The sequence below is a fragment of the Theobroma cacao genome, chromosome 2 (assembly GCF_053813885.1).
Source record: "Theobroma cacao isolate CCN51 chromosome 2, ASM5381388v1, whole genome shotgun sequence".
Taxonomy (NCBI): Eukaryota; Viridiplantae; Streptophyta; class Magnoliopsida; order Malvales; family Malvaceae; genus Theobroma; species Theobroma cacao.
The window spans coordinates 7,112,775-7,173,722 of record NC_142640.1 but is presented as its reverse complement, the minus strand read 5'-3'; the positions used below and the strand labels follow the sequence as shown (position 1 = coordinate 7,173,722).

The window sequence follows — 60,948 nt, the reverse complement described above, 5'->3', positions numbered from 1 at the left end:
AAATATATTAAATTTTTATTTTCATATATAATGATAATTTTAAAAATATCACATTGATAATAAAAATATAATGTTATCTTCTTAATACTTTTAGTTATTAATATTTTCTTATATATCAAATGTCATAACGATATCTTTTCAATAATTACATTATCAGTAATCAAGTTATAACAATTGGGTTAAGATGATGTATCCGGCTGAGTTGGCCCAAAATGTAACTCAAAGAAAATTGGGTTCACGAGAAAGCCAGAAAGTCCCGTGAAAGCAAAACACCGACTGGAAACTACTGTTTCCCACATCTCCATCATCCTAATAAACATTTTCAACGATCCAAAACGAGAATTCTCTCTTAATTTGTCCTTATTACTCATTTACCTCACCAATTCGTCCTTCCTTCTTCATCATCTCTTAACCTCTCAAAACTCTTTCCATTCATACAAACAAACGGAAAACTAAAAAACCATAGTTAGAACTAAGCCAAGAAAACCAAAAGAAGAAAAATCATGGGCATAATGGAAAACTCGCCAGCGGCCATAACTCTTTTGCTACTTAGAAATATGGTAACTTCTATATTTATTTATGCTGACAAATCCCTCTTGAACTTAGCAGAAAAATACAAGCTACTTGAACTAATTCGTGCTGTTGTCATCACTTGTTTTCTCTTCTTTCTGCACTTACTTCCTTCTCTGATCCCTTCTACTTTACACCATCAAGCCGATGATTACTCCTTTAAGCACCCCTAAAACCATAGCTACGTGGCTGCAGCCTGTGGGGTTGGCGACTCGAGAATTGCTCGTGCGCTTTCACAGCTACTATCTAGCGTTAATGATATTTCTGTTAGCTCAAGAAAATATGAAATTGTTCGATCTTTAGTGGAAAGACTTATAGAAGAGAAGCGTAAGGAAGACGTCGAAGTTTGAAGGAAAATTCGATTAAATTTCTTGAAAGACCGTTTTCTAAGGATGAAGTTTGGGATACCATTCAAAGTTGTGATGGGGACAAAGCTCTAGGACCTGACGAATATAATTTGAATTTTTTCAAGAAGAATTGGTGTCTGGTGAAAAAAGATGTCATGAGGTTCATGGGGGATTTTTACAGACACAGCAAGTTGGGTCGCGGGGTCAATAATTCGTTTATCACTTTGGTCCGCAAAGTCAGTAACCTAATAAGGCTTGATGAGTATAGGCCTATAAGTTTGGTTGGGAGTTTGTATAAGATCATGGTGAATACTTTTGCTAATCGGCTTAAGCAGGTCATGGATGAAATTATAGGGAGGAATCAGTTCGCATTCATTAAAGGAAGGTAATTGATGGATTGTACACTTATTGCTAATGAGGTTGTGGACGAGCTGCGGAAGAGAGGGAGTGGAGGTATCTTGTTCAAGATTGATTTTGAAAAAGCATATGATTGTATTAGTTGGAATTTCCTTGAGCTTTGCATGGTTAAAATGGGGTTTAGGGAGAGATGGAGATCATAGATTAAGGAATGTGTCAGTACAGCGAGGATAACGGTGCTTGTTAATGGTACGCCTACTAGACAGTTTACGATGAAAGAGGGCTTAGGCAAGGATGCCCTTTGTCCCTTTTCTTGTTTAATATCACTGTGGAGGTGTTGAGCAGTTTGATTAAAAGAACTAAACAAATAGGAGTATGGGAGGGGATCAGAATAGGAACATAATAGTTTAAGATCTCTCACCTGTAATTTACAGATGACACAATGTTATTCTGCAAGCCTAAAGTGGATGATGTACTGGTGGTGAAGAGAATTCTCAAGTGTTTTCAAAGTATTTCTAAACTGAATATTAATTTTAAAGAAAGCTTCCTTATCGGGATTGGAGTTGAAAGTGTGTTAGTCCAAAATTGGGCAGCTTTGATTAAATGTCAAATTGAAAAAATTTCGGCCATTTATTTGGGACTCCCATTGGGGGTGAACCATAATTCCATGGCTTTTTGGAATCCAGTCATTGAGAAAGTGGAAAAGAAGTTGTCAGGTTGGAAATCCAGAATGCTGTCCCTTGAGGGCAGAATCTCTTTGCTCAAATCTGTGTTAGTCAGCTTGCCAACATTCTATATGTCATTGTTTAAAATTCTTGTGAGGGTAAAGAATAAATTGGAGAGACTTCAGCGGAGCTTCCTTTGGGGAGATTGTGATGAGAAAAGAAAGGTGCACTATGTCAATTGGGAGAAGGTGTGTAATTATCGGGAGTGTGGGGGGATAGGAATAACAGATTTGGAAACTAAGAATAAAGCTCTCTTAAATAAATGGATTTGGCGGTATAGAAGTGAGAGAGAGAGCATGTGGAGAGAAATTATTGTTAGAAAAACCAGGAGTGATCCTATCTATCTCATGCCAAATACGAATGCAAATCGTAATTTTTCTACATTATGGAAGAACATCACTAGCCCCCTTTCCCCGACTAACAAGTATCTTTTGCAGGTCATTCCGAATCTTGGTTTTGTGGTTGGATATGGTGAAAACATACGCTTTTGGACTGATGAATGGATTGGTAATGGTACATTGGCTCAAATCTATCGAAGGATTTTTGTGCTTGCTAATAATAAAAATGGGAAGATTATGGAATATGGCAGATAAGAGGAGAATGTGTGGAAATGGGATATATCTCTGAGAAGAAATTTATTTGATTGGGAAATTGGTCAATGGGATCAGCTTGGAAACATTCTTAAAGACTTCCAAATTAGTAGAGAGCTAAAAGATGAGATGGTGTGGAAATGTGAAGTAAGTGGTCTATATAGCTCTAAATCTTTTTGCAAGAGACTAATGGTGCTAACCGAAAAGAGAGATAAGGTTTGAAAGAATATTTGGGTTGGTCTGGCACCTTATAGAACTGAGGCGTTTGTGTGGCAATTATTTCATGAAAAAATCGAAGTGAAAGAAGAACTAGTAAGTCGGGGAGTGATTCAAGATAATCAAAGTTCTTGTGTGCTGTGCAACAAAGAGAAGGAATCGGTTAACCGCTTGTTTATTTTCTGCTCTAAAATGTGGAAGGTATGGGCTGGGTGGTGTGACGTGTTTGGGTATCAATGGAGTGCCCCTGGTAATGTTAAATTATTCTTTGAATCCTGGAATAATTGTTACATGGGACATGCGGATGAGAGGATTTGGAGGATGAGTTATTTTGTAGTTGTTTGGACTATTTGGAAGTGTCGTAATGATGTTGTCTTCAATGGAAAAACTTAGGATAGAGTACAGTGTTGGGAGACTTCTAAGATAAGAGTGGCATCATTGGCCAATGCTAAGTGGCCTAATGAGTATCCTTTGGTTTTGACCATTTTTATCCCTAAAGTTGGATGTGGCGGTAAAAAAAAAAAACTAAAGAAAGAAAAGGTGTTTCATGGGAAAAACCAAAGCCAGGGCATCTGAAGTTTAACGTAGATGGAGTGGCCCAAGGTTGCCTTGGACTTGCTGGAATTAGGGGCATTTTGAGAAATGAAAAGGGAGAGGTGCTACTTACTTTTTCCAAACCAATTAGTATTGCAAACTCTACTATAGCTGAAGTCCATGCGGTGAATGAGGCTTTCTTGATTTTCTCAGCTTCAAGATGGAGAGGTAACCACTCCTTGCTGATTGAAAGTGATGTGTGGAACATTGTTAGATGGATCAAAGATCCTGCGAAAGCGCCTTAGAGGCTGAGATATTGGATGATTCAGATTGAAAGGTTAAAGGATATAAGTGCTGAGTGGGATATCAGACATTCTGTAAGAGAGGCAAATCAAGAAGCCGATTCATTGGCTAAAGCTACCATTCATCTTCAGAGTGAGATATTAAGAGTGTTCTAGTCTCTGTTTTTTTTTCCTTGAGGGAGGTGGACAAATTCAGATTTGTTAATTCGGTTCTTAGTCTGATTGGGGGCCATGGGTGTTATTGAGTCCTGATTCTCTTGCCCGCGTTTTTAGTTACTTTTTATTTTGTTGTTTGTTTTCCTCTTTTAGTTTGCTGGATTGGGAGTGTATGGCTCTTGGGAGGAAGGATTGTTTTTGTCTTTCTTGTTTATATGGGTGACTGTAACTTTCAGGGATTTTCTTTTGTTTTCATTGGAGAGGGAGTACAATGGCCTTCCTGCCAAGTTTGGCTTTATGGAATTATGACGTGTATAGGGGTTGTTTCTTTTGGTTTTTTTAGAAGGCTTTGGAAAGATATATCAGATAAATTGGACTGATATATGAACCAAAGCTTTCTATTATTCTCTCTTCTATATGGTGAAAGGGATTTAGTCCCTCTTTGATGAATAAAGTTTACTCTTGCTATTAAAAAAAAAGGAAAACGTCGAAGCTTTGCGTGAAGTCAACCATACCATTTTGTCAGCTGTTTTTGCGAGGACTATTGACAGTTTGAAGCTGCAATGGTTGAAGTGGGGTAGGACACGGTTAGTCTCGATGTCCCGGCACCTAGACCGGTTTGATATAGGTTGAATAGGGTTTTACAAGCGATTCGATCGGTTGAAGATGGCGTGTGGAGTAGGGTGGGGATGGGGAAAGGGGATGTGAACCGATCGGCGAATTTGGCTCAGAAGCTGGCTGCTAGGCTACTTTGGTTGGTGCAGAAGTTAGCAGCTTGTGGGTTTGAGGAAGAGGTTGTTGAAAGGTGGGCGTCAACTTCAAAAATGGCTTGGCTTTCTCTTTCAAAATTAGTACTCTGTTATTTAAAATCAGTATTCTTCCCAGCTTCGGATGAATTGGAATTTTTAGTTTTTCCTTAGATACTATTCAATTTACTCACTTCCGTTTTGATTCAGATTTAAATAAGAATCTCAATTTAAAATATATTATCACTTAGCAATAAGGGTGATTAGCATATAATTCATGAAATTCAGCTTTTATATCGAGTGATTGCCTGAATCTACATGAATTGGACAAGAATTTTGTTGTTGAACTTTCACCTGTTGATATCGATATGGTTAACAAATGGTGATACCCCAAAGAGAGGTTAAAGACTTGTAAAAAGCCTAGGCCTTTAGCCTTAATTACCTCCACCTATGTTGTTGCCTAATAGGTTCATGGTTAAAGACTATTCCTCAAGGAAGGACTTATTCTTTCTAGCGCTTGGCTTGTTTTACGCCAATTCGCACCTTGTTAATGTTGTTTGACCAATATTAGGGTGGTCTTCATTCCCTTTGGTCCATTTTTTCTCATCTATCGTAATTCACGACTTGTCCTCTATTGTCTTTTCTCCTACAATTTTCAGCTCATGAATCATGACTATGACTTCTGCCTAATTTTAATTTGATTGCTTTTTAAATATTATTCTCATTCTTAGGATTTGGAATTAAATTTATTGTAGCACTGCACGTCTTTAAACCTTGACATAGACTTTGATTAGTTTATAATAACAAAATTTCAATTGTTTAGGTATGAAATGTCATACATGAGATCTATCTCAAGGTGGAGCTAACGTGCCGCCACGCATACTTGACCATTTAAGCACATTAAAAATATTAAACAACCAATTATCACTGTGGGAAAAAAAATTTTAATGCTGAATTAATTGATACTAATTCTAAACCATTCTTAAGGAAATGTCACATTCGAGGTCTTCAACAAGCAATAGACATGCCTTGGTTAGAAGTCATTACTCCAAGTGCAAAGTGATTGGAGGAAAGGATGATTTGAAATGATCCTTTCCTCCGATACTATTGTGAAAATTACAAAATTATCTTTAAATAGTTATTCAAGATTTTCCTCAATCAATAAAATAAAAAAAATTAAGTACATTTACAAGAATACAAGAATTTACGTGGTTTAGTCTTTTAATGATCTACATCCATGAGTATAGTAACAGAGAAAGATCCACTAAAAGAAAAATCAAAAGATTACAAGAACAGTCTCAAACTCACAACCCTTATCTCATGTACACCTAAATCAATCTCTCTAAATCTACGTGATGACTATTCTTTAATCGCATAGGATTCTTTTATAAGGTCAAGTACAATAATTTTATCCTCATTCAATTAAGATATATTATACTAGTCTAACTAGAGTTAAAGACTATCTCAGAAAGGTATACAAGTTTAATTAGAATTAAACAATCATAATCAAACTACAATTCAAGACTATCATAACAAATCTCCACCTTAGGCTTGAATTCACCAAGCTTCACCTTACGAACCAATCACTGTTGACACTGTCAATGCCTTAAAAGGCCCCAAGCACTATGAACACCAACTAAGTCCAAGCAATCTTGAACTTTATCCCAAAAAGTGACTTAGTTACTATATTTGTTGAATTTTCAGCTGTGGCTATTTTCTTAACTACAATCTCACATCTAGAAATAATCTTTTGAACGAAGTTTCACTTGACTCGAATGTGATTAGTTTTCTCATGAAACATTTGATTTTTAGTCAAGTGTATGGCACTTTAACCATCACAAAACACAAGCTTATATGCTTGTCCAAAACCAAGATCCCTAACCAAGCCTTGGAGTCATAAAACCTCATTCACTGCCTCGTCACAACCATATATTCAGCTTTAGTTGTAGACAAAGCAACGGTTGATTGAAAAATTACTTTCCAACTAATTGCAAACTCTAAGAGAGTGAACACATACTCCGTTTGAGATCTTTAACTGCATCAATCACCAGTAAAATCAAAATTGGAAAAACTAATCACATTACAACTATTGTTTGCACCTCTTTCATACATTAAGCCAACATCAATAGTATTTTTAGGTGTTTTCACGAGCTCCCATGTTTGATCCTAGTGTAGAGACTCTATCTCCGTATAAGACTCGACAAATGTAATTGCCTCACCATAAAAGTAAGGCTCATCAATCTCTACTTTCACAAATAAAATATAATAATCAAAATCACCATTGACACAAGTAACAAAATCATCATACATCTTAGATACTCTTGAATTCCTTGTAATAATGCTTCGTTCTTGTATATGAGATACCAATTCTTGTACCTCTTATGGCTCATTTTTTATTTCACTATCATCTTGCATTATCTCAGGAGCATTGATTTCAAACTCCACCTACTTGCCAACTTCTTAGTCTAATGTGTTTGTGATTTTAGACTTATCCCATAAAGTAATGCAGATTTGTCAAAGGTAACATCCTGACTCACCATAAACTTGGAGGACTTACAATCAGTACACCACAATCAATAACCCTTCACCCCATATGCGTAAACTAGGTGTTGGGGATTTAATCATGCTAAGACAACTCATACGCAGTAGAATATTATTAAAATTTTAATCCCCAAAGCCATAGATCACTTTAATTGAAACTAATCTAGAAAAACCACAAAAGAAATTTGAACATACCTGAAAGTCTGCTTTCTTTGGTGGAGTTCTCCTTGGCTTTTCGTTTTAACTTTTGTACACAGACTAGCACTTATCAAACCACAACATCATAGTTGTCCGCCTCTAATGGTGATCCATACAGTGATTTGTCGAAATCTCTTCACTAAGAGTGTGTGAATCCTTAAGTCGAAGTTTGTGCTAGCAAACTTTCAACTTTGAGCTCCCTTGTGTTTCTCTCTTTTGGCTATGATCCTATTTGAATACCCGAGAAAATAAAATAAAACTCTTCTATATATTCAAGAGGCAGCTAAGGGATTCTTTAATAGAGTTAATTGACCTACTTTATAACCAATAAGGATTATAAAATGTCTTGAGCTAATTGGGCCTTTATTTAATATTCCATCAAATCATATTTGATTTAGCCCAATACTTAATTGGATTAAGTCTCTATAAAATTAATTAGATCACATCCAATTGAACTAAAATTAATTTCGACAATTCACCTTATGTGTGTGACCCATTAGGTTCTCAACATATTGGCAATAAATATAAATTAATTCAATTAAGAATTTATATTTATATTTATAGATCATGAGCGACATCTAGCAATACATCACGACCACCCAAATGTCAAGAGAGTCAATATGATTTGACTAACCTTTCAGTGTACAGTATCTTAGTGTAATTCGATCCTTTCATCATATATCCCAAGTATATAGATGTTGGTCCCTATAATATGTGCTAAAAGGGGGTGAATAGCACAATTTGGCTCTAAACAATATTGGAAACTAATTTTCAGAACTTAAAAAAACAAAAGTAGAGTATAAAATGCACAGCAATTTAGAGTGGTTCGATCCAAAACCTACATCTACTACCTTTATTATCCAACTAAGGATTTTCTCACAAATCCACTATAGACCGGTGAAATTCACAAGCTTTCACCAAGCTTTACAATAGCTTTTACCAAGCTCAGCCACAACTTTTTACACTAGTTTTTTATGGGCTCAACTAAAACTCAATATGGTTTTCCAAGGCTCAACTACAACCTGCAACAATCAAGCTATCCCAAGTTTGAACAACCCCTTAGAATGACTCCCTCACTCTAAGAATACAAGAGAAGTAGTACAAGAAGGTACCTATGATCATTGGTTGATTTGATTGGTACAGGATTGAGTGCTAAATACAAATGCAAAGAGTAGACTTTTAAGTGCAGACAAGTGCTATGAAGCTTTTCTGGTTTTTTTACTTTCTATAGCTCAAATCTCATTGAAGGCTTTTAAAACCTTGTTTCTAATTGTTGAAAGACCATTTTATACTTGCAGATGCAACTTTGATGGCAGTTTGGCAATTTATATCCGTTGAAAATAGTTAAGAATGAGTTATAGCCGTTAATCTGCCCTATAGTGCTCTAGTTCAAATTGCAGACAAAGAGCCCTTAGTCGACTAACTTGGTCGACTAAGTTGATTCTGTTTCTGGTTTACAGATCTTGGTAGAAAGCACTTAGTCGACTGTCTTGGTCGATTAAGTTAATTTTGTTTCTTAAACTTTTCATCCTGTCATTTCTCCAATTTGAAACTTTGATCAACCAACATTCTTCCTTGTTTCACCAATAAGCTTCCTCCTTGTTATTCAGTTACATCTTGTTGTTTTTATCCCTCTTTTTCTTTCAAAAATACTCTTTGAAGAGTTAATAAATTAATTTCATATATTAATTTCCTGCACACTCAAGTAAAGGTATTAGACACAAATAAATAGGAATGTTTTATTATCATCAAAAACTAATTGAGCCAATAATAGAAAGCCTGGCTCGATGTCTACTTTTTAACTTATCCATATTAGTCTTGTAGCTTCTATATTGACCTATCAAGATTGCCTTAGCCAAAGACTTTCAATCAATATAAGCTAGGAGCAAATGAGATATGTCCCCTTCAAATCACTTGGGGTGATGAATCCTCTCTAGACTACTCATTCATCTTTGCATGCTTTATGCCATACCCAAAAGCACCTTGTTTAAGCATCTGGTCATCTCCAGACTCGTAGAGGTGAAATCAAAGCATGACAATTCACATCCAAAATGACCTGGTATCACAAGTCTAAGGATTACTTACACTACTGACACATGAGAGTATTTTCATAGACACTTGAGTGAAATACCAAATGAAACTCTTATAGCGGGTCATGTTCAGTGAACTTGTTCCTTAACAATCACCCAAATACTATCATTAAGTATCTCACATACTTCAACCTATGAGATCAATTGCTTACTTCTAAAGTAAGGAGGTTTAGCATGTACTAGTCTTTGAACATTGTCAATGCCCTTATTCTTGACAATACAATGACCACGAACATATTTAGAAACAAGGCTTTGATGCATAAGAATCTCATAATTATAACCTTTATAATTTCTTTGCAAGGCCATTATGTTCCAAGAACTTTATCTACATAAGTATCTCATAACTCTTTATAAATAAAGTCATGGATAAAAAAATACCTCATACATTATATAAAATATCCATAATGTATTTAACATGAAATATGACTAATTAATATAGTGTTTTACAAGCACAAAATCGATTGGCTTGCAGGGCTTACACTAACAATCTCCCACTAGCACTAAAGCTAATCGTCCATGTATCTAATACCAAAGCCCTCCAAGTGGTGATCATGTTTCTACTGGGACAGAACTTTAGTGAGAGGGTCAGCTAAGTTGTCCTCTGTGGGTACTCTTTCTATATTAATATCACCTCTTTTAATGATATCTCTGATCAAGTGATAACGCTGCAATACATGTTTGGATCGTTGATGAGACCTCAATTCCTTTGCTTGCGTAATGGCTCTATTATTGTCACAGTACAAAGTTACAGGGTCAACAATGCTAGGAACCACACCAAGTTCAATTACAAACTTCTTGATCCAAACTCCCTCCTTTGCTGCCTCTGACGCGAAGATGTATTCAGCCTCAGTTGTAGAATCTGCAGTTGTTGCTTGCTTGGAACTTTTCCAACTAATAGCACTACCATTTAAGGTAAATATAAATCCACTTTGCGATTTGCTATCATCCTTATCAAATTGGAATGTAATATCTCCATATCCTTTAACTTGGAGTTCAGCCCTTCCATAGACCAATAAAACATCCTTAGTTCTTCATAAGTACTTAAAGATATTTTTCACAGCAATCCAATGATTCTCACCTGGATTTGATTGGTATTTGCTCATGACACTCAGAGCATACGCCACATCTGGTCTAGTACATAACATGGCATACATGATGGATCCTATAGCCGATGCATACAGTATTTTATCCATCCTCATTCTCTCATCTTGTGTCTTTGGACACATATCCTTTGAGAGATAAATGCCATGTGACATAGGCAAGTGTCCCTTTTCGGACTCGGTCATGTTAAACCTCTTTATCACCTTGTCTATAAGTGGATTGGGACAATCCTAACAGCTTCTTTGATCTATCTCTATAGATCTTTATTCCCAGAACATAGGTCGCTTCTCCCAAATCCTTCAAGGAGAATTGTTTGGATAGCCAGATTTTGACAGTTTGTAACATCGGTATATCATTTCCTATTAATAGTATATCATCAACATAAAGTACTAAAAATATAACTGCTTATCCATTTACCTTTTTATAAACACATGGATCATCAAGATTCTTGACAAAATCATATTCTTTAATAGTTTCATCAAATCTGATGTTCCAACTCCTAAATGCTTGTTTCAACCCGTAAATGGACTTGTGGAGTTTGCATACTTTATGCTAATTATCCTTGGATGTAAAACCTTCAGGTTGTGTCATATACACTTCTTCTTACAAATTCTCATTAAGAAATGCTGTCTTTACATCCATCTGCCATATCTCATAATCATAATATGCAGCAATAGCAAGCAAAATCCTAATGGATTTAATCATGGCCACAGGTGAAAAGGTTTCCTCATAATCTATTCCTTTAACTTGGTTGTAACCTTTAGCAACCAACCTAGCCTTGTACGTTTATACATTACCATCCATGTTAGTTTTTCTCTTAAAGACCCATTTGCATTCGATGGGTTTTACCCTTTTAGGTGCATCAACCAAAGTCCATACTTAGTTGACATGCATGGCATCCATCTCAGATTTCATGGCCTCCAACCACTTATCAGAATCAATATCAAATATTGCTTTCTCATAATTAGTAGGCTCCTTGTCAATTGGCAGAGCATCTCTTTCCATCATAAATCTATATCTCTTTGGAAGTTGTCTCTGTCTTATAGATCTACGGAGCACTTGTGTTTCTTGAGTACTAATTTGAGCATCCAATGCTTCAACAGTCGACTCAAGTTCCAAAAGGGATGTCAGTTTGTGGTTCTTGAACCTCTTCAAGAATTATTTTACTCCCACTAATCTCTTCAAGTAAAAACTCTTTTTCCAATAAAGTGGCATGTTTGGAGACAAACACCTTTTACTCAGTGGGATTGTAAAAATAGTATCCTACAGTTTATTTAAGATACCCTATAAACTTGTATTTGTTTGATCTAGCTCCAAGCTTATCAAATGATGCACACTTCACATAAGCTGTACATCCCCAAATCCTTATATAAGACAAGTTTGGCCTTTTGCCATACCACATCTCATATGGTGTTTTATCAACCGATTTGGTTGGAGCCTTGTTAAGAAGGTAAACAGCAGTCTCTAGGGCATATCCTCAAAAGGATATCAGAAGGCCTGCCCTACTCATCATGAACGAACCATGTCCAACAAGGTTTAGTTTCTCCTCTCAAACACTCCATTGTGTTGTGGAGTTCTAAGTGGAGTCCATTGTGATAGAATCCCATATTCCGTTAGATAATCCAAAAACTCCTAACTAAGATATTCTTCTTCTCGATCCGATCTAAGGGTGAGAATACTCTTCCTAGTTTGTTTCTCAACCTCAGCCTTAAACTCTTTAAACTTTTCAAAAGTTTCAAACTTGTACTTTATTAGGTACACATAACCAAATCTAGAATGGTCATCTATAAACGTAATGAAATACGAATAACCTCCTCTGGCTGGTGTCTTTAAGGGTCCACATACATCCAAATGTATTAGCCCAATGAGCACACCTACTTTTTCAGCCTTTCCAGTAAAAGGAGTCTTAGTCATCTTACCAAGGAGACAACATTCACAAACTCCATATGATTCATAATCAAAAGGATCCAAATAACCTTGTTTATATAACTTAGCTATCCTTGTCTCATTGATATGACCAAGTCTATAATGCCAGATGTATGTTTGATTGGGATTATCTTTTCTAGCTTTCTTGACATCTATTGAGCATTGGACTATGAAGATCCATAACATAAAGTCCTCCATGACATGTTGCAGATCCATAAAATACATCATTTAGAATGACAGTGCAACAATTGCCCTTCATACTAAATTTGAAATCATCATTCTTAACTAGGTATGAAATCGAAATGATGTTTCTAGTTAATGTTGGTGCATAATAGCACTCTTTTAGCTCCAGCACTAATTTCGATGGTAAAATAGGATCACAAGTCCCAACGACAACTATAGTAATTTTTACACCATTGCTTACTTCTAGGACTACCTCATTTTTACCAAGCTTTCTACTATTCTTTAAAGCCTTTATGTCAGTACATAAATGCGATCCACATCCTGAATCTATTATCCAAGATTCAGGATTGGTAGTAGAAAGATTAAGCTCAATCATATTTAAAGTTATCTTTTTACTTGTCAAGATTGCACCCTTCCATTTATTAAGAACTTTTCTCAAGGTGATATACCAATCCAAACATTTTAGGCTGATGGCATCAAGTATGCCAAGCAAAGTAGCAATTATTATACCCATTTTAACAACCTATAAATATAGAAAAAATATTTGTATTAGCCTTTCATGTTATAAATCAATTTAAGACGAGGTATTAAATCTTACACTGATTCTCTCACTAATTTTTTTGTAATAATAGCCCTCACTATTATACAAAAATCTCTACTAGGTATTTCTAGTGGGTTGGGACCCCTTTCGAATTGTTGCAATCTTGAGTGACTCAACAAATCACAATAAGCCTAATTAGGTAGATAACGTAGCTTATCAATTACATCTACATGCAACTCCCAGATCAATTAGGTGACAACTCATTGTCTAAATGCATCATATGCATTTCGGCTAACCCTGCCTCTAAGACCATGTGGTCAAGTGTGACACATCCGAACCACATAGTTTTAGTTAAGTAAGACCCACCAATAATTCAAACGTGCCCGTGTAAAAGTTTGACCTTGAGTGACTTAACAAGTCTCCAATTAAAAGGGTAGCCTGGTTATCTTGTTATATGGTGGAAGGCAACTTAATCATGCGAAGCATGTGACTTAATATTTTAATGAGGGATTTTTTTTGTTGCTTTTATCTTGTTATTTAGGTCTCATCAAATTTGGCATGCTTAGCATTTATAACCTTGCATAAAATAAATCTATAACATGCATACTACTAGGATGATTATGGACTTTTATCTAATCTAATTTCCTTGAGCCATCGAAGGAAATTAATTGGTCAAATCCTAAGGGATTACATACAAATATCACCATATCTTGTAGTCTTGTAATCTTCATGTCTCTTGGCGCCTTCGTCCTTAATTCTTGGAATTACAAAAAAAATTTCCTAATCTAATCCTATAAATTATAATTATATATATGTAAAGAAACCTCAAGTTACATTTGAGAGGAGTAAGATGAGAAGAGAATTTTACAACTCCTGAATAAAATAGAGGAAAGGCAGGGCACACACTTCCTATTTATAAAATAAATACCAAATACATTCAACCATAACCATCCATAACACATTATAGTGGTTTAAGTCCATAATCATCCTCATACACTCATAATCATATAATGAACATATAAAACTTATGTTTAATTCAAATTGAAGATCTCATATGTCATTTGGCAATAATATTACTCAACCTTTGAAGATATTAATCTAAATAATTTGATGTTCAAGTCCCATTAAATGTCTTGCGCCAATTTAGAAGTCCTAGTCCTACTAGGAATTAAATTAAGCATAGACTTTGTAATCCTAAACCTTTTAGGATTATGAATTTAAATCTGACCCTTATTCTCAATAGGAGTTCTAATCATATTAGAAATTTAATATTCAAAGGAATCCTAATCCAATTAGGCATTCTAATCTTATTAGAAAATTTAATCCTTGTTGTCCTTAATTTTTACAATTCTAGTCTAACTAGAATTAGATCTTTATGGCCAAGAGTCCTATTTCTTTGCCAATTTGATTTTAGAATCATATTTGGGGCAATCCTAAACTCTTTAGGATATATTCTATTACAATTAAGAGTCTAAATTCAGGTCACAACCAAATTAGTACAACTCTTAATTATATAGAGAAGAAATAGCACATGCTAGTGTAATTTTATTAGGTTTGCATCACCTAAGCTGTCCCAAATCCTTTGAAGCTCCATACTCCATTGTTTGCTGCGATTTTGACACCAATTCAGAGACATCCCATGCCTCAAACATCATGCCAAAAAGCTCTCAAAACCTCAGCAAATTCAGAATACAAATAGCCATGATTTTGCAAGTCCTTGTCACACAAGAATACAATTCTAGCAAACTGTTTGTGCAGAACATCGTCAGATCACCACCCAAACGAGGTAATTAAATGCTGTAAATTTTCAGAGGTTGAGATCATCCTCTTGACCTTCTACCCTCTAAAAATCATGTACAAAACTCATTCTCTAAGTCCCTAAAAAAAAATTCAAAAATAGATCACGTTATGCTGCCAAATTTTTTTAGATTTGGATTCTCTTAAAACAAATCTATAAAATCTTTAAGGACTTATTAAATCTAGATTTTAAATCCATAAATCAAGACTTTAAAGGCCTTTTGAAACATAAATTAGTTTAGAAAAAAAATTCATTCAGAATTATTCTAAATAATTTTTCAAACTTTGCATCAAATCGACATATAAACAAAACAGTTTTTGTAATCTTCGACAACTAAACATAAAACTAGATTAAATCAATTAAAGGAGGCTCCGATACCATTGTTGGGGATTTAATCATGCTAAGACAACTCATACACAGTGAAATATTATTAAAATTTTAATCCTTAAAGCTATGGATCACTTTAATTGAAACTAATGTAGAAAAACCACAAAAGAAATTTGGACATACCTGAAAATCTGCTTTCTTTGGTGGAGTCCTCTTTGGCTTTTCATTTTAACTTTTGTACACCAACTAGGACTTATCAAACCACAACAGCACAGTTGTCCTACCTCTAATGGTGATCCACACAGTGATTTGTTGAAATCTCTTTACTAAGAGTGTGTGAATCCCTAAGCTGAAGTTTGTGCTAGCAAACTCTCAACTTTGAGCTCCCTTGTGTTTCTCTCTTTTGGCTATGATTCTATCTGAACACTCAAGAAAATAAAATAGAACTCTTCTATATATTCAAGAGGCAGCTAAGGGATTCTTTTATAGAGTTAATTGACCTACTTTATAACCAATAAGGATTATAAAATGTCTTGGGCCAATTGGGCCTTTATTTAATATTCCATCAAATCATATTTGATTTAGCCCAATACTTAATTAGATTAAGCCTCTATAAAATCAATTAGATCACATCCAATTGAACTCAAATTAATTTTGACAATTCACCTTATGTGTGTGACCTATTAGGTTCCCAACATGTTGGCAATAAATATAAATTAATTCAATCAAGAATTTATATTTATTTTTATAGATCATGAGCGGCATCTAGCAATATATCATGACCACCCAAATGTCATGAGAGTTAATATGTTTTGACTAACCTTTTGAGTGTATAGTATCTCAATGTAATTCGATCATTTCATCATATATCCCATATAGATAGAAAGCCTAGCTTGGTGTCTACTTTTTAACTTATCCATATTAGTCCTGCAGCTTCTAGATTGACCTATCAAGACTGCCTTGGCCAAGAACTTTCAATCAATATAAGCCAGGAGCAAATGAGATATGTCCCCTTCAAATCACTTGGGGTGATGAATCCTCTCTAGACTACTCATTCATCTTCGCATGCTTCATGCCTTACCCAAAAGCACCTTGTTTAAGCATTTGGTCATCTCCAGACTCGTAAAGGTGAAATCAAAGCATGACAATTCACATACAAGATGACCTGGTATCACAAGTCTAAGGATTACTTACACTACTGACACATGAGAGTATTTTCATAGACACTTGAGTGAAATACCAAATGGAACTCTCGTAGCGGGTCATGTTCAGTGAACTTGTTCCTTAACAAGCACCCACATACTATCCCTAAGTATCTAACATACTTCAACTTATGAGATCAATTGCTTACTTCTAAAGTAAGGAGGCTTAACATGTACTAGCCTTTGATCATTGTCAATGCCCTTATTCTTGACAATACAATGACCAATAACATATTTAGGAACAAGGCTTTGATGCATAAGAATCTCATAATTATAACCTTTATAATTTCTTTGCAAGGCCATTATGTTCCAATGACTTTATCTACATAAGTCTCTCATAACTCTTTATAAATAAACTCTTGGATAAAGAAATACCTCATACATTATATAAAATATCCATAATATATTTAACATGAAATATGACTAATTAATATAGTGTTTTACAAGCACAAAATCGATTGGCTTGCAGGGCTTACACTAACACTGAAATATGCACTTCGTCGCCCTCTGCTTAAGTTTACCATCACTCACATGAGTATAAACAAGACAACCAAGTACTCTCAATATAAAGTAATCAGTGGGCTTACTAGACCAAACTTCCTCGAGAGTCTTAAATTCAATTGTAGTTGATGAAGACCGATTTACCAAGTAGTAAGCCATGTTGATAGCTTCTGTCTAAAATACTTTGGGTAGACTAGCATTAGAGAGCATGCATTTTGCTCTTTCCGAAAATGTTCTCTTCATCCATTCTACAACATCATTTTGATGTGGTCTTTTGACGATAGTGCGATGTCTAACGATTTCGTAACTTTTGCAGAACAGACCAAACTCACCTTTGCAAAATTCCAAACCATTGTTTGTTCGAAAGCTCTTGATCCTTTTCTTAGTCTACTTCTCTATCAATCTTTTCCAATGTAAAAATGTGGTCAACACTTCACTCATAACCTTCAAAAAATACGTTAACACCTTTCTTGAAAAATTATCAATAAAAGTCCACATGCATAATAATCCACCTTTTGCTGCCATCGAAGAAAGATCTCACAAATATGAGTAAATGTGTCTACTTTACTCTTGGTTCGATGTGTAGCAATGCTAAATTTCACTTGATGTTACTTCTCATAGATTCAATGCTCACAGAAATCTAACGTCTCAATCTTTTGACCTCACAGTAAACCACGCTTATTCAATTTTGTCATTCCTTTTTTGTTCATATGACCCAACCTTATATGCCATAAATATGTAACATCATCATCAAGATCATGGGATGAGACTACAAAAGCAGTTCCAATAATCGTGCTTCCCACTAAACGATAAAGGCCACCGGATAACTTACCTTTCATGATAGTTAAGGCTCCTTTAAATACTTTCAAGACACCATCTTGCCCACTATATTTGTAGCCACTCTTATCTAAAAAACTCAAGGATATTAAATTCTTTTTCATGTCAAGAACATGTTTCACCTCAAGTGTCCTTACTATACTATCAAACATTTTGATTCGAATTGTGCCAATCCCAACAATTGAGAGAGAAAAATCATCTCCTAATTGTACAATGCTCATATCAATAGATTGATAAGTTGTAAACCAATCACTCCTAGAACATATGTAGAAGCAACAAGCCGATTCCAAGATCTATATCCTTTAAGTTACCATTAGTAACTGCAAGAACACTATCAACTTCCTCAAAAGTATCAAAATGATCTTCAACTACGTTTGCAGTATTTTCAGACTTATTGATCTTTTCATCATTATTGAATTTGGTACAGTTTTGACGAAAGTGCCTTTTTTTACCACAATTCTAACAAGTTTTTCCTTTTGTTCTAAATTTACTTTTTCTGTCTAGACCTTTCTCTATATCGTCTCCTCTATTCACAACTAGGCTTTTTGCTTGATTTTCATTTCAGATACCACCAACTTTTTTCTTCTTCAATTCCTTCGAATTTAAAGATGCCCTTACATCCTTGAAAGTGAGAGTTTCTTATCCATATAACATAGTATTCACGAAATTTTCATACAATTGAGGTAAAATGACATAGAAGAATTAAAACTAAGTCTTCATCTTCAATTTTAACATCGATATTCTTTAAACAAAAAATAACCCTATTAAATTCATCAATGTGGGCATTGACGGACATACCTTCACATATCTTAAGAGTATACAATCGTTGCTTCATATAAAGCCAATTCGTCAAGAATTTGATCATATAAATACTCTCGAGTTTAAGCCACACTGCAGTAGCAGATTCTTCATTCGTGACTTCTCTTAAGACCTCATCAGGCAAAGCTTGGAGAATAGTATTATGTGCTTTTTTCATAAAGACATTTTTCTCATTATCAGATAAATTCGAGGGAAGATGACCTTTTTCATTCAGTGCCTTCAATAGTCCTCGTTGCACTAAGAATGCGTGCATCTTAACACGCCACTAGCTGAAATTGTTTTTTCCATTAAACTTTTCAATCTCATACTTAGTCGAAAAGTTACTATCGCGAGATTTAGATTGAATCAAGACCTTAAAGCTCTTATACTCGTTTGTTATGGAAATTGCGGAGTTATCTCTAAAGAGTTACCCAAGATCTTACCCAATCAATAGAATAAAGAAAGAAAGAAATCAAGCACACCCACAAGAACACAAGAATTTACGTGGTTCGGTCTTTTGATGACTTATGTGTATGGGCACAGCAACAGAGAAAGATCCACTAAGAGAAAAATAAGAAGATTACAAGAACAGTCTCAAACTCGCAACTCTTATCTCACATGCACTCAATTCACTCTCTCTAAATCTAAGTGATGACTATTCTTTAACCTCATAGGATCCTTTTACAAGGCCAAGTATAATAATCTTATCTTAATACAATTAAGATATGTTATACTAGTCTAACTAAATTTAAAGACTATCTCAAAAAGGTATACTATTTTAATAAGAATTAAACAATCCTAATCAACTACAATTCAAGACTATCCTAACAAATACAAAGAGGTTGTGTATGAGGTCCCTAACAGACTGCTTGCATATCTTGGGTTAGTATTTGCCTTTATAACCGAACAATTTCTAATTTTTGAAGAGGAATTGCTGAATAAGTAGTCTTAAGCAAGCAAATTTAAAATCCATGACTTTGACTCCAAATATCTACAACCTACTAATTATACATATTTGTTAAGTGATGACAGTAAAGATCATGCTTTGACAAAGTTACCATTTTAATATTTCAACAGAATATGAGGACTCAAAAGAAAGGTTGTGATTTGATAGATGGATATTTGGGAGGTTCTAGTTGAAACTCTTAATTGCCACAGTTATTTATTCAAGACAAATATGTTTCAGTATAAAAAAGTCTCTTGGATTTATCTGAACATATACTCCTATTCTTGTTCCTTGTTTTTGCTTAATTATTCAAATATGCAGCATTCTTGTTCAAACAAGCCAAGGAAATGGGCCTGGAAGTGGAAGAAACTGAAGAAGGCAACAAAGAGAACCTCAGGCAAACGAAGCTGAAGATGCTAACATCATGGTTGCCATTGCTATGCAGAGCTAGGAATGGCACCGATGCACCAGAGCTCCGCATAAGTGAAAGAGCTGAACTAGAGAAGTTATTGGAAGAGACCATTGAAATGCTAGAAAAAGAGGAGCAAGAGCAAGTACTCTCCCTGTGGCTTCACCACTTCACACATTCACCATCCTCCGACTGGCCCAACCTCCATGAATCATATGCTTGCTGGCACTTCTCGCAAGCTCTTGCTCTTCCATTGATAATATTAACCAGAATATATCTTGTGTATTGAATTCATTAATAGGAACCTATTAAACGTTATGATTCTTCCTTCTATAAATCTTTTTCTTGTATCATATGATCGGATTAACATAAAAGAGAACTGGAAAATATTAGCTAGTCCCATGCAGTCGTGGGATCTAGCTACTGTGAGAGGTTTCTTTTTACAAGGTTACAAATATTAAATACCAAATAAAAGTATACAAAATAAGTTACTTATAATCATTTTAATGTTTAATGATTACAGAGCCAAATAGTCAAAAACAATTATGAAAGATAACGGAAATTACTACAGCACAAACTGCTTTGAGTAGATATCGAATTCTCTGATGAAGATATCTGTGGCTCCTGCAAATCAAGAACTCATTTCGTTTACTTGGCAAGGATATTATTATTCAACTGTCATAGTGTTTATCAAATTAGGTAAAGAAGAATATCTGTGTGGTTGTTCCAAACAATACTTTATTAATGAGAGTTGCAATCGGACCATTTAGGCGTAAACCAGCTTTAACATCACGAATCGCATTGCGCATTGCATTAAGCAAGCGGCCATGCGTTAATCGAGGCTCATGTTGCACAGCTTGAATGAAGCTGAATGTCATGGCACCGGTCCTGGTATTTGTTCCAGTGAAAGCCTACAAGAAAACAATTTAAACAACAATCTAAGCTAATTGATATTAGTTACCTTTTACGTATTAAAGGGATAAAACAATATTCTTTTCATTTTTCTACTTCTTTCTTGTTATAATGTTTAATTCCTAATTGCAGCTGAGGGCCTGAGGCTTAACTTCATTTTTAACTATTCACACTTTCAAAAGGAAGGTTCCAAATTCGAATTCCCTTCTCCCAACTTAACCATAAATTGATGAAACCTGATCAGATCCTTTCCAGGTAGATAATTAATCAGGTAAACCTGATAAAAGAGTAACTCACAGTGGTATCTGTAGAGATTTGATTATCATCACAAGCACTAAAACAGAAGGCTAGTCCACCACTTATACCCTTGTAAAATAAAGGGTTTCTCTGATCTTCCCATATATAGAACCCTTCTCTACATAATTAAAAACGAAATGTAAAAGAAAATATGGACCGGATATTCTGGAAGAAGTAAGTTTGTAGGAGACAACGATGGACTGCATATTAGTGAAGCATGACAAATAAAGATTAAATTGATTAATAGCTCAAGCAAAGAATTTTGCAAATAACTAACTTGTTCATCCTGCAACATAAGGCAGATCAAGAACAGTTCCGCTGTAGCAGGCATCAACGATTGCATACAGTTTGGCTCCTCGAGGCAGTGGCCTTTCAATGGTGTCATTTATTTCACCTCCGGTGCCTTTCAAAAACAAAGAAAAATTTATTTCATCTCCGGTAGATGATCGTTTCTGTAACGTTCGATTAGGATTGACCATACGGCAATGTGGGCAAACAACTGCCTCAGCATTGCTTGTCGCTGCAAACTTTTGCCTGCAACGCTGACATACGATTTTAATTTCCATCTCGCCTCTGCAGCTGTAGCAGGCATCAACGGTTGCATGCAGTGTGGCTCCTCGAGGCGGTGGCCTTACAATGGTATCATTTATTTCATCTCTAGTGCCTTTCAAACAAAAGGGAAAATTTATTTCATCGCCGGTAGATGTTCGTCTCTGTAACGTTCGATTTGGATTGACCTTAAGGCAATGTGGACAAACAAGTGTCTCAGCAGTGGTTACCGCTGCAAACTTTAGCCTGCAACGCTGACATACGATTTTAATTTCCATCTCGCCTCAGCAGCATTTACGAGCCTGGAGGCTAAGCAAAAGTGTGCTGCCTGATCGGGAGGAAACTTATTATTTGAAGTCTAAATGGAACATAACAAAACAGAGAGAAAAGGTCCAGACAAGGCCAAGGGCCACTTCTACGTCATTCCTTGCTTCTAACTTTATCTTATTATTATGCGCGGATATATATAAAAATATTATATTTACAACTTTAGAATTCAAAATTTAGATATGTAATCTAATCATAATCTCTTATGATTCTTCATTCTATTGGCTGAGTTCAAACTATTTTATGTGCTGATGCCCAAGCCATTAAGATGGTTTGACCCCGACCCTTTGCTATTTTTGTTTGTCTTATTTTAATACATTAATTCTCACGGTTCACATGTTTGAGTCCAATTTATCTTTATGACAAGGCATAAGATCATGCGAAAATAAAAGAGAAAATTATGTCCGCTTGGAGTAAATTTATTAGAAGCTTGATGGTAAATGAAATTACCAAATTAAATTCCTTAGGTATCAAATATTGTTGAGATAGCAGCCGGGGATTTCATGTTCAAGCACTGATCACTTTCGCTGCTTAATTATTTAGTCTGTTAGTTTTCTACAATATTTTTTCCTTTAGAATTATGGGTTGGCCTCCAAACTAATTAAAAAGCTAGTCATTCTGCTTTATATACCCATGATATCTTAAATGATATCAAGACTTTTAGCTAATCATTCTACTCATCATACATTCATGACATTTTTTAATGGATTGACTTAACTTTGATATTTAGAGACTTTCTCTCTTTTTTTTTTCTTTTTTGTTTTTGAAAGATAAGGATAACTTTAGGTGATTTATTCCAATCCTCGTGAATTAAGCCCAAGTTGCTTAACTTTTAATGTTCGATTAACAAATGACGTCCAAGCATTTGGACGAATAAAGACGGATCAAGGTGGATTGAATGAATAACATTCATGAAACAGTAAAAAGAAAATTCGTTAATTCAATCAAGAGATTATACAAATTAATTAGAGCAGGCTCCTGAAGCATATATACAAACTTAAGGAATTCAAAATCTAAACCAAGGTGAGGCCATAGCTTTTGTGATCATCCAATGGAAACTTTAGTGATTGATTTATTTATTTAACCTTTCGGCCACTGATTCATTTCTTTATTCTACTGAAGAATAAAGAGCAAGAATCAGATGCGTTTTCCTTTCAAACTCTGCGGCTACGAGATTAACGCTTCTGCTTTACTCCTGCTTTGTCTGATTCTTGCTTCGTCTTAGGGATGAAGCATACAGTGACAGGTACCTTACTGAAAAATACACACATGGGGGTAGTTGCAAAATATCCCAAATTTCATATGATATATAATCTTATCTTTACAGAGATGAGATTAAGGCTTCTGCTTTACTCCTGCTTTCCCTGATTCTACTTATTACATATGTTTATCTAATTTTAATTTATAATTTAGTGATCACGTACCCATTAGTTAAATCCTAAACCCTTACCTATAAGATAATATTTTAATGATTTATATAATTGTATTTTTTTTCCTTTTGTTCTCTCTCTTTATTTTGTCTTACTAATATCTATAACAAGCAGACCCCTAGGTCGTATGGAGGATCATGGTATGATTTTCTCTTTATAATGACACATCAACATTCATAAGTTTGAACTTCCCTGAGCTAAGTACAATGCATTTTAAGTCTTGTTAATGGACATCCATCCATTCATGAGATTCCCCATTAGGAATTTGAAATAGTCACTGCTTCAAATTCTATTCGCATTGCTTTTTTTTGTAGTAAAGTGGTGCTTCTTTTTGTTGGTGTTTATGGGGGTTTTTGAGACGGTATTCAAGAATAGGCAAAATTGGCTTCAAGACGAGCTTTTCAAATAGACGTCTATCTTTAAGACTTATTTCGCTCCCACCACTCAATATGCAAAGGGGAATAACGCAAATAGTCTCAATGATACAATGAAAACAACGTCTAACTTTCATATTGCACTTACGAAGAAGATCGCTAGATACACCCGAGGGTTTGTAAAGTTGCTTGGCCTTATAACCAACTTTCTGCAGCAAGTAGATGATAAGGAATTCGGAATATCTTGAAGATGGTGGAAACTCTAGTGTTTATGTTTATAATAAAACATAACACTTTCTTGCTCTTGCTCTCTACACTTTTGGTATCTTTGGTATATTTTGGTGTTGGTGTTTTGTGTGTGTCTAAAATGGTTGGCACCAAGCCCTTTATATAGGCTTCCAAGTGTCTCTTCTTTAAGGACACAACCTCTTTATAAAGACACCTCTTTGTCTAAAAAATATCTTTATGATTTTTGCCAATACAACTTTTAGATATAGTTATTATTTCAATAGTTATCTTATGAATAGATAACTATTCATTTCACAAGTTATAACCTTTAAGTTATATCTTGAAACAATAACTATTCTCTTTAACTGTTGAACAATGGTGTCTTTTCAATCATCTCTCTTAACTTATGGATATGAACTTCCAAGAGACATAACCATTCACATGAAAACATGTCTATATCTAATAGATACATTATGTCACTTTTCATAACATAACTTTTGAGCTAATGATAGCTCTTCCATCATGTGAAATATCCTTTAATTTTGAAAATACACCAACAATCCCCCACCATTTTCAAAATTCCAAATACCAACAACTTTGGGAAACTTGTGCATAAATGAAGGTATGCCACAGATTTGAACCTTCACTTAGTGAGTGTGGTTGGTTCTAGTCTGAATTGAGTGGTTGACCAAGCATTGAACCATCGATTCTTCATTGACTAATCGGGCCACTAAACACACACAAGCTTCCTTGCTCACATTGTATCTAGTTTTGCCAACACGTTTATGGCCATGAGTTTTGTATCCATTCATGAGTGCTGTCAGAGTCAAGCGTTTAACTCCTAAAAGCGGTCGCACTTCCACTCATATAGGTAGCCCCCATCAGAAGTACCCTGTAATTATAGTACTTCAACATATATATGTTATGGGTCTATTAAGAACTTTTCGTTCAGCCTTACCTTACACATTACGAGAACCAAGCACTATACACCTTGGGATGGAAATTATAATTTAGTGCTTGCAATCACCATGTGGTAGAATGGTCATTACCTAAGACTTGCAGGTCAGCCGCAAGCGTCGAGGTTCCCACCATTGGCGATTTAATTAATAGGCTTGAGACCCATACCCCTTGAGGTCTTTATAACCATGTCTTTTTTCAAACCTTTAGTAAACGGATCCGCTAAATTTTCACCAGACCTCACATAACTTATAGTGACTATACTGTCACTAATCCTTTGCCTTACAATGCTGTGTCGAAGTCCAATATATCGACTCTTTCCATTGTAAGCTTGATTATATGCCTTTGATACAATTGCTTCATTATCGCAATGTATCAAGATTGGTGCCATTGACTTAGGCCATAACGGAATTTCATAAAGTAAGTCTATCAACCATTACGCTTCTTGGGTGGCAAATGCTAAGGCTATAAATTCAACCGCCATGGTGGAGTCCGCTTGACAAGACTATTTTTTAGAACCCCAAGAAACAGCACCCCCACCAAGTGTAAAAATCCATCCAATCGTGGATGTGTAATCCGGTCTATTTGAGTTCCAACTTTCATCTGTATACCCTTCTAGAACCGAAGGAAAACCTGAATAGTAGATGCCATAATTCTTTGTACTCTTTAAGTACCTTAGAACTCTATGAACAACATACCAATGTTGTTTACTCGGATTACTTGTAAACCGACTTAGCATCCCAACCGCAAATGCAATATCCGATCTTGTACAGACCATTGCATACATAAGGCATCCAATCACCCTTGCATATTCATTTTGTGCTATTTGCTTGTCTTCATTGGCTACTAGCCTTAGATTAGAATCATAAGGCGTATTCATAGGCATATAATCTGACTTTCCATACTTCATTACAATATTTTCAATGTAATGAGATTGAGACAATATTAGGACATTATTGTCTTTCATTATTCTTATACCAAGAATAACATCCGCCATGCCCATATCTTTCATATCAAAATTCTTTGACAAGAACCTTATACACCTCTTCATCTAATTCACCATTTAGGAATGTTGTCTTAACATTCATTTGGTGAATTACTATCTTATATATAGATTTAAGTGCTATAAACACTCTAATTGTAGCTATTCTTGCTACCGGTGCATATGTATCAAAATAATCAACACCTTCCTTTTGTTTAAAACCTTTTGCCACTAGCCTTGCTTTAAAATTTTTCACGGTTCCATCAACTTTCATTTTCTTTTTGAAAATCCACTTACAGTCTATTGGCTTGGAACCTGGTGGAAGGTCTACCAATTTCCATGTTTTGTTTCCCATTATTGAGTCCATCTCATCTTGTATTGCTTCTCTCCAAAAAGAAGCATCTTGAGACTTCATTGCCTCCTCATAAGTTTGAGGATCACCTTCACCTTCTACATTAAAGCAATAAGGTAGGTATTCACATGTTTCCTCCATTGTACCTTCTACTAAGTATATGAGGAAATCGGATCCAAATGTCTTTGCTTTTCTAATTCTTTTACTTCTCCGAAGCTTGATAGTTTTCTCGTCATTTTCTAAGGAACTATCACTTTTTGTTATTTGTTCATTGGGTCTTGGAATTGAGTTAAACCTTGTTTCATCAAAGATAGCATCCTTTGATTCTATAACCGTATTTACGGAATATGAATCATTAGGCTCTATCACCAGGAAACGATATGCTTTACTAAGTTCAGCATATCCTATGAATATACATTCAATTCATTTTTCACCCAATTTCCTTTTCTTTGGCTCGGAACCCTTACTATGGCTCGACATCCCCAAACTCTTAAATAATTAAGGTTCGACTTTCGTCCTTTCCATAGTTCATAAGGAGTAGTTTTACTCCTTTTGTTTGGGATTCTATTTAATATATGGCAAGCCATTAATAAGGCTTCACCCCAAAATCCTTTTCCCAAACCCGAATTAGAAAGCAAAGCATTGACCATTTCTGTAAGAACTCGATTCTTACGTTCCGCTACACCATTTTGTTCCGGTGTGTATGGAGTGGTAGTTTCATGTATAATTCTAGTGGACTCAAAATACTTGGGATCATAATATTCACCTCCTCTATCACTTCGTAAACATTTAACAAACAATTCACAAGACAATTCAACTTCTCTTTTATAAATTCTAAATTTCTCTATTGCTTCACTTTTAGCATGCAATAAGTAAACATAGCAATATCTAGAGAAGTCATCAATAAATGTTACGAAGTATTTCTTTCCACCGATAGAATGAGTACTATGCATGTCACAAACATCAGAATGTATTAATTCAAGCAATTTAGTGCTTCTTTCTACCTTAGGAAATGAACTTCTCGTGATTTTAGTGACCATGCATGTCTTGCACATATCATTACTTTCATCAATGTTGGGTATTAATTCTAATTTAGCCATATCATGCATTCTTCTATAGTGAACATGACCTAATCTATTATGCCATAAATTGGTTAGGATTGCTTCACTATCATGAACATGAAACGATGCATCAATATAAGCAGAACTAGCAATACTTTTATTGACATTAAGCTTGAACATGTTTTCACAATAATATCTGCTTCCCACATATTGTCCACATTTTGTAAAGATGAACTTATCTGCTTCAAATATTAATTTGAAGCCATACTTATTCAACAAGCCACCTAACACAAGGTTCTTTCTTACTTTTGGTACATAAAAGACATTGTTTAATACAAGTGTCTTTCCAGAAGTAAACACAAGTTCCACGGTGCCTTTTCCTTTCACTTGTGCAGTGGAGGAATTTCCATGTATAGCACGTTTCCATCATCAACTTCTTCCAAAGTCTTAAAGAAACTTTTGCTGTTATATACATGATTAGTTGCACCAGTGTCAATCCACCATGCTCCATAATCTTGGAGAAGACTGACCTCGAAAACCACAGCCACAAACTTGTGATTGTTCACACCTTGTGTCTTGCTTTTCAGAAGTCTACATTCCGCCTTAAAGTGACCAAGTTTGTTACAATAGAAACATGGCCTTTTTTTGTTCCTTTTGAACTTAAGACTTTTGTCTTTCATACGCGCTGAATGTCTTCTTTTGACCGGTTTGTTTGATGGTTTGATTTCCATCACATGGACCTTTGAAGTCTCAAGATTCTTCTCATTAGAATCTTTTTCTTTTTCATCTTGCTTGACTTTTTCTTGTTTCCGATAATCTTCTTCTATTCGAAGATGATTACCAAGGTCTTCGAGAGACATATCCTTCTTTTTATGTTTAAAGAATTTTTTTGTGTCTCTCCATGAAGGAGGAAGCTTATCAATTATTGAAAAAACCACAATAGCTTCATCCATTTTAAGACCATGTCGCTTAAAGCTATTGAGAATGCGTTCAAGCTCATGCAATTGCTCCATAACAGAACGATTATCAATCATTTTAAAGTTATTGAAACGACTAACCAGGAATTTCTTATTGCTTGTGTCTTCCACCATGTATCGTGCTGCCAACTTGTCCCAAAGTTGCTTTGCACTAGCCTTGTTCTGGTACACATCGAACAATGCATCCGACATTCCATTGAGAATGTGTCCCATGCATATGTAGTCATCATTATTCCATTTCTACCTCGAACGAGTTCTTTCCATGGATTCTTCACCATCTTCCTCACTCGGTCGTGGTGTTTCTAGAACATATGCGACCTTGAGTGTCGTGAGGAGGAAGCGCATCTTTTTCGACCATTGAATGAAGTCTCCTCCATCAAAGCGATCTAACTTGACAAAGTTGGTAACCATCTCCTTAAGTGAAGTCATTTTGAATACCATGAAAATAAGTATTAAAACTGTTGGTGTTTATAGGGGTTTTTGATACGATATTCAAGAATAGGCAAATTTGGCTTCAAGGCGAACCTTTCAAATAGAAGTCTATCTTTAAGACTTATTTCGCCCCCACCACTCGATATGCAAAAAGGAATAACGCGAATAGTCTCAAGGATAAAATGAAGCCAACGTCTAACTTTCATATTGCACTGACGAAGAAGACCATTAGATACACCCGAGAGTTTGTAAAGTTGCTTGGCCTTATAACCAACTTTCTGCAACAAGTAAATGATAAGGAATTCGGAATATCTTGAAGATGGTGGGAACTCTAGTGTTTATGTTTATAATAAAACATAACACTTTTGGTATCTTTGGTATGTTTTGGTGTTGGTGTTTTGTGTGTGTCTAAAATTGTTGGCACTAAGCCCTTTATATAGGCTTCCAAGTGTCTCTTCTTTAGGGACACAACCTCTTCATAAAGATACCTCTTTGTCTAGAAAGTATCTTTATGATTTTTGCCAATACAATTTTTAGATATAGTTATTGTTTCAATAGTCATCTTATGAATAGATAACTATACATCCCACAAGTTATAACCTTTGAGTTATATCTTGAAATAATAACTATTCATTTTAACTTTTGAGTAATGGTGTCTTTTCAATCATGTCTCTTAATTTTTGGATATGAACTTCCAAGAGACATAACCATTCACATGAAAACATGTATATATCTAATAGACACATTATGTCACTTTTCGTAACATAACTTTTAAGCTAATGATAGCTCTTCCATCATGTGAAATATCCTTTAATTTTGAAAAAACACCAACACTTTTTACCCAAAAATCAAAAAAGGGTTTTCATTAATTTAAGGATCTCTCATAATGAGAACACCTTTATATTGTGTGATAATATGCTTTTCCCACTAGAGGAGTTTCCATCATGAATTCGATGCTGTCAAATGCTTCCAATTCATTTCATTTCATAGCTTTCTTCCTTTGATTTCTCTTTTTTTTTTTTTTTGACCAATAACAATGTTTTTAGTGCTCTTGGTTTTCAAAAATCTTATCCAAACTCAAAAATGAAAAAGAAAAGCCAGAGCTTTTCTATATTCAAAGATATCCGAGGGTACCTTTGGTTTAATTCTGGTTCACAAATTGATGGACAAGTCGAATATCACTGTGCTACCAATTCATATAAGCAACTGACATTATCTTCCATTTGCCGACACCAAAATAAGAGTAGTACTAATAATCATATTCTCATAATATAGGTATGACAGAAAACAGAATGAAAGGAAACAGGAAACTTCACAGATCAAATGGTTAGGATATTGATAGATTATCTCTTTTGAAACAGCAACAGAAGTTCGGGCAGTTATATAGAGGTGGAACGTGAATATACTACATATATATGACAACCTAATCTAGATTAGTTAGAAAGGTTAAATATGTTACAGATGAAAGTTGAAGCCAGGTTATTGTCCAGAACATGAGACCAAAATTCTTTCGTGTTTCGGGTTTCACTGAATGAAAGTCGACAAACCAACTACTTGAGTTATAGCAAGAGCATGTCAAACAAATACAATACAGATACAGTAGTAATATGCATGCAACTTCACAACAGATCACTAGCATATCCACCATAGCTGAGTATGATTGGCAGTTGTTAGTACTAATAATTAGGCTGAGCCCTCAGTTTTAACGAGGATTCTAATGGCCTACTTTTAAGATAGTCGATAATGCTCTGCCAAGTTGTATGTCGACAATGCTCTGCCAAGTTGTATAAGGAATATTTCAAGTGTCAACAAAATTATGCTATCCTTAAGTATTTAATTAATGAATGGCAAACAAAGCCCCTGACCTTGGTCATTTTTCTGATTAAGTTCCTAATCTTTTATCATATCCAAACCAACTCTTAATTTTTTATTTATATCCAAAAAATCCTCAATTATAACAGATGCATTTGACACATCAATTACCACCTTTGCTGCCACTTGATCACATCAAATTACCAGATCATATGTGATGTATGCAGCAAAATCTATGAATTGAAAAATAATCATGGTACAAAGACTATACCATTAAAGCCTTAATGAATCTACGACTTGCTTAGGTCATTGTGGCGCATTGTCAGATGCTAAGATAGCTAATTAATTGTCCATTTGTTCTCTTTATAAAATAGTTGGTTTCCTGAGATTTCTGCAGGCATTTATATCTGCTGCCACCGCGCCAGAAACCAAATAGACCCTAGACTAGGCTGCTTCACTCCTAGTTGAGAAACGGGCCCTGAAATTTTTTCTTCAATCTAATACAAACCCCAGACTGCTACTTTTCTTGAACCCCTAATGTCTACGTAGATTTCATGTAACCTATCATATATCAGCTATTTGAACAGATCACTGAATAAAAGACTTTATCATATTCATTATTCTGCCCCAAATTCTACTCCTGTACTTTATCTATCATTTTACTTCACAAGATACTGTAATTATTATGCCCTTATCTCTATTTTTGAGTTAACTTTTTACTCTAATTCACATAACCTAACCACTTGCACAAATCTTGCATAAGAGACAATAACAAATTAAGACATACCAATATCTAAGAAGATATATACATATATCAAAGCAGCCAGAAGCCATACAAAGTCAATAGCTAGGAAAAACATAACAAAGGGCTCAGCAATAGGCAATTAAAAAGTTAATAGAAGTTACCCACATCAAGTAATTCCTGTTCTAAAACTCAAATATGAAAGGCTTGACTGAGAGGTGATAATTCATAGCCGAACCACTGTTTTTTTCTTCTTCTTTTTTTTTTTATTTTTCCTTCTATACAAAACAAAGGGCATGGCTGAACCACTGTTTAATGCATTGAGTTGCCTAGAAATTTGCCCTTGCAGGTCGGACACATGTAACCAACCGAATCTGATTGTATTTCAGAATCAATAGCCTCCTGGTCGAACTCTGTTCCACACCACACACAAACAGTTGTAAGCTGATGCTTGCCAGCCATATTTAACAAGGCTTCTGATTCAAACTGAACTGAGGAACCATAAGCACCTCCTATATCTGGATTATTAGCCAAATCTACTGGAACCTCTGGCAACGAGGGAGATTCTTGTACACCACCAAAGCTTAAATTTATCTGCTCTATTTCATCCAACCTCAGCTCATCAAATCCTGTTACATTGTCATGCTTCCGATCAATGCTGCATAAACCATCTTCTCCCTGCAAATACACATGGAGTTCATTAAACTAATTTCTTTGGTGAAATAAGTTCAGCCAACCATTTTACCTAGAAGATCTAACATCTGTAAGAAAGCTATGACATTTAAAACTGCAATAGTGGGATACTATTATGGGCAAAAGATTTAGCATATAAATAAAAACATCAATGCATGGTTTAAATTTATATCATAACAACAAAACAATGTCATAACAATAAAACAATAACTATGTCGCATTGCACAACCATATTTAGTGTCTACAGCGAAATATAAAATAAACTACAAAGTTTACAATCTTCTTTCCAATCTAGAGATAACTTTTTTTTTAGTTAAAAAAAATTATAAACAACATTTAGAAACTAATCATAAGAAGAGCAATAAGGAACCAACTAAAACTTTTGATGAACCAGATCAACCAATGTAATCAATTAATAAGGAACGCTTATCAATGGCAACTATGCAACCAGACTGAGTCAAATTGGACAGCAAAAGAAAAATGTAAATGATAACTATCTAGAAATGGAAATGTATAAGGATTTTGTGAATATCACAACATTCTCAAAAGTGTTTACACCACATTGTAACTAATAAAGCAACAAAAAAACAGAACAGTGGCTTTATACCTTATCTGAGATTGCATTTGATGCCAATGTACCATTTAGAGGTTGCAATAGGGACATTGATGAGTCAGACCCTTCGGCCTGAAGTACATTTTCTTCAGATGTTTGATGTATAGTCTCTGGTGCAACATCTTCAGCTGGCCCACAACCGTTTCCAAAACCAATATCTAACTCAGCATTCTCATTGTTATCCACCTCTTCAGGTTTATGATGCTCTCTTGCGCCAGCACCAACTAAATTGACATTATTCTCAACATCACAGAGACCCTGGCCCGTGGAGAGAAGAAGTAAGTTGCTTTCAGAACTTCTTTGCTGCTCACTACAAGACTTGTTGAGTTCATCAGCATGAAAGGTTAAACTATCTTTCCGGACAAAAGTTTCAGATATACTACCATTTTGCTCATCCATAGATGCAGAAATTGTAGCATCCACTAGAGAATCCATATTCACAACATTGCTAGCTTCATCAATCTTCTCTGTCTTTTCAGAAAGGATCATAGGCTCACTGTTTTGTTGACATAAATCTTTATTCACAGATCTATAAGTCATGTCATCCTCTGTTCCAGATTCACTTAAAGGAGAATCAGAATTCATTTCATGATCGGAAGTAGAAGCAGGAATTTCTGGATTAGAAGCTGCATTCAATTTATCAGGACTTAATCCATCATTGAGTTCATATCTAGGCACAGTAGTAGTAGTTTCAAGAATAGAATTCTGCGCAATTTCAATTAAAGCATCCATCTTAGAGATCCTTGGGGCCGACTCTTGCTTAGTTGCAACCTCAGTTCTCCTTGGAAGAGTCAGTAAACCAGGTGAATCTTCAATTCCTCTCACATAATTCCTGACATGTATCCCAACATGACCATTGTACCGACGACGTTCATGAAATACCTTATGACAGAATTGACATTCAAATTTTCCATCTCTAAGTATCACACCATCCCCAACAGAAGAACCAAGTCTATACCTCCTTGTAGTCCTCTGATGAAATGACAAAAGGTGCTGTAAATATGCATCCTTCTCATCAAATGTCATATTGCATTTATGGCATTCAAAAAGATCATGTATTTGAACTTCTGCCAGGTTATCAATACCCAGCAAGTTGACTTCCTTCTCATGTTCATCAGACCGCCTTCGATCATCCTCTTTCTGGACGGTACCTCCCTGCTATTGCATGACCATATCGAACAATGTTAAGTATTCCAGTTTCTTACATGGGTTCAACCAAAGTTAAGACAAACTTCACTTACATTTTCAGAAACCATTTGATGGACCTGCTGAGCAATGTCACCATCTTTATCCATCGTCAGGTGTGCATCATGGAGTCCACCAAAGTAGGATTGCAAGTACGCAGTAAGTTCTTTACATGATACAAATTGCCGTCCACCAGGACTGTAAAAAAAAGGGAAAGATAATGCCTAAGAGAGAAATTGAAGTTTATGCATGATATGAATCTCTAATTAGTCAGGAAAGTGCTGTTCCATAACTCATAAAGATGCCAAAAATAAGTATTAAGTGTCTATGATTAATTAATATAAAAAACCAATAAAGAAAACTACTAAAATTTTTATTTACATTCGCAGTGAAACTAAAAGAACATGCAAAGAAATGAACAAGAAATCACCTCAGGTATCTCCGGCAATAAACCGAGGCGCGACCTTCCCTCCTCTTTAACCCCAACAAAAGCTTCCACCCCACTGGCAACGCGTCTCCTAAAATACTGGCATCAACAATCCTCCTCTTCCTTCTCCTACTGCACCACTGCCCACCCAAATCTCTCATAAACCCAAACAAAGCCTCCTCATTTCCCGCCATTCCGTCGGTCCTCCTTTTCAATTCCTCCCCATAAGGATCGTCCAAACCACCCAACGCCTCCAAATCGACGGCGACACCATTTTTATTCATAATCTCTAAACCCCTCTCTCTCGCTTCCCCAGAAGTCCCAGCCTGCACTTTGGGCTTCCTTCCTCTCTTTCTCTTCCCTAGACTGACCATGGCATCTTTAATCTCGAAATTTACCATGGTATCCCTAATTCCGTAACTTACCATCGCGTCCCTCGGGGAAGAAGGAGGGGAAGTGAAATCGAGGTGGTGGAATTCGGGGTGGGATTTGAGGGAGACTTTGAGGGAGGAGATTATGGATCGGTTTTCTAGGGCTTCGGGATCTTGGAGAGGAGGGAAAGGAGGGGGCGGTTTGGGGGAAGGGAGGAGGCCGGGGAGACGGTGACGGAGAGGGTGGTGGTGGGACGAATGGTGGTTGTTTGGGGAAGGGCGGGAGAATGTCTGGCGACGGGAGCCGGCGGATTCATTGAAGATGGAACGGTCGATGGAGGGGATTACGAGGTTGTCGGAGCGGTGAAGGTCGAAGGAGGTTGGAGAACAAAGGGAGAGGGAGAGGAGCTCGGATTGGGTTAGGGTAGTTAGGTCTACGAAAGGGAGAGAGTCTAGGGTTAGTGGCTGAGCGGCGGTGAGCGTAGCCATTGCGGTGGGGTGGTGGTGGCCGGCGGATAGCGGTGACCCAAATAATATGGTACGATTTATAAAACCCTTCCTTTATCAGGATTGGTCCATTTATTAAGACTTTATGCATAAAATATGATATCATATTATAAAATTTGAAGACTTCGACATGATAGTGTGAAAAATATTAATTTCAGTAACAACATACCTACATACTTAAATAAATAAAACTAAATGGTGCATTAGTTTTCACACAAAGTACTATCAAATCAGCGGTTTAATTTTTTTCTTATTTAACTCTTGAGGCCACCTACTTTATATTATACAAGAATATATTTTTTACAATTATTACACTCCAATTAATTAATCACAACCCTGAATTATGAGAGTCCATTAAAATATTATGTATGTGGAGTCATATTTATAACTCATATTTTGTAATTAAACAAATGTAACAGTGCAGCTAAAAAATCGTAGCTGAAATGATCTCATTTTATACTGGATTTTTGCACATCCAGTAAGTTACTAAGTGGGTGCAATTTTTTAATTATTTTTAATTATTTTACATGCACATAAAAAAATCTACCTTGTTAGTTGACAAAAACTCTTTTTTTTTTTTTTTACTTTTTCATTTCTCACGCGCCTAATGAGTATGCAGAAATTCTAATTTTAATTATTTACCACAATGTGTTAGTGTCACTAAGTAAAATTAGCTTTAAATAGTAGTATAGATTTATAAAAACATGCCTAATATAGAATTTACAAGTAATAAATAATATAATAATTTGTAAATTAATGCTGCCACAAAATGTAGAGGTATAGATAGTTTCCAGAAGACTCTCCTGCCTCCCGCAGGCTGGTGTCGGAGCCCCTTTACGTATAACTAAGCAAACGTTTCTCTGCTTTCAAACCTTTCCCTCCACACCCACAACTGCCCCAAGACAGGAGCCGCGCCTCACCGCACGCAGTGCATAATTCAATACCAACAGCGGAACCCAAACCCCAAAACTGAGAAGAAGGGCTATATTTGGCAGTTTCGGGTTAGTCCATCGGAAATAACCCATCTTCTTTACATATTTTTGTTCCTGTAATCTACAATGCTCTCTACATGTCTAAAAGATTTAAGATTTTGGGTCTCTTGATTGCTTTTCTAGCAATATTGCCGTGATCATTTTCCTTTCATTGTTTATTTTCTTTTATCTCTGGTGTACTGTGTGCCAACTGCACATGCAAAGGCAACATTCTTTGTGTGGTGTTGGCAAAACCGCAAAATATAAACTATTTGATAAGTCTTGATTCCTTGATACAGAGTTTTGTATGGCGACTATACCTTGTGGAAACACCACGGTGACTTGGTCAGGATTCCGACCTCGATTTATGTCAAGCTCTAATACAAACAAATTGCGGATACCTCAAGGACGGTGAGATTCTCTCCATAAAGGTTTGAGAATTGGTTTCATGTAGAGTGACCATGTTTTAGTTTTTTGGATAGAAAGTAGTAGTATTATTTTAAAAGGAAAATATATAAGCTTTTTTGGTACTATGATCCTAAATGTACTAAAACATCTTTTAGTAAATGTCTTTCACTTAGCTGTAAAATTTTTAATTCCCTTTTTAAGTAGGTGCAACTTTGTCTTCCAGATGATGTGTTCTTATCTGCAAAACATCAATGCTGATTTTTCTCTTAGATCATCATTTTATTGTGTTCTGTTCTATTATGCAGTGTGTTAACTGAGATAAGAGCATTATCATTTTCAAGTTCAAGCATTTTTTCTCAAAATTTGACCCATACTTTATCCCATTCACCATCATCTAAAAAGCCGTGTCACCACTTGGCAAGGCGTCTGATTGTCAAAGCTACTCAGGTGAGTGTTCATTTAATTTTCCTTTTCCAGTACAGTGATGGTTGTGGTAACAACTGACGTTCTGTTGTCTTTCTTCCTGGTGGTTTTTCCCCTGATTTCTGGTATTTTGTTTCCAAACTGCATGCATATCTATTTAATTCAAAATATGTTATTGTAGGATTATTATTCCATCCTTGGGGTGTCTAAAAGTGCCAGCAAATTAGACATAAAAAGCGGTGAATACACTACCCTGATCACTGTTGCCTGTTATGTTTGTACCTTATCTGTCTATTTTTCACTTGGCATGGCACATATGATGGCCTTTTCTTTTTGTAACTGGCCTTGAGGTCTATGTGTATCACCATCTTCCCCTAATTTTTCTTCTTGTTCCACTATAGTCTTTGTGGAACAATCTCACATTCATTATTTATCTGAGCTCTACTCTGAACCATACATCACCATACAGTAGAGTTGAATATTCATCTACCATTCCTGACCTTGAAGACAGCTTGTCTTGAATTGTCAATGTCCTATCGTAGTAACTCTATGTACAAATATTCTATGCATTTTGCAGTGGGAGGATTTGTCTTCCCCTTCACCTTGCGTACTTTACTGTCATCATACTCATTGAAAGCTTATAGATCAATGGATCCAGTTAAATCTCTCTTTTTCCTTTACTTTACCTCTCCTTAGGTTCTAATTGGGTGGCTTCCAAGAGTCATTGATTGGGAGTTCAATCCCTATTATGTTCCTATTGCTAAGTGAGCCATACATCCTAAGTATCTGGGAGAATCCCTTTTGTAATATTTCCTTCACCCATCATAATCATGTAACTTAGAATTATAATTATATTTTCTTTTGATTTATTTTTACTGATTATATCCTTTCCATGTTCAGCTTATCGAAAGCTTGCCAGGAATTATCATCCTGATGTGAACAAGTAATTTAAGTTACCCTTTAAATTATGCAACTGTTCATATTGTCCTGGTTTCGGCTGGACTATCAAATCCATCAAGTATCAACATCACTCCACCCTCTCCTGCGGAAAAATCGATTTTATCATTTGTTTTTGTTAATGTATTGCTACAATGAGATCAAAATTAATAATCATATAATATTCATGCGAAGACATTATTTTTATGGCAATAAGAATAATAGAGTGTGAATTCATCTTCACACCAATAAAGCTAACTAATATATCTCTTTCAATTTTAGTTTATATATAGAATTGACTTGGGATCCTACAAATAATATTAGTTCTTTTGTGTTTGCCAATCAGCGCTCCTGGAGTCTGAAGATTGACTTGCCACCTTGACTCTACTGGTGTGCTGCCACCTTGAACCACAGTAATTCACCAGAATCACTGGTTTATCATGTGTGTCACTTGCTCAATTGAGTACTTGAATAGTGTATTGATGTGCTTTAGTGGTTGCTATCATGCCTTTATGAAGTTTGCACAAAGGCACTGATTAGACAACAAGAACTGCCCGTTGAAAATTGAGCATTATTATAGCAATTAGTAAGATTGTAGTTGTTTAAGTGCAACTGTTCAAACTTATCCAAATTAACACAATGCCATGGAAGCAGTTTCCAATAAAATGGCTGAAATAACTAGTTGTAAGCTTGTGAATGCTAAATCTGGGACTGGGAGTCTGGTGATATTTTGTTTGAGTCTAGATACATGCACCCTCAGCTTTTATAATTAATTTATTTACATTTGGTACAATCATTTTGTAGGTTTATTATATCTGCCATGTCCAATCATTACATAAACATTGCCTGATCTGAAATATTATTTCAGTGGTCTGTGCCTTATTTCTGTACTTCTGTTTGAGGGGATGTATTGGAATTTCTTATCATCTGCAACCTCTTTTTTTCATTTTTGTCGCCTTTCTGATCCCTCCATTAGCTAAAACATGTAGTTAAGATCCACATTGTTCACTATTTTATCCACTGTTATGTCTGTCCCTGTTTCTGTTTGCATACAAGTTTTTGTCTGTATTGATAGTTCTCGTTGTAATATTCTTAACATGACATAACTTAAATGAGTACACATTTTTCTGGAAAAATTTTTGCAATTGCTAAATTCTGTGATATATATTGTGGCCTCAGGGAACCAGGAGCTGAACAGAAATTTAAGGAGATTAGTGAAGCTTATGAGGTAATATGTGATTTCAAACCTGGGTTCTTGGTTGTTGATGCCTGGTTGAGCATTGGGCTTTGATAACCATGGCAATTGCTTGTTTAAGATATTTGTAAAATAAAGATCACAAATACTCTGGTGCAGGTCCTGTCTGATGATGAAAAGCGTTCTATTTATGACAGGTATGGGCACGATAGTCTTAAAGGTTCTAATATGGGCATGGGGGTAAGTGAATTCGATTAAAGAAATAACACAATGAGATTGGTTGTTTTTCATTTCCATCATCCTTTATTTTAAACACATCTCTCTTCTTACATAGTCAAATCTTTATTGTTCTATTCTGATAGGACTTCACCAATCCATTCGATCTATTTAGCTCATTATTCGACATGGACATTTGAAATAGAGGTGCCAGAAATATGGCTGCAGATGGCGAAGATCTAATTTTCAATCTTGTCTTGACTTTCAAGGAAGCTATCTTTGGGGTAGAAAAAGAGATTGACGTATCCAGGCTTGACTGCTGTACCACCTGTGATGGCTCAGGTGCAAAGCCAGGGACCAACACAACTACCTGTACCACATGTGGTGGGCAAGGGCAAGTTGTCTCATCAGCAAGGACTCCACTGGGCGTCTTCCAGCAGGTGATGACATGTTCTGCCTGTAGTGGGACTGGGGAAAAATTGACTCCTTGTAACACATGTGGCGGCGAGGGAAGGGTAAGAAAATCGAAGAGGATTAGCTTGAAGGTCCCTGCTGGGGTTGATTCTGGTAGTCGGTTGAGAGTCAGATCAGAAGGCAATGCAGGAAGGAGAGGGGGTACTCCCAGTGATCTTTTTGTTGTCATCAAAGTGATTCCAGACTCTGTATTGAAACGGGATGACGTGAACATTCTCTATACATGCAAGATTTCTTATGTTGATGCAATGTTGGGGACAATAGTGAAGGTGCCAACAGTGGATGGAATGGCTGATCTTAAAATCCCCGCTGGTATTTAGCCAGGAACAACCTGGGTCATGGCAAAGAAAGGTGTGCCCTTGCTGAATAAAAGCAACATGAGGGGGGACCAATTACTAAGAGTACAGGTTGAAATCGCAAGACAGCTGGGTGATGAAGAAAGGAAGCTTGTTGAAGAACTAGCCAACCTGAAGAAGACCAAGACTCTTAATGGTAGGAGATAGGGGGCATATTGGCATCAGCCTTAACTCTGGAATGCCTGTGGGTTCCATATAACAAGTTATGCTGCAACGATTGAAGTATTCTTTTGGATGATTTTTCTTTTTTATTTGTGTTTAATAGTTACATCCTGTGTAGAAAGACTGGTAGTCTTAGAAAGTGACAATTGTGTTACTATGAATTTTTATTTGTGTATAATTTTTGCATCCTGTGTAGAAAGACTGGTAGTCTTAGAAAGTGACAATTGTGTTACTATGAATTTGATGTGTATAATACTTACATCTAGATGGTGCTGTGGTCTTTTGAAGGTGAGCCTTCCTTCTTGCTGTTGAGTGCCTGGTGATTGTCGTCTTGTGTGTCTGCTGATGGGAGACTTGCAGGGGAAGATGTTCTTCGAAGGATTCTGAGTTCTTCTCCTTACGATGCTTTTTTGTGGTAGGATTCTTTTTGTGCTTTGGTTCTTCTGCTTGATTCAGGGGACTTTGGCTTGTCATTTTTGGGTTGTTCTTCTGTATCTTTTGGTGTTGAGGTTACAGGGAGGTCTGAGTTCTCCTTTTTGTTTGTCCCGATAGTTTCTCCTTGTTGGCTGCCAAAATCTTCAAGCGCAGCAGTTTTTTAGAGTAGTTGTCTTTTTGTCTCTGGTTCGGTTGCTGGTCATTGTAAGATCCCAATGTCGCTTAATGCAACAGAGCTCTTGACTTGTACAGCTCTTTGCCCCAGCCACTCTGGATATGCCATAGGGAGTCTTTGGCAGTTACGGCTTCAGACTGTCAATGGCGTTTTGTGGCTGATGAGGCCAACGAATTCACCTTTCAAGAAAAATAATACTTACATCCTGTGTAGAAAAACTGATAGATTTAGAAAACAACACTGTAAAAATAGAAAACGTAATAGTAGTCTTAGAAAGTATTGTGTTATTATGAATTTGATGTGTATAGTATTTATATCCTATGTAGAAATACGTAATGGTAGTCTTAGAAAATATTGTGTTACTATGAATTTGATGTGTATAATGTTTACATCCTGTGTAGAAATGACACTACACAGGTAGTCTTAGAAAATAACACTATGAGAATAAGAAAAACGTAATGGTAGTTTTAGAAAATAGTGTTATTATGAATTTGATTCTACAGTATAATACTTACATAGGTAGTTTTAGAAAATGACACTATGAAAAGAGAAAAACATAATGGTAGTCTTAGAAAATATTGTTTTACTGTGAATTTGATTTTACACTATAATACTTATATCCAATGTAGAAATGACATTTTTACACTATAATACTTACATCCTGTGTAGAAATAACATTATAAAGATGGAAAAACAAAACACTATAATACTTACATCTTGTGTAGAAATGAGATTATAAAGATAGAAAAACAATACACTATAATACTAACATCCTGTGTACTTACATCCTGTATAGAAATGATATTTTTACACTATAATACTTACGTCTTGTGTGTTACTATGAATTTGATTTTACACTATAATACTTACATCTTGTGTAGAAATGACATTGTAAAGATAGAAAAACAATACACTATAATACTTATATAGAAAAACAATACATTATAATATTTACATCCTATGTAGAAATGACAATTTTATTAGTCTTAAAAAGTATTGTGTTACATCTTGTGTAAAAATGATTTTATAAAGATAGAAAACATAAAATGGGGTGAGAGAGGCTCGAACTCTCGACCTCAGGATAACTCAGATAGCTATGAGACCTACGCGCTAGCCAACTGCGCCACCACCCCTTTGTCTGATCATGGTAATTCTATTGAACATGTTCTTAATAAACGAAAATAGCACGCGAGGACAGACGATTCCTAGATATATATCATATATTTGTGGTTAACATTACCAATCGTTGCCGACTTCTTTTATTCATTTAAAAGTTGCTTGCATCTCACCATTTTAGAGGCAAAACCGGCTAGCAGAAGTAGAGTTGCCACATTTTCAGCTCTTGAACAGCCTACTCAAACAGTCTGCCTGCAGCAGCTTGGTATTAGTAATATCTGTTTTTTTTTTTTTTTTTTTTCGAAAGGCAAATTTTAGAAGTGAAAAACATACAGTTTCTAATGTCGGAGCTTTAATAGTAATTCTCCTATAGTTTATCAACTGAAGGTCATTTGATTTTTCCTGAAGTAAGAGTCATGCATCCATACCAACCAAAGATGAAAAATGGATACACCGGTCTAGATATATTTTCCAATTTGCTGTCGCGGCAAAGCTAATTGTTGATCTTGATTGGGCTAATGGAGTTAGCTAACCCACCAATCAGAACTCAAAACTTTTACCACCCTGAACCAGTTGACCATCCTATATTTGGCCAACAACAACTACAATATTTGACGATTCCCTAGGGCAAGACGTATTGAGGAGGTGAGCTACAACAAGAAGCTCCAAAGGAATATCTACTTTTTCCCAACCAAACTTGAGCATAAACTCACCAACCTGATAGGTCAAGTCCCTGGTTTCAGGTTATATAAATCGAACACCTGCCCTGTTTTCCTCACTCAAACCTTGATTAAGATAACTCCTCTCCTCTACTAAGAAACACACTCTTGATTGTTACAAAATATATTCAAAAAATGGCCTCTTTCAATAGCTTCATGCTCGCTTTCTTCATGGCTTTGTCATTTTCCAGCATCAATGTCAGTCTGGGGGCTCGTCATCTTCTTCAGTTGCCGCCTTTGCCTGCAATGCCGACTTTGCCTGGAGCAGCGCTACCACCGTTGCCATCTTTGCCAAGTCTCCCTCAGCCAACAATTCCCACATTGCCAACTACACAACCATCTCTGCCCAACGTCGGCACCCTTCCTCCACTTCCTAGCATGCCCACCCTTCCGACCTTGCCTACTGCCCCAAAGTTCACCCTGCCTCCACTGCCTAGCATGCCCTCAATCCCCACTATCCCAACTACGATTCCATCCATCCCATTCTTCTCCCCACCACCTGCAAAAACTAGCCCTTGAAACCGTCCGTTTAAGTTACCTGATATATATATATATATATATATATATATATATATATATATATATAGAGAGAGAGAGAGAGAGAGAGAGAGCATGGATCGCTCGTATTCTTTGTTCCTTTATACAGAAAGACTACTTCCTTTGTCTTCGTTTCATTTCATGATGCTTTATTAATTTGTTGTGTGCAAATGGCAGTTGCCTAATTGCCTATTGATTGGTGTACTTTGAGAAATGTTCCTATATGTGGATTTATATACATTATATTTCTTGTTTATCTTCGTTAATCTATGTTGTTCTTTCTTTTTTTGATTGATTCTCAAATAATTATTAAAAAAAATGGTTTACTTAGCAACATAAATGGTGCACTGCTAGTGCAGCATCAGATGAACTCTGCGCCGCATACTAAAATGGTTCTTGATAACAGAGGATATTGATGGATCTACGTTCGAACATGTTGTAACATTCCTTGCCTTTGTACTCGATCGGAGAACGACCTGCCCCCTGTTATTTATCTATACGTCCGACAGGAAACATTGTTAACTTTTGATTTTTGTTTCATTCCTGCTCGCTCTTTAGCAGAGAATTTTGTGATTTCTTTACCTTCAAATTTAGCATAAGTCAATTCATATCTATAATTAGTGTATTTCATCGTGTACCTACATAGAGTATAGGGAGAAAAAAACAGGAAATAAAGATTGCATGTGACTTGCTTTAGAATCATTTCAAACATAAAATGAAAAGGGAAAATTTTTGGAAGCTATGGGCAAAGTTTACAAATTCACCCTGCAACTTGACCATTAACAGAACCACGGCCGCCAATCAATGTCTAAGGTTAAGCATGCATTATTCAGTAGAAATATATACGCGGAACAACTATACCATGACCACCACTGCATGGATAAGAAAAAGGTTAGTCATTTCTACTTCTAGAATCACAAAATGGAATTTCAATAATTTGATTTCAATTCTAAAATAAGAAGAAATGAAAAGTCATATTTGTGGGAATAATGTCACCTGTAAAGGAAAACTTCTATGCGTCTCTCCCGTAGATTGCTTCGGTAGTCTAGAGCACTCTGGCAATGTTGTAAATGAATTGAATCCGTCGTCTACAAGTATGAATTTTCATACTTGAATAGAATTATTTTATTTTTTTAATTACCCTTGACGTTCTCTTTATGGGTGATTGTCTCACCATTTTAGATCTTCTTGACACTTGTTTAGAGCTGAAAGGATGTTTCTTTCATCCTTTTCCATGGGTAAGTAGGATCCATTCTTTGTTCTCTTGACCCTCAATTGTTTGGTCACAAGCATTTGTCTCTATTTTCTTAGAAGATGGATTACTTCCTTTGCATTTGGAGTTAGCATGATGGGGTTTAAAAATTCAAAGATTATGGAAGTACTCAACAAATTAAGCTGAGAAATCATACTTGTTACTGATACCAGATTAATGACAATTTTTTTTTTGAACTTAACTTTTCGATTTTTATAAAATTTTATGATTTTATCACTCAAAATAAAGCATTTTTTACAAAATGTGTAATCAAGTGATGGTACTTATAATAGTTAGGGTTATTTACTCGATCAATTTCTTCAAATCACTTCATCTCTGACAACTAAGTGAGCTTAAACTTGAAGAAATTGTTTAACATGTCTACAACATTTAAGTCAGGGAATGATACTACTCTTTTTGTCTTTCCTTATCTTCTACTTTTTATCTTGAGAAGGAAAAACCTTTCTTTGTTTCTTGAGGCTTTTTTGAATGAGTGGGTATTTTAAAGGGCTTGGTTTTTTTTGCCCATAAATTTTGGGCCAAGACTGAACTTCGTGGTTTCACTCTCTGGAAAGGCCGTCCAAAGTCCAAACTCCAACAAATCATCGATTTGGAAAAAACAAGAGAAAAGAAAGCAGTGAGTGCATCTATACATAAATGGCTAAATTGGAAAAATAGATAACTAACGTGTCCTGGAGACAAAAATCTGAACTTTGTCAAGCCATCAACAGGTACATCCTGTTTCATATGGCTTCCTTTCTTAGTGCTTCCTTTAGGTTTGCTTTGCCTCTTTTTCTTTTTTTTTTTTTCTTTTTTCAAATACCATTATATAATCGAAAAGAAATCCAAACCTAAAATGAGCTATTTTGAGCACCCTGCATGGCTTCCTCAGACAAAAAGGGTATGCCAACTCAAAAATGAAATTTACAGAAATTTCCTTCTTACAGCGGCTTGTCTGCTTCCATTGGATAAATGAAACTTCTGCAAATGGTTCAAAAAATGAATTTAGGCACATAGCTTTGTTTAACACTTACTACAATCTATCAAGGAAGAAAGTCAAAGTGAACTTATGTTAGCTAATTGGTGTAGTACGCAGGGACAGTGCAGGATTGGTGACACATGGAATTACACTATGATTATCTCCTGAAACACTCCATTAGTAGGAGAGACTTAGGCACTGCTCAAGACGATTAGGGTAGCTTTTCATTTTAGATAACAGATGCAGTTTTGAAGCTGATTCATTTATTCTTATTTCTTTAACTCTATGGTGAAAAAAATCGAATCCTAGATTAAAAAAACAACCTAATTTTTAATTTTAGTCTATCTGATTGGATATGTTTTCTTTCATCGAATCATACGCATATATCTCTCGTATTGTTCTGCTCACATTATCAATTCAAAGTAAAACCAACAGGAAAACGCTAATCTATGATGCAGACAATAGTGGTTATTTTCAACGAATAATAAGTGTTAGAAAAAATTAGCAACAAAGAAATATAAAACAAGTAAAAATAGTAATTGGTCTAAGGCATGGTATTACTGTCTTTAAGGATAATTTTCACTCCTTCGGAGTATAAAACTCAGTGTAAAAGGATTGTAGCGGTTATCCTCCAGGATTCAACAGACCCTCTCTTATAGTTTGCACAAACTATTAAGGGATGATAGGAACTGCGGAAAGGAGAAAACCTAGCTAGAAAAGAAAGGAGGCAGAGAAAGCTTAAGAGAAGAAAGAAGGCAGAGGAAATTAGTCGAGAAAGCTTAAGAAAAGAAAAGCTTTGGTGTGTGTTGTGAGTGAGGGTGTGAGGCTGTATTTATAAGCATGGAGTGAAGTGAATGTTGCACCAGATTAAGGAGTTGAGAAAAACCTGGTCAGCATTTAATTAAGTCAGATAAACGTTGGAGCAAAACCAGAATAAACGTTGGAGCAAAACTAAGAAAACCAAGTAAGCATGATAGAGTTTGAGTTTGATTTAATCAAAGGTTGAAAAAGCTTAAAAAATTAAAGCCAAGGTATAAAAAGTCACTTGGGCACAGCCCACATGTATATTCGAGCACAGGGGAGGAAATTTGAAATTTCTAAAGGTTTGGCCCAATCTTGTATGCGCGCGAGTCCATTCCGTTTTCCTTGCTTGCAATAAGCTCATAGTTGGTTTTCATATATAAGGCATTCACCTTTTATGTATCTTGGCAATGTGGGATGTTTGAACATTATGAAATACATTATTTTTCAACAATCCCTCACATATTTCATAAGGTTTTATAAGAAGTTTTGCTGGGTCAAATTTCATTTGAGTGTAATGCATCGTGACTAGTGTTTTTTAAGCTATGAACCACCCCTAGAAAGAATGAAATATAAGTCACAGAATTTTGGTGAAGTTTGTAACTTATATGAACCAAAATTCTTTATGTGAAATATAGTTTTTATCAATCACATTGCACCCCCACAATTTCTACTGTTCAATGTGGTTTTGCGCGAATAGGCCATGCGGTTGCCTGATTATTCATAAGTGCTCTAGAGAATTTACCATAATTCTCATAGGAGCGGCCCCACTCCACACTTATATAGGTTGATTCCATCAAGTGTATACTGCAGTATAATACACTACCAAAAAGGGATATGGAATGCATTAAGAGTTTAACTCAACCTCTCTTACATTGCAGTTTTGCAGTACTTACACACCAAAAAAGGGACAATAATTTCAATAGTGCATTAATTTATCAACAAATAACTTGTTATTACCCATATGAACCTAATTCATGAAATTTCCAATCACATAGGTTGGGTTACTATTATTTGTTGATTTCTTCATTTGGATTAAGTCCTATTCCCCTCGACGTAGCATTAATTAATTTTCTTCTCAGGGGTTTATTCAGATGATCGGTCAAATTCAGCTCTGACTTCACATAATTAATGGATATAATTCCATCTCTAAGCAGCTGCTTTACTACATTATGTCTCAAACGAATGTATCTATTTTTACCATTAAAAGTTTTATTCTTTACAATGGCTATTGCCACTTGGCAATCACAATGCATGGACACAGAAGGTGTAGGTTTCATTCCTAACGGAATATTTGCCAAGAGGTTTCTCAACCACTCAGCCTCATTGCCAACCAACTCTAAAGCTACAAATTCTGACTCTATTGTAGATTTAGCAATTATTGTTTGTTTGGTTAATTTCCAAGTTATAGCACCTCCACCAAGGATGAATACATAACCACTTGTAGATTTCGTCTCATCTGAATCTGAGATCCAGTTAGTATCACAGTATCCTTTTAATACAGAGGAAAATCCATTATATAAAATACCATAGTTTATGATACCTTTCAAATATTTGATCACCCTTCTCAAGGTAGTCTAATGATCTCTATTAGAACTTTGTGTATATATGCTCAGTCTACATACATCATAAGCTATATCTAGTTGAGTATAATTCATCAAATGCATCAGACTCCCAATAATTTGTGCATACTCAGATTGAGCTACACTATCACCTCTATTTTTCTTTAATTGGATATTCCTATCATAAGGAGTACTCATAAGTGTGACATCAAAATGTCCAAACCTTTTAAGTAGCCTCTCAACATAATACTCTTGTGTTAACATTAAGCCACTATCACATCTTATGATTTTAATACCTAAAATAACTTTGGCTTCTCCCAGATCTTTCATGTCAAATTTAAAAGCTAAAAAACATTTTATTTTATTGACCACATCAATGCATATACCAAAAATAAGCATATAATCAAGATATAAGCTAATAATCACACATTCACTATCAACAGTTTTTGTGTACACACATTTATCAACTCCAACAGTAGAAAATCCATTACTAACAAAAACTTGATCAAATTTCTCATGCCATTATTTTGGTGCTTGTTTCAAGCCATATAATGATTTAATCAATTTACAAACTTTGTTTTCTTGACCAGGAAAAATACATCCCTCGGGTTGTGCCATATAAATTTCTTCTTCTAAATCACCATTTAAAAAAGTGGTTTTTACATCCATTTGATGAACAACAAGTTTGTAAATTGAAGCTAAGGCAAATAAAACACGAATTAATGTAAATCTTTTTACTGGAGCAAAAGTATCAAAATAGTCAATATTTGGTTTTTGAGTAAAACCCTTTGCAACTAATCTAGCTTTATATTTATCAATAAAACCATCAAGATTAAATTTCCTTTTAAAAATTCATTTGCAACCAATTGGTTTGGCTCTAGGTGGTAAATCAACTAATTTCCAAGTTTGATTTTATAAAATCGAATCAATCTCATTTTGTATGGCTTCTTTCCAAAATAAACTTTCTTTAGAAGAAATTGTATCAACATAAGTTAAAGGATCATTATCTACAAGATAAGTATAAAAATTATTACCAAAAGTAATTTCCTCCCTTGGTCTTTTACTCCTTCTCAAATCATCATTTTGTATTTCAAAATCATTTTTATTAAAGGGTGTATGAGAAATTGTATCAGTTCTTAATGGAAAAATATGCTCAAAAAATTCGGCATTCTTTGTTTCAACAATTGTATCACAATCAAGAACATCACTTTTTAATACAAGAAATCTATATGCAGCACTATGTTTAGCATAACCAATAAACATATAATCAGATATCTTAGAACCAATTTTTCTCTTTTTAAATTCAGGAAGCATTACCTTAGCTAGACACCCCCATACTTTCAAATATTTTAAATTAGGAGAATAACCTTTTCATAATTCATAAGGTGTCTTATCGGTTTTCTTATAAGTTATTCTATTTTGAATATGACATGCAGGTAATAAAGCTTCACCCCTCAAATTTTCATGTGCATTGGAACTAACAAGCATAGAGTTCATCATTTCTTTTAATGTTCTATTTTTTTTTTAGCTACACCATTTGATTCAGGAGAATATGGAGGAGTAATTTCATGAATTATTTCTTCTTTTTCACAAATATCATTAATCGGTATATATTCACCCCCTCTATCTGATCTAACTCTTTTTATCTTTTTATTCAGTTGATTTTCTACCTCAGCTTTATATTTAATAAACATGTCAAAAGCTTCATCTTTATACCTAAGCAAATAAACTTTAGTAAATCTGAAATAATCGTCAATAAATGTAACATAGTATTGCTTACCACCTCTAGTCACAATTTATTTTAGATCTCCTAAGTCTGTATGAATTAAACTTAATAATTCAAATTTCATATTTACTGAAATACAAGTTTTCTTAGTTGATTTTGTTTCAGCACATATTTCGCATTTATTAAAGCATCCATTTTTAATACTAGAAATTAAATCCAGTGATTGCATTTTCTTAATATAGGGAATGCTAACATGTCCTAGTCCACCATGCCATAAATCAACAGAGTCAATCATGTAAGTAGAAGAATTGCCATTTTCATTCAAAACATTGGAAATGTTAAGTACAAAGAGTTCCTGATTGTAATAACCCTTACCCACAAACACATTATTTTTTGTCATCACGATCTTGTCAGATTCGAATGACACTTTCACCCCAACCTTGCCTAATAAGGCCACAAATACCAAGTTTGCCCTAATATTGGGAACATGAAGAACATCATTTAGAGCTAGGGTCTTGCCAGATGTGAGCTTGAGAAGAACTTTCCATTTACCAAGAACTTGAGCAGTTCGAGAATCACCAAGGTATATTGTCTTTTCTCCTTCCCCTATAGGAGTATAGGAGGTAAAGGCATTTCTATTTGCACAAATATGCCTGGTAGCACCTGAGTTTACCACCCATTCCTTCACACTGGCCACCATATTTGCTTGTGAAATGACCGCAACAATTACATAGTCGGATTCATCTGCTTTGACCAAGTTGACTCTTGGATTAGCAAGTTTGTCATTTTCCTTTGCTCTTTTATTGCATTGTGTTGCATGATGCCCTAACTTTCCACAGACAAAACAACTACCCTTCTTTTTTAAGGTGGGATGAAGAGCTTTGGGTTTATGAACAGGTTTGTAAGAGTACCTTTGTTGATGCTGGGTTTTGCCTTGCACCAGATTGGCTTTAGTTGCAATTTCTTTAGCTTTGGAGGCCTTAATCTCCCTACAGGTTTTGTTTTCAATGATGATGTGTACAATCAAATCTGCAAGTGACAACTGCTTTTCCTTATGCTTCAGTTGTTGCCTGTATCCATTCCAGCATCTGGTAGCTTCTCAATCAGCAACCCAGCAACGAACTCTTCTTGTAAGTTGATATTTTCAGCCTTCAAATCATCCACCAGCTTGTGGTATTCATTAATCTGACTCTTTACGTCCTTGTCATTTGTCATCTTCCAGTGATAAAAGTTGTCAATCAAGAACTTTGTTTCCCATCATCTTCAGCAATGTATTTGGCTATCATTGACTCCCATATTTGCTTTGCTTCTTTGTAAGGGCTGTATACATCAAACAACTCATTAGAAAACGTGCTAATGATTGTATACCTGCATACCTTATTTGCATGCATCCATGGTTCCAACATCTTGACATCATCTGGCTTGGAACCAATTGGTGCAAAAGCGACCCCATGAACATCAATGATTGAAAAAATCCTTTCTTGCCACCTTTTGAAGTTTCTGCCATCAAAGACTTCTATTTTGGAAATAACTAGAAATGGTTTAGCATATGAAGCCGAGGGCATAGGAGGAATGGTCATCGGAGTGAGAGCTATAGGGGAACCGTTGACAATGGTAGTGGTAGTAGGGACAGAGGCAGCATTAGGAACAGTGGCAGCAGCATTATCAACATGGGAATCCATTATCCTTAAGAATGTTAGAAAAAATTAGCAACAAAGAAATATAAAACAAGTAAAAACAGTAATTGGTCTGAGGCATGGTATCACTGTCTTTAAGGATAATTTTTGTCCCTTCGGAGTATAAAACTCGGTGCAAAAGGACTATAGCGGTTATCTTCCAGGATTCAACAGACTCTTCCTTATAATTTGCATAAACTATTAAGGGATGACAAGAACAGCAGAAAGGAGAAAACCCAGCTAGAAAAGAAATGAGGCAGAGAAAGCTTAAGAGAAGAAAGGAGGCAAAGGAAATTAGTCGAGAAAGCTTAAGAGAAGAAAAGCTTTGGTGTGTGTTGTGAGTGAGGGTGTGAGACTGTATTTATAGGCATGTAGTGAAGTGAACATTGCACCAGATTAAGGAGTTGAGAAAAACCTAGTTAGCATTTAACTAAATCAGATAAACGTTGGAGCAAAACCAGGATAAACGTTGGAGCAACATTAGGAGAATCAAGTAAGCATGATAAAGTTTGAGTTTGATTTAATCAAAGGTTGGAAAAGCTTAAAAAAATTAAAGCCAAGGTACAAAAAGTCACTTAGGCACAGCCCACGTGTATATTCGCGCACAGGGGGAGAAAATCTGAAATTTTTGAAGGTTTGGCCTAATTTTGTGTGCGCGCGAGCCCACTCTATTTTCCTTACTTGCAACAAACTCATAGTTGATTTTCATATATAAGGCATTAACCTTTTATGTATCTTGACAATGTGAGATATTTGAACCTTATGAAATACATTATTTTCTAACAATAAGTAGAGATCCATTTTCACATCAAAGGAAAAATACAAGAGAAAGAAACTCTATATATCTTCCGGCTAAAGTTTTTGGGCAATTTGCTAGTGGTATTTTTATGGGGCTTCTTTAATCGAAAAAGAGTTGAACAGACACATTAAAGTGGTATCCCTATAGGAAAATTGACTTTTCCCTTGTGAACAGAACACAAGAAGTTTAATCATCATTTGGCCGAATTGATGAGTCATCGGTGGGGAGTGGGGACTCTCTTATCACCTTATATTAAGAAAAAGAAAATTCAAACCTTATATTTTAAATAGAAAAATCATATAACAATGAATAAATCAAATGTAAAAGTGCTTCATATTTTTATTTTGCTTTAACCTTATCTATTTAAATGCCTTCTTTTTGCATTGGAGCTTAGGCCTATAATAAGTTAGATCCTCGGCTTGCTTCACTTTCCCAAGGGCAAATGGAACCCGCAAAGCAGCACCATGCTGTCTGTATTCCTCTACCGGCGCAAGGCCACACAAACCCCATGTTGAAACTTGCCAAACTTTTCCATTTCAAGGGCTTCCATATCACTTTTGTCCATACAGAGTTCAACTACCAACGCTTGCTTAACTCTAGAGGATTAGACTCTCTCAGCGGCTTAGCCGATTTCCAATTTGAAACAATGCCTGATGGTTTGCCACCAACCAATCAGCGGGGAATACAAGACCTACCGGCCTTATGCTTAACGTTACCAGTTCAGGGGTTACTTTCATTCCGAGAGCTCATAATAAAACTTAATGCTTCATCAGATGCCCCTCCTATTACTTGCATAATTCTGATGGAGTCATGAGCTTCACCTTGGAAATTGCTCAAGAATTTGGCATCCCGGAGATGGTTTTGTTTACTCCTAGTGCTTGTGGCATGTTGGGTTACCTTCACTTTGAAGAGCTTAAGGAACGAGGATATTTCCCACTGAAAGGTACTATTGTCCACTCTATCTTGTATCCAGTATCAGGCTGTTAGCCTGTTAATTACAGAAGAAGATTCTGAATCTCGATTGAAATTCTTCATTTATAATTTTTTTTTAAATTCAGAACTTTATTTTCTTTATGTTAATTATTTGCAGATGAGAGTTACTTGAATAATGGATATCTTGATACTGCCATTGATTGGATACCGGCAATGAAAGGAGTTCGATTAAAAGTTATACCCACATTTATCCGAACCACGAATCCCGATGACATAATATTCAATTACAACTTACAATCAGTGAACAATGCCAGGAAAGCTGCAGCTGCAATCTTGCACACTTTTGATGATTTCGAACAGGTGGTCTTGGATGCCATCAAAACCAAGTTCACCAAGCTTTACACTATTGGTCCACTATCAATGCTTCATCCGCAAATTTGCCCAACAAATTTGGACTCCATTGGATCCAATTTGTGGAAAGAAGACGCCGAATGCTTAGCTTGGTTAGACCGAAGAAAACCCAGGTCCGTTGTATATGTAAATTATGGGAGCTTGATAACAATGACGCCAGAACAATTGCGTGAGTTTGCTTGGGGACTTGCTGACAGCGAGTATCCATTCTTGTGGGTTATTAGGGCAGATCTTGTCAATGGTGGAGAAGAAATATTATCGAAGGAATTTATGGAGGCAATAAGCGATAGGGGTCTACTTGTAGGGTGGTGCCCGCAAGAGAGTGTGCTGAGCCACCCTTCTGTAGGAGGCTTTCTGACTCATTGCGGGTGGAATTCTACAATGGAAAGCATTTGCGAAGAGGTGCCATTAATCTGTTGGCCATTTTTTGCAGAACAGCAGATGAATTGTCTCTACTCTTGTACGAAGTGGGGCACTGGAATGGAAATTGACAGTGATGTGGAAAGGGAGAAAGTAGAAGCTCTTGTGAGGGAGTTGATGGAGGGGGTGAAAGGCCAAGGTTTAAGGCAAAGGGTTATCGATTGGAAGAAGAAAGCTGAAGTAGCTACAAGCCCCGAAGGGTCTTCTTACACTAACTTTGATAAGCTTGTTAGGCAGTTGAAACAGGGGATGGTAAATTTTTTAGTGTCAATGATTGTATGAAGTTTCAACCATTGAAATTCTGTTTCTGGATTGATTTGGAAATTTACCTAGAGGGAAAATGAAAAGGATGGTATTATTCACAGTAATTCGCTAATTCTTTGTCATTTTGCTGTCAGAAGTAGGAAACATTGAAAAAGTAATGATGCAATGCAGTAGGATAAAACAAAAGTTTATTTTAATTAGTTCGTTTTGAATATCTAATAATCGAATTAATTAAATTTATATTTAAATATAATCAAAATTGAATCGAATTTCATAAACAACTGAATTAATTTGGTTAGTTTGATTCATTTTTTAGAAAATCAAATTTAAAATTTTTTTTATATGTATATATTTATTTATGTTGCAATTTTTTTTTACAAATCAATACCACAAAAATAAAATGATGATAAACAATTAGAATAAATAATATGGATATTCATACAAACAACAAATAATTAAAAATATGGATAAAAATAACAACAAATAGTTTTTGATTTATTTTTCATACGAAAATCTTGTTATATGCTTATTCAAGTTCAGTTAGTTTGGTTAATTTGGTTAAAAATATTCTTAACCAAAACTAAATTGAATTAATTCTAATAACCGAATTATCTAAAAAATCAAACTAATCGAATCGAAAAAAATCGAATTCACTTCAATTTGGTTCGGTTTTTCAGTTCGTTTTACATTTGCACACCCCTAACTATATGGTAACAATGTGCGAATCTACAAATTTGATTGCTAGATGTGATAAATTTAAATTTAAATTCATTAAAAATGATAAATTTTTATTAATGAAACATATTTAAGATTGCGCAAGAAAAGTATTAACATTTTGAAATACGATAATATGCGAAAAAAGTATTAACATCTAAAGATGTCTATTCAAAAAACAATAATAATGAATCATGTATTATCTTATTTTAACATTAATTAATAATCCTTGACTTCAGAATTGCTTTTGTTTCCCTAATTTTTTATTTTATATTTTCATATTTTTCTCTATTTTTTCACCTTTTTTTATTTTACCATTATTTAAATATTAGTGATTTTTTTAAGCCTTCCCAACAGTCTGTTGGGACTTACAAAAATTCTTTTCCTTTTGCTTTTTTCTTTTCTTCCCCACCAAAACGATGCCGCTTTGCATAGTATAAATGCCCCGAACCACCCTTGGTCTTCATTTTCCCTCTGCCCTTTTTCTTTCTCTAGCCCCCTCAGCTTCTCTCTCTAATAAAATTGCAATCTTAGAACGTCCTGTAAAAAATGATATAAAAATATATCTGACAGATGAAATATTTGTAACCAACTATTACACTTAAATACATAAAAATTATGTATATAAACTATGATTTTTTGGGTGCACTAAACTATATGATTTTTTAATTACCTTAATTATTTAGAAAATCTGTATTTACAATATTTTACATTGTGTATTGAAAATGATGCCCGCATAGATAAGTATAATTTAATTAATTGTGATTGGGAACCATTTGAAGATTTTGACTGTCTCAAACTCACAGCCGCCGCCTGCCGACTCGAAAAGAAAGCCTTGAGATCATACGTTTATATGAGTTAAACTCAGAATTTTAAAACATTAAAAAAAATTGATTTGCTTAACTAGGCAGCTCCGCTTACTACGGAGATCTGATGAAAGTGGAGCTGTATTATATTGGGAAAAATCTCTTCCCAATCTCCCTTTATTTCTTGGCAGCAAAAAGAAAAGACAAAGGTGACAACTTCTTAGATTTATTTATTCATCTTTGAAATTGAAATGATTATAACTGGTTAGGCGTCCACATGTAAGAATCTGCTTAATTGATTATAATCAGTACTTCACAGTTTTTAATTATCTGTACAAGAATAGATCTAATGCAATAGTAAAATTTCCTATAAACCTGTGGGAGTCTGCCATTGTTTGTGGACAAGGCACCGAGGAAGAGACAGAGAGAGAGAGAGATGGGATCCCTTACAGCTCGCAACAAGCCGCATGCGGTGTGTTTACCATACCCAGCTCAGGGTCATGTAAATCCTATGCTTAAAGTAGCGAAACTACTTCATTTCAAAGGCTTTCACATCACTTTCGTCAACACTGAGTACAACCATAAACGCTTGCTCAAATCCAGAGGCCCCAATGCCCTGGACGGTGTGCCTGATTTCCGCTTTGAGACAATCCCCGACGGTCTGCCCCCGCCGGATATTGATGCAACACAAGACATCCCCGCCCTCTGTGACTCCACTAGCAAGAATTGCTTGGCCCCTTTTCGCCAACTTCTTGCTAAACTCAACTCTTCTGGCGTTCCACCTGTCACTTGCATTGTCTCAGATGGCGTCATGTCCTTCACTCTCAAGGCTGCTGAAGAGCTTGGAATTCCCGAAGTGTTGTTCTGGACCACCAGTGCATGTGGTTTCTTGGGCTACATGCATTATCCACGCCTTATTGAAAGAGGTTTTACACCATTGAAAGGTACGTACAACAAAATACTTTAAAATTGCAGACTTCTACATCTCATCATACTTGGGACTTGGAATGGTTTTGTGGATTTGATTTATTGCTGACAATTTTTCTTCATTATGCAGATGAGACCTATTTAACCAACGGGTATTTGGACACTGTTATTGATTGGATTCCAGGAATGAAAAATATCCGCATAAGGGACCTTCCAAGCTTTGTCCGAACAACAGATCGGAACGATATCATGTTAAACTTCCTGGCGGTAGAGAGTGAGAGAGCTGCAAAAGCTTCTGCCGTTATTGTGAATACTTTTGATGAATTTGAGCATGATGTTGTCAAAGCTCTCTCTTCCATGCTCCCTCGAATTTACACCATTGGACCTCTTCAATTGCTTCTCAATCAGATTCCACAGACACCTTTAGAATCAATCGGCTCCAATCTGTGGAAAGAAGAGCCCGAGTGCCTCCAATGGCTCAATTCCAAGGAACCCAAATCCGTGGTTTATGTGAATTTTGGCAGTATCACAGTCATGACAGCGCAGCAACTCGCTGAGTTCGCTTGGGGTCTGGCTAATAGCAAGCATACTTTCTTGTGGATCATTAGGCCTGATTTGGTGAGGGGTGATTCATCCATACTCCCCCCAGAGTTCCTTGAAGAAACCGAGGAAAGAGGTTTGATGGCGAGTTGGTGCCCACAAGAGCAAGTGCTCAACCACCCAGCAATTGCGGGTTTCTTAACACACAGCGGATGGAATTCAACCGTGGAAAGCATTGGATATGGGGTGCCTATGATTTCTTGGCCATTTTTTGCGGAGCAACAAACAAATTGTAGATTTGCTTGCACTGAATGGGGCGTTGGCATGGAAATCGACAATAATGTGAAGAGAGATGAAGTAGAGAGGCTCGTGAGGGAATTGATGGAAGGAGAAAAAGGTGAGGGGATGAGAAACAAAGCCATGGAGTGGAAGAAAAAAGCAGAGCAAGCCGCCAGTCCGAATGGCTCATCATTCTTGAATTTGGAAAACCTGATCAAGGATGTGTTGCTGAAGTAAAATAATCCACACAGTCAAGCTGCACTCCCATGTTCATGGATATTGGATCGTATCGTTCCACTGTACCATGTCCATGTTCAATAAAATATCCCAGGGCCTCACGCTTTTTCCACGCCCAGCATAGCTGTCTCAATGCTTTTGTCTTTTCTTCAGTAGGCCTTTTAACAAGTCCAATGGATCTGGCCTCTAGCGTCTGTCATGGGAAGCTAGTTGTCACACTATAAAATAATTTGCGTTTTGCTTACAGTACTACTACTTTTTGTTATATCAACAAGAATTTCAAATCCTTTCACCCTAAACTTTAAAATTGATAAGATCCAGAAAACGACAATTACGCCTGATCAAAATTTAAAAATTTACCAAGAAAAACTTAAAGAAAGGGAAGAGACAGTGGGAAATTTATTTGACACAACGGAGCGATGATCCAGAAAGTGAGAATACAGAGTTTGATCAGAGGCAGACTCTCCTATAGTGCAGGCTGGCCGGACCAGCTATGTGTATTGATCAACGAGCAGGGAAAAAAAAGTGGTATATGTGTGAACTCACAAAGTTAGGTTGCATACACTAATACGTGTATAACTAGCCAAACCATCATCATCTACTTAATTAATTATGATTAACCTCCACTTTGCAAGAGGCAATTCAATAAGAAGAAGAAGAAAATTGTCCAGCACAACGTACATTCATTAATTAAGTTAGAGTTTCTCTTAAAATAACATTAATTAAGTAAATAACTATAAAATGTCATTAAAAACATAATAAGATTGCACAAAAAAAAAAATTGTCCTAAGCAATATGATAAAAATTTGGAACCATTTTTTGGGTCATTGTACAAACTTGAAAAAAATTTAATTAGACGATGATTGTGAATATAATAAGATTTCGTAATAATTTTTTCATCATTATAAATATATTATGAATATGACACGGATTCACAATGATAAAATTTCTCATCGCATTAAAAATTTTTAAAAATTTCAATTAAGTAACGACTATAAAATATAGTTGCAAATATAATAAAATTTTAAAAAGATCTATTTTGTTATTTCGAATACGATCAGAATTCGTAACAAAAGAATTGGCGTACGCGTAAAACAATAGAAAAGCTGAATTAAACAATGACGGTAAAAGCCTAATGCAAATATAAAAAAGATTTTGCAAGGACATTTTTTGGCCGTTGTTTACAAGAATGAATTGCACATGGTGAGAAATTTGGCAAGTTTAGGCAATCCTACAAGTTTTGTTTATTACTTTATATTATCTTTTTCTGTAGGTATTGTTGACTTTGGTAGTGACTTTTATCTTTTCTTCTACATCTGACTGCATAGGTTACACAGCCCGAACGGGAAGTTTGGCGTAATGATCAACATTATGTTGTGAAAAATAATTGCAGAAAATATTTACTCCATTAGTGATACAAAGCGACTTCTTCTCACCGTTTCTGATTTAATATTTATGATATGATCATCTCCATATGCTCAACTAATTTATTTTGAGAGTGTTACATGTATAGTAAGGATGATGGTGTCACAGATGAAAGCCGTTTTCCGCCTCGACCGTGGCTTTCTTTCTGGTGCTTATCCACTACTTGGCATGCTTATCAGTTTGAAGAACTTCAGCTACCAGCTTCTCCAAGTTCTGGAAAGATGAACCTCCAGGTCTGATAGCCTCTTCCGCTTCCCTCTTCCACTCCATGGCCTTTGTTTTCATTTCCATACCTTTTTCCCCTTCCAGTAATTCCCTCACAAGCTTCTCTACCTCTTCTCTCTTTACGTTGGTATCAATCTCCATGCCAATCCCCCAATTCCTGCAAGCGAAACGGCAGTTTAGCTGTTGCTCTGCGAAGAATGGCCAACAAACCATTGGCACACCGCAACACAGGCTTTCAAGCGTTGAATTCCATCCCATGTGAGATAAAAACCCTCCTATCGATGGGTGCTTTAGGACTTGCTCTTGTGGGCACCAACTTGCTAACATTCCTCTATCTTTAGTTTCAGAGACGAAGTCAGGCGGCAGAATGGCTGTCTCACCAGCAACGAGATCAGGCCTTATTATCCACAAAAACTGTCTTTGACTATTTGCTAGTCCCCAAGCGAATTCAATCAGTTGTTCAGGAGTCATCACCGTGATGCTACCGTAATTTACATATACCACAGAGTTGGGTTCCTTTGAATTCAGCCATTCGATGCATTCAGTTTGTTCTTTCCACAAATTTGAATTAATATCTTCCGATTCATCATCTCTAATCCAATCAACAAGTAAGTGAAGAGGACCAATGCTGTAAACAGGAGGCAATAGCATGCCCGAGAGAGCATCCAGAACGTCTGGTTCCAAGGAATCAAAAGTGTTCAAAACCATAGCTGAAGCTTTATAGGCTCTTTCAACTTCCTTGAGAAGATAATTGAACATCATATCATTCGGATCCATAGTTCTGACAAAACTTGGAAGATCCCTGAAACGGATATTTTTCATCCCAGGAATCCAATCTATAACCTTGTCTAAATATCCATTTGTTAGATAGTTTGCATCTGCAAATAGTCCAAGAGGAGTTATATCAAAGAGTAATTAAGCGATGCAACCAAAACAGTTCAAAAAAAAAAAACGACATCCCTTTGTAAATCGGTTCAAAACTTGATGGTAATGAGAGCACTATACCTTTGACAGGTGTTAGACCTCTTTCAACTAGACTTGGCAACTGGAGATAGCACAGGAATCCACAAGCGCTGGGAGTCCAAAAGAGCACATCCGGAATGCCAAATTCTTCAGCCGCTTTTACAGTGAAAGACATGCCACCGTCCGACACAATAGAGCTCACGGGAGGTATACTTGAAGATGCAGCAGCGACGTCATTGAGTTTGTAAAGAAGATCACGAAACGGGGCTAAACAGTTCTTTGAAGTGGAGTCGCACAAAGAAGGGATGTCTTGGGTAGCATCAGCGTCAGTATGTGGAAGACCGTCCGGGATGGCTTCGAAGCGGAAGTCTGGCAAACCATCAACTGAATTTGGGCCTCTAGATCTAAGCAGGCGTTTGTAATTGTACTCAGTGTGGACAAAAGTTATGTGAAACCCTTTATGGTGAAGGAATTTTGCTAGCTTGAGCATGGGATTTATATGACCTTGAGCTGGATATGGAATACACACAGCATGAGGTTTAGCATCAACTAAATATGAACTCATTTCTCTCTGTCTCTCTCTCTCCAACAATGAAAGTCAACTGTTTGGATTAAACCAAAATCCCAACGCCCTTTTATCGCCGCAATATCTCCACTCCAGGAGAAATAAATAAAATAAATTGGAAAAAGGGTTGTAGTTATGAGTCATCCGTCACT

The 60,948-nt window shown here is 35.8% G+C and overlaps 5 protein-coding genes, 1 non-coding gene and 3 pseudogenes across 11 annotated transcripts in view; 5 read left to right on the top strand and 4 right to left on the bottom strand.

The window, feature by feature from the left end:
- Nucleotides 1-383: 383 nt before the first annotated feature.
- LOC148763971 (uncharacterized) lies at nucleotides 384-20,230 on the top strand (annotated as a pseudogene).
- On the bottom strand, nucleotides 20,169-22,095 carry LOC18608270 (metacaspase-3-like). Of its 3 annotated transcripts, none has more exons than XM_088803864.1 (3): nucleotides 21,428-22,095; nucleotides 20,705-20,852; nucleotides 20,169-20,565 (listed from the first exon to the last, which is right to left on the bottom strand). In XM_088803864.1, exons 1-3 carry the CDS (start codon nucleotides 21,533-21,535, stop codon nucleotides 20,507-20,509), a joined length of 315 nt encoding a protein of 104 aa, XP_088659990.1. In that variant the 5' UTR covers nucleotides 21,536-22,095; the 3' UTR covers nucleotides 20,169-20,506. The 3 variants fall into 3 exon arrangements, 2 of the variants coding, with proteins under 2 accessions (XP_088659990.1, XP_088659989.1); XM_088803863.1 differs by having other exon boundaries at nucleotides 20,171-20,565; nucleotides 20,679-20,852; XR_016024701.1 differs by lacking the exon at nucleotides 20,169-20,565 and having other exon boundaries at nucleotides 20,656-20,852; nucleotides 21,151-22,095.
- Nucleotides 22,096-31,407: 9,312 nt separating this feature from the next.
- On the bottom strand, nucleotides 31,408-35,248 carry LOC18608269 (uncharacterized). 2 transcript variants are annotated; one of them, XM_018115601.2, is made up of 4 exons: nucleotides 34,295-35,248; nucleotides 33,921-34,062; nucleotides 32,674-33,837; nucleotides 31,408-32,051 (listed from the first exon to the last, which is right to left on the bottom strand). In XM_018115601.2, exons 1-4 carry the CDS (start codon nucleotides 35,149-35,151, stop codon nucleotides 31,686-31,688), a joined length of 2,529 nt encoding a protein of 842 aa, XP_017971090.2. In that variant the 5' UTR covers nucleotides 35,152-35,248; the 3' UTR covers nucleotides 31,408-31,685. The 2 variants fall into 2 exon arrangements, with proteins under 2 accessions (XP_017971090.2, XP_017971091.2); XM_018115602.2 differs by having other exon boundaries at nucleotides 32,674-33,834.
- A 651-nt stretch (nucleotides 35,249-35,899) lies between these two features.
- LOC18608268 (chaperone protein dnaJ A6, chloroplastic-like) lies at nucleotides 35,900-40,600 on the top strand (annotated as a pseudogene). The gene is made up of 8 exons (XR_016024740.1): nucleotides 35,900-36,170; nucleotides 36,440-36,551; nucleotides 36,854-36,995; nucleotides 37,153-37,210; nucleotides 37,872-37,914; nucleotides 39,087-39,135; nucleotides 39,262-39,342; nucleotides 39,465-40,600. The product of XR_016024740.1 is annotated as a chaperone protein dnaJ A6, chloroplastic-like (transcript).
- Nucleotides 40,601-41,967: 1,367 nt separating this feature from the next.
- TRNAM-CAU (transfer RNA methionine (anticodon CAU)) lies at nucleotides 41,968-42,053 on the bottom strand. Its single transcript is given in 2 exon segments — nucleotides 41,968-42,003; nucleotides 42,016-42,053. It is a non-coding gene; the product is annotated as a tRNA-Met (tRNA).
- Nucleotides 42,054-42,819: 766 nt separating this feature from the next.
- LOC18608267 (uncharacterized) lies at nucleotides 42,820-43,558 on the top strand. The gene has a single exon (XM_018114866.2). The coding sequence runs from the start codon at nucleotides 42,891-42,893 to the stop codon at nucleotides 43,272-43,274; it is 384 nt and encodes a 127-aa protein (XP_017970355.2). The 5' UTR covers nucleotides 42,820-42,890; the 3' UTR covers nucleotides 43,275-43,558.
- Nucleotides 43,559-52,529: 8,971 nt separating this feature from the next.
- Nucleotides 52,530-54,213, top strand: LOC18608266 (7-deoxyloganetin glucosyltransferase-like; annotated as a pseudogene). The gene is made up of 2 exons (XR_016024547.1): nucleotides 52,530-53,030; nucleotides 53,178-54,213. The product of XR_016024547.1 is annotated as a 7-deoxyloganetin glucosyltransferase-like (transcript).
- A 1,707-nt stretch (nucleotides 54,214-55,920) lies between these two features.
- LOC18608265 (7-deoxyloganetin glucosyltransferase-like) lies at nucleotides 55,921-57,870 on the top strand. The gene is made up of 2 exons (XM_018114737.2): nucleotides 55,921-56,579; nucleotides 56,693-57,870. The coding sequence occupies exons 1-2, from the start codon at nucleotides 56,072-56,074 to the stop codon at nucleotides 57,616-57,618; spliced, it is 1,434 nt and encodes a 477-aa protein (XP_017970226.1). The 5' UTR covers nucleotides 55,921-56,071; the 3' UTR covers nucleotides 57,619-57,870.
- Nucleotides 57,871-59,030: 1,160 nt separating this feature from the next.
- The window catches only part of LOC18608264 (7-deoxyloganetin glucosyltransferase-like), a 1,941-nt gene continuing 23 nt past the window's right edge, over nucleotides 59,031-60,948 (bottom strand). Inside the window, exons 1-2 of the mRNA XM_018114698.2 lie at nucleotides 60,274-60,948; nucleotides 59,031-60,146 (exon numbers count right to left, since the gene is read on the bottom strand). The exon at nucleotides 60,274-60,948 is cut by the window's right edge and continues 23 nt beyond it. Coding sequence (XP_017970187.1) covers nucleotides 59,203-60,146; nucleotides 60,274-60,796 — 1,467 coding nt within the window. The 5' untranslated portion in view covers nucleotides 60,797-60,948 and the 3' untranslated portion in view covers nucleotides 59,031-59,202. The remainder of the gene's footprint in view (nucleotides 60,147-60,273) is intronic.

Excerpts from the sequence above, each read along its gene's own strand:
- LOC18608265 (XM_018114737.2), top strand. The coding sequence starts at position 56,072 with ATGGGATCCCTTACAGCTCGCAACAAGCCGCATGCGGTGTGTTTACCA. Across the intron at positions 56,580-56,692 it reads AGGTTTTACACCATTGAAAG|ATGAGACCTATTTAACCAAC; the intron begins GTACGTACAACA and ends TTCATTATGCAG.
- LOC18608270 (XM_088803863.1), bottom strand. The coding sequence starts at position 21,535 with ATGACACCATTGAAAGGCCACTGCCTCGAGGAGCCAAACTGTATGCAA. Across the intron at positions 20,853-21,427 it reads TTATGTTGCAGGATGAACAA|GCTTTCACTGGAACAAATAC; the intron begins GTTAGTTATTTG and ends GTTTTCTTGTAG. Across the intron at positions 20,566-20,678 it reads TTGCAACTCTCATTAATAAA|GAGCCACAGATATCTTCATC; the intron begins GTATTGTTTGGA and ends CTTGATTTGCAG.
- LOC18608269 (XM_018115601.2), bottom strand. The coding sequence starts at position 35,151 with ATGGCTACGCTCACCGCCGCTCAGCCACTAACCCTAGACTCTCTCCCT. Across the intron at positions 34,063-34,294 it reads TATTGCCGGAGATACCTGAG|TCCTGGTGGACGGCAATTTG; the intron begins GTGATTTCTTGT and ends TTTTTTTTACAG. Across the intron at positions 33,838-33,920 it reads ATCAAATGGTTTCTGAAAAT|CAGGGAGGTACCGTCCAGAA; the intron begins GTAAGTGAAGTT and ends GTCATGCAATAG.
- LOC18608267 (XM_018114866.2), top strand. The coding sequence starts at position 42,891 with ATGGCCTCTTTCAATAGCTTCATGCTCGCTTTCTTCATGGCTTTGTCA.